This window comes from Urocitellus parryii, chromosome 7 (assembly GCF_045843805.1).
Source record: "Urocitellus parryii isolate mUroPar1 chromosome 7, mUroPar1.hap1, whole genome shotgun sequence".
Classification (NCBI taxonomy): domain Eukaryota; kingdom Metazoa; phylum Chordata; class Mammalia; order Rodentia; family Sciuridae; genus Urocitellus; species Urocitellus parryii.
In genome coordinates, this window is record NC_135537.1 from 35821826 (window position 1) to 35893914 (window position 72089).

The 72089-nt window shown below is 43.8% G+C and overlaps 1 pseudogene; it reads right to left on the reverse strand.

Annotated features, from left to right (window-relative positions):
* Positions 1-2654: 2654 nt before the first annotated feature.
* On the reverse strand, positions 2655-38616 carry LOC113179722 (aldo-keto reductase family 1 member B10 pseudogene; annotated as a pseudogene).
* Between the last annotated feature and the right edge of the window lie 33473 nt (positions 38617-72089).

The window sequence follows — 72089 nt, forward strand, 5'->3', positions numbered from 1 at the left end:
TAAAGCTAGAGAACTATTTTGGATACACTCCTGATCTGAATTTGTAACCCCTTTGGTCTTTTTAAGGAATTTAAGCTTTAAAATTTAGCCACATGGGCTGGGATATAGCTCAATTGGTAGAATGCTTGCCTCGCAGGCACAAGGCCCTTGGTTCAATCCCCAACACCATTAAAAAAAAAAAAAAATCAGCCATATTTCTTGTTAACTGAGATTTATTGGAGGCCATTGGCACAAAGGAGATTCCATTTAGCATAATATATGGGAAAATGATGCTCTCATTTACCATTTGCATTACAGTTATAAGGCTTAACAAACATACTTAATTATGACTCTTTGCCTAGGAGTCATTTTCTGGCTATAAGAAATGTGCTTACAGATTCCAGTCAAGTTGTGAGCCTTCAATCATGGTCTTTTTCATTTTTATACTGTGTCACCTCTGCTAGACTAGAATTTAATTTGTTACAATCCCCCTTACTGTGTGTTTGTATGACATTTGGAGGGTAGAAAAACAGTGACCAATGTTCTCTGAAAGTCACCCTGGTTTAAACATGAGAAAGACTGGTACAGAGTGCTGCAGGATTCTATCTCGTCCTCCCTCCCTCTGGCTCTGGGACAACCTCCTCCTGATTTTTCTACCAATCTCCAATCTCCTGGTGGTCCCCCTCCAGCAGCAGACTAACTGGCTCCCCAGATCCCCTCATAAGCTCTGACCTTCCATCCATGCCAGCATTTCAGCTGATCTTCAAATCCCTTCTTTTCAATTCCTCTTCCTCAGTTTCTCCTCAAATTGTGTGAGGTCTGTTTTTCTCCGTTTTTTTGTTTGTTTTTTTGTTTTTTGTTTTTACCAGGGTTTGAACCCAGGGGCACTCGACCACTGAACCACATACCCAACCCTTTTTGTGTTTTATTTAGAGATGGGATTTTGCTGAATTGCTTGGGCTTCACTAAGTTGCTGAGGCTGGCTTTGAACTCATGATCCTCTTGCCTCAGCCTCCCAAGCTGCTTCTACTTCTTGATTGGACCCTGGCTATGAGGGTCATTGAAGCTGCTCTCCACATATAGCATCTAGTTAACCTTACTACCCAAGTAGCCACACCTTTGTGAAGTCCCACATCAATTTCAGCTGGCCCTGTGGCCCTTTTGGATTTATAGACTTTCATGACAGTGAATTAGCACGTGCCTTTTCTGGCCTTAAGACTCAAAGTCTGATGATTTCCACTTTGGTGCTTTTAGGAACCCATAGTCCCTATGTAAAAGGACTAGCGACTTGGCTGAAGGGCCATGGGAAAGCCTGAAGGGGAGAAGTTTTGAGACTATGGGTAGAGAAGACCTCTGTCCCGGTGTTCTTGCTGAGCCCTGCGACCAAGCCACCTGCACCAAAGTGCAGGAGAAAAGGAGCTACACGTGGAACCATCTGGAATATTTCTACCCCAGCGTCTGACTGCAGATGCAAAAGATCCCAAGTAAGACCAGAAGAAAAGCTGACCAGCTAAGCTTCAGACCACCCACAGGAACAGGAGAAATAAGAAAATAGTTGTTTTTAAAGTCTTTCTACTTTGATATAATTACAGACTTACAGAAAATATATAGAACTACATAGTACTTAAAAATCCCATGTATCTTTTGCCAAAATTGACCCCAATTCAGGGTAAGTTATAGACACTATACTTCTTTATGCCTATGTACGACAGTATCTCCTAAAAACAAGACAATTCTCTTATATAATCATGTACAATTAAAAAAAAACAACAGAAAATTACTTTCAATGGTGCTATTATCTAATCTGTAGACCTTGTGCAAAATTTTCCAACCATCTCCAAAATGTCCTTTATAGCAAAAGAAAACCCTGGATCATGTATTGCATTCCCTTATTTATCTACAACCTCCACCAGTCCTCTGGCTTTCTTTGCCTTTCATGACATTAGGTTGTTTTGTTTTGTTTTGGTACTGGGACTTGAATCCAGGGGCACTCTACCACTGAGATGTGTATCACTCCCAGCCCTTTTTATTTTTTATTTTAAGACAGGGTCCCACTAAGTTGCTGAGGCTGGCCTTGAACTTGTGATCCTCCTGCCTCAGCCTCCCCTGTCTCTGGAATTATAGGTGTGTGCCACCAGGCCTGGTTGACATAGCAGTTTTGAAAAGTACTGGCCAGTTAGTTTGCAGAATGTTCCTCAACTTGGGTTTATCTGGTATTCCATCATGACTAGATTCATGTCGCACATTTTTGCAGAAGTATAACAGAAGGGATGTTTAATTTTTCTCAGTGCATTGTTTCAGGAGGTAAGCAATGTCGATTTGTCCCATTACTGGTGATGTTAAATTTGAATTTTGTTTATGGTGGTTTTTCTGATAGTTTTGCAACTTTGTGTAAAGCTACTATTTATCATTCTTTCTTGTTTACTATGATTATTTTTCATTCTTCTCAGTGTTAGCAGAGTTTTTGTTGTTTAACAAACATTTGGTCAAATCAAATAAGTGGAAAAAATTGTCATTTGCTTATCTGAGTCATACTTCCTTGTGATAGTCTGCTTCTGGTTGAACATATGGATCTAAATTAAACTTGCTGAGATTCTGGCCTGCAACAAGGCCAGGCACAGTATGATGTCACATAAGCTCGGCTAAAATAGGACTCAGGGAGAATGAGTTCCACTTCAGTGAAGAGAGAGAACCCACAAGGTAATTTCATCAGAAGATTCAGCTTCAGAAGAGATACTCCTCCAAATGAGTCTGGTCAGCCAGGACACAGGCCATTCAGTTTCTGTTGAACCGAGTATGGCCACCGTCTCCTTATCATTCAATTTGAAGTCAAGGACCTGAAGATTCTTGGCAAGCATGCCAGGGTCACAAACTTGGGGATCACCACCGCATTCCTCTGGATCAGAACTGAAGTCAAGTTTTTTTGTGCTTTGCAGCAATCTCCTTCATCTTGGGATCCTCCAGTAATGAGGGGTCCTCTAGTTTGACCTAAGATCTACAGGAGAGTCCAGGGGGCTGTCGTGTGAAAGTGATGCCCTTGGAGTGGCAGTACTGGATCAGTTTCTCCTGGGAGAGATATGGATGACACTTGATCTGATTATAACTGGTTTATATTTAAGTCCAGGTTATTCAAGAGCCTTTCAATCTGAAGGTGGTTGAAGCTTAAAACACCAAGGGCTTCCACCAACTCCTCCTCATCCACCAGTTCCTCCACGACCTCCCATGCATCCAAGAACGTTGACTTCCCAGTGAGGCTATTGCCTGTATTGTCTTTGGGGAATAATCTTTCCCAGGTTGAAACATCAGTGGCCAGTGAGTAAGAGAGATGTTCACATAGGCCAATTTCAGATCCTGAGCGTCTTCTCCCAGGTTTCTTTCAGAGAGCTTCTTTCAAAGACGCACCACCACTTGCTAACAGTGAAGAGGTCGTCCCACTTTGCCACCCTCTCTTGGTTCTCCTCTTGGATGGCTTCTTCCACCTCATTCTTGTCCTGATAGACAGAGGTGTAATCTATACGGTGATAGCCTGCTGCAATGGCCCCCTTCATGGCTTCTTTGCCTGGGGGGACTTTCACTGTCCATAATAGGCACTTGGCTTTGATGCTGTTGCCATTAATACAGAAACAGTTCGGAGAGAGCAGATAGATGTCAAGTTATAATTTTCGTTGTAATTAAATCTTACCATGATACTTTGAGACCACACAACTATCCTTTACTCTCCAAGACACTATAATGCACTAGCTTAGTATCCACTGACAATTCCATTTACAAATTAATTATTACCATGGTGATTGCCTAATGTTGATTTTCTAATTTCATCATTCTTTCTTCATTTATTAGTTAAGAGTCTACTGTCAGGAAAAAAAAAAACTTTTTCTTCTCCCCATTTATTTATTTATATTGGTCTTAACTCACTGGTTTCAATTTGATTCAGTGGGTTATAAATAGTTACTATCATATTTTTTCCTGATGCTTAACCTCTTACAGATTTGGCCTTTGAGAGCCTCTTCAAACTAACCCCTCTTTTTCATATGTTTCCATGATTTGGGGGCACTTCTGTATTGTTTTGGCACAAGATTTTTCAGGCTCATCTTGTATTGTCTCTGCCTCAGCCTTTGAATCAGTCATTTTCCTACAGAACCCTAGTTCTTTTTAGTGGGGAAGAGTATTTAGAAACCAAGATGGAGGTAGTAGGCATGCTCATTGTTATTTCAGTGTCGATGATTTTTGGCCCCCTTTGTGCTCATATCTAGAAAATATATGTATGCACACACACATACACACACACACACATAAACACCCACTATAGATACTACTATCTATTGTTGATTCCATCTCTTTATGTTAAAAATCATTAGTTCAGCTTCGTGGTGGCATATGCCTATAATCCCAGTGACTCAGGAAACTGAGGCAGGAGGATCACAAGTTTGAGATCAGCCTTAGCAACTTAGCCAGGCTTTAAGCAACATAGCAAGACCCTGTCTCCAAATAAAAAACAAAAAGGGCTGGGCTTATGGCTCAGTGATTAAGTGCTCTTGGTTTCAATCCCCAGTATCAAAAACAAACAAACAAAAAACCCAAAAACATTATTTCAAATCATGAGTTTACCTTTTCTAATTGCTGAAATCATGGATCCTATTACCCATGATATAGTGTCTTATTTTCTTAATCCTGGAATATGCAGAGAACAGTTTCAAAATTGATAACCCATACACCTGCAGAACAATAACACACACACACACACACAAAAAAAAAAACCCTACGACTTGAGTTTAGTGTTTACAGATGGTTTTTGTCTCTAGCCTCAGGGGAAATGATCCAAATACTTTTTTCAAAAGTTTCTCAAGATAGTTATATGGTGGTTATTTTAAGCTATGGAGTTCTGGGGTGGTTTATTTTGCAAGAGATTGTAGAATGACTTTGCAAATTAGCACTCTCCACATTCCAATATGAAAAAGAAATCGGGCTGCTGGGAGAGGATTTCCACCTGACCCTCACAGGAATAGGCATTCTAGGGGGTGGCATTTCTCAGGTGAATCTGGAAGAGCAGCACTGGCCTGGGGCTTATTTACAAGTTGAGGAGTTTGTCCTGGGTATCTGGTCTCTCTTGTTTTTCCATCATTCCTATTTCTCACTTTGCAGATACCTGCTTACTGTCTACTAGCACATACTCTATGGTTTCCTGGCTCTGCCTAGGTCTTCCTCCCAGTCCTCCATTAGACTTCTCAGTTCTCAGCTGTGAATGACCTGTGACTTCCTGGGAGGAGGACTGTCAACTATAGTTAAACAAATTCCTAATGCAGTGAGAGACTATTAGTTGATGAACTGGGTCCCCAGGGCACTTCTGCACCATGTTTGTTAAACTCAGGCTTGGGAAAGGGTAAGAGGGAGATAAAGGTCTTTGGAACTTGTCTTTCTGTCCTGACTCTTGACCCCTGCCTACTTAATCTGGAGTCTTGAACTGTCCTGCTGGAAGAGCTGGAGGTAATATGTATAATAAATGCTGACTTGAAATCTATTGCAGATAAATAGATCGATATAATTCAGATGAGGTCTTACTATGTTACCTAGGCAGGCCACAAACTCCTAGCCTCAAGTGATCTTCCTGCCTCAGCTTTCCCAAGTAGAAGGAACTACAAAGTATATGCCACTGTGCCTAGCAATTACAATATTTTATTATCCCCTGGATGACTTAATGCAAAAGTAAATATGTTGGATTTCTATACTTACGTTACTGAACTAGTAAGCTCATGGGCACTGATATGCCTGTAGCTCCGGATGTGATAGATGTCCTACTGTCCATCACTTGAGAAATACATGAGGTAATATGTTAGCTAAAAGAACTGGTCAGTGGAAACTACAGAAGAGCACCCCCCCCCATCCCACTACTACTATCAGCACCTCAGGGTAAGAGAAAGTCCTGCGAAGAGAAGTCCTGTCTGAGCTGCTACCTGGCTTTGGCACATGGAGCATTCATGCCTTGGCCAGCACAGCAACTGCTCCAGAGGGGGTGGAGTGGACTTCAGAAGCAACTAGAAGGATGCCTCACTGACCACAAAACTATTTCTAAGGGTGTTCAGAAATTATTTTGGGGAAAATAACCTTGTAATAAGAACAGAGTTGCCATTAGAATCATGATGAGGGCTTAGAGTCATTTAATTTGGATTTTTAGAGAGCTAAAACCTTATTGTGTACCCCAGCCTGGCAAGAGAGGGCATAACTCCTGATATAATGCCATGTCAGGTGAGAAATGACGCCTGCCCATCTGAATTGTTCTCTGCTGCTAATTTCACAAGTGTCTCAAGGGCAGAGCATGATAAGTGAGCAAATGAATTTCAATATCACAGAGAGATTTCCAGGGAGCTACATTACAAATTAATAACTAAGCTGGATTTGGAAGGATGATTAAAGTACCTGGCTATCTTATCTTTGCTGGCAGAACTTCTTCCCTTTGGGATTCTGGGATGAATTTCAGGGGATCCATGTCCCCTCAAATTACATGGAGTTTTGTTTAAAGTTGTGCTTGTGTGTCTTCATGAGGAGAGAATGTCAGTAGCTTTCTTTATATTTTCAAAGGAATAATTTTCTCAAGGTTACACAGCTGACTGGAACAGTCTGTCTTCTAGACTCAGCTTCCTCCTGATTTAACAATTCCAACCAGGAAGATGAGACTAATTTTATAATTCTACCAATTCTCCTTTACTAGCAGTGTAACTTGCTTTGAGGGGTTCAGGGAAAGGAACAGGGGATGAGAGACATAGGTTTCTTTCTCTAACTAGCCTCACTTTCTCACACACTCTATTCTATGTCCCCTTTCCCCATTCTACCTTTTTCTGTAGCCCCTGTCCCACTTAGCAGCATCACTGTCCACCCTGTCACACTGCAGGAAATAAACAATCTCAACTCCTCCCCTCAATCAGGCATTCCCTGCAGACATGGTACATGAAGCTGGAGGTGGCACTGGATGGGAATGTCGCAGAAGGGGAAACAGAAAATCTTCAGGAATCAAACCTGCACCCCTCCTTGTGGACTTCCCACAGCACCTCAGAGGCTCTACCTTGACCTTGGCCTCTTTTCTGGCCAGTAAATTGATGCATCCCCAAAACATGCGGGGTCCATGGTGGGCTTGGTGGTGTTTGTCATAGCTATTTTTCTTCCTCCCTCTTCAGTATCCTTTCTAGATACCTGGTTGGTCAGCTTTGCCTCCTAGTTCTGCCTTCCTCTCTTCACCTTTCTCCCATGGCCTCCTACACTACCCTCAAAGTTCCCTACCCCTGCACATTCCACTTAGTAAAAATCTCCTTCATGACCCATATCTTTTCACATTCAGAATTCATGAGTATGATTTATGCAATATGCTAGACTTAAGCCAATGACCACTGAGAGATTAAGCCAGATAGAAGGGCAAGACTATGTGCCAGGCTCCTTGAACTTAGATTCTGGCTAGTAATAAGAATGATAATGGTTCCTACCTCATGAAATTGTCACAAAAAATAACACACGTGAAGTATTTAGAACAGCACCAGATGCTCAAGAGGCTCAAGAGGTTATAGATTTCCTCCAACATGAAGGCATATAGGCATCCCAAGGAGAGCAATGATTTGGTGATCCTTCAAACCAAAATTACTAAATGTTTGTTCAAACTTTCTTTGGGGCAGTGGTTCTCAAACTTTGACATGCATCCGAATGCATGCCCCCAAATGTCTGATTCAGCAGGTCTAATGCTGACTGAGGTTTGCTTTTCTAACAAGTTAATGCTGCTGGTCTAGGGGCCACACTTTGAGAACCACTGATTTAGAGCCTTGGTTGTCTATTAGAACCACATGGGAAGCATTTAAGATACCCAATTTCTAAGCTGTTTCTGAGGAAATAAATGAAGACTCTCAGCCCCAATGACACAAAAGCCATTTATTCAGAGCTTGCTCTAGCAAAGGAGACACCATTACTTGTGTGTGGCAGAGACTCAAAGGCAGGCAGAGGACTGGGAAAAAGGGACAGCTTCAGATGTGTTCTGATTGGGGCTCATGGGCACGGAGAAGCTCCTCATTCCTAATTCAGCAGTTAAGTGAGGTGTGTATATTTGACTGTCACTGGAAGATTCTAAGAGGGAAATGGGCAGAAATTAGGGAATCTGGCAGTTACCATGAGTCCTGAGTGTTTGGGGCCAGTTGCTACAGAGGTTAGGGTTTGGCTTCCTGGATGGGTTGGTGCAGATTGCGGGTCAGAGTTCTATTTCTCTAAATTATCTGGTTGCCATACACTGTATATTCAGACTCTTTTATATTCTCAAAAGAGTAATTTGACCACTTAAATCAGAATCAGTGAGGGCAGGATCCAGGTTTCCATATATATTTTTGAAGTACTGGGGATTGAATCTCACCTTGCTTTACCACTGAGGTACATTCCCAGACATTTTGATTTTTTATTTTGAGACAGGGTCTCACCAGTTGCTTCAGGCCTCCCTAAGTTGTCCAGGCTGGCCTCAAACTCGTGGTCTCCTCCTCTCAGCCTCCAAGTCACTGAGATTATAGGCATGCATCACAGCATCCAGCTCCAGTAATTTTTTTTGTGTGGTGGGGTGGTACAGGGGATTGAACTCAGGGGCACTCAACCACCAAGCCACATACCCAGCCCTATTTTGTATTTTATTTTAGAGACAGGGTCTCCCTGAGTTGCTTAGCGCCTCACTTTTGCTGAGGCTGGCTTTGAATTCGCTATTCTCCTGTCTCAGCCTCCTTGAGCCATTGGGATTACAGGTATGTGCCACCATGCCCAGCTGTCATTTTTTTTAAGCTCTCCAAAAGGGAGCTAAGGTTAAGAACCATGATTTTGAGGATGAGCCTGAGCACTCTGCAGGAGAAGGTGCAACAGGAAGAGGGACAGCTTTCTGCTCTTCCTCTGCTCTCCCTTCCCAGAACTAATACCATTCTCCTAGCAATGCTGTTCATGTTCATCTCTGTACCTGGAGGCAACTCGAAAAGATGGGTCCTCCTCAGTGCAGGTACTTATCAAAAGTATGACAACTGATAGGATTCACCCCAAGAGGAGTTCTTTCCCCCATTTCATTGACCTCTCAGTGTCTTTTATCATCTCTTATAGATTGGCTTCTAATGAAATTAGAATAAAAATCCAAACCCACTGGGAGCACCAAAGCCCTGCCAATTCTCCAGTCCATATCCTGGTCCTATCCCCCCAGGTCTCCATTCCCCTTCTACCCAGCTGAGCTCAGCCTGTTCAGCCACAGGACCGCCTCTGCTCCTCTTCTTCCCATGACTTGTACATCCTCATGGCTCAGACCCAGGCCAAACTCCCACTGAAGAGCAGCCTCCTGAGCCCTCTCTGGAGAACCTTCTCCTTCTCTCCCATCACTTTTTGCCCTATTGCTCTATTTTTTATTCTCTGCATAGTGCTTACCACTCTCTGAAGTCAGTTCATTTATGTAGTCATTGCCTCTCTCTCAGCAGGGTGTTTGTCTGGAGGCAGGGTATTTGTCTGTCAACCAGACACATCTGTGTTCTTGATTCATTCATAAGGACTTTGCTCTCTGCCTTGTCCTTTACCAAGTCTGTGGCTTTGGGTCAGTCACTTCAGCCTCTCTGAGCCTCCATGTTCATATCCATAAATGTGAGAAGTGAGAGGTCCCAGAATTTCTTCTAGAGATGCTGCCATGGTATCCATCTTGATGGATTTAAGCTGGAGTGCAGCTCTCCATCACCACCTCTGCACTTCAGAAGGGCTTAACCTGTGGGATGGCTGCAATGTCCAATAGTAGGTTTAGTCAAGGGGGTACGGAGCACTGCCAAGGTCTTCCTGTTCTGCCACACGCGCAGCAACCAGTTCCAATGGCACCCAGAGCCAGCTAGTGGCCCACCTTCCAATAGTCTGTGCTCCTCATGACAAGCATGCCCTGATTCCTTGTGGCCCTTGGGTGAAATCCACATCCACTGAACCAGGAAAGGAGGCATGGCAGCTGGAGAAGTCCCTCCAATCTCCTGTGGGAGTATGGGTCACCAGCACCCTCCAGCAGCACCCTCCTTTTTCTTCATTGCAGGATCTCACCTAGAGCACACTTTCCCAGGCTGCTCGATAGGTTCTGTAGCTGGGCCTTCCTGCCTGGCACAGGACTCTTCCAACAGTCAACCTCTGCTTGGGGACTCCCCATTACCTGGCCAAGCCACCCCAGAACCTCACTGCAGTTGGGTTATTTCTACCCAGTGGACTCTTCCTACTCTCCTTGCACAGACACCCAACATGAATAGTGGTCAGAAACCTCTCCTGCTTCCTCACAATTCTGCCCCTTTATCCTAACAGGTGTTCCCCCCCAACCCCGGGGGTCTTGGGCTTATTAAATCCCATATATGTATCTTCTTCTCGGAATCCTGACACAGAAGAGCTGGAAACATGTCCAGAAGCTCCTGGTTTTGATCTAGCCCTAGAACAGCTTGCAAGATGTAAATTTTTAATGAAGGCGTCATTGATCAGGAAACACCGTCTCCTCTAGTACAGGCTGGAGCAAGCTCAGCTATGGGAACAAATACTGCTCTCCCAGATCAGGCTGAGTGAGGTGACCCAAGACTCCTGGAAGAGGGGAGTCATGGAACGCACAGGAACACATAGTTTGGGAAGTCCCCCCATCCCCCTCTCGCCCTGTTCTAGAATCCCCGGAGGACAGATGCATCATTGTCCTTAAGGTTAGCTCATCCTAAAGGGAAAGAGGAATTTGTCAGAGAGGAAATGAAGACACACTTGACAAGTAGAACTAATTGATGGTGGGATGCAAGAGGACGTCAGGGAGGGGGAGCGGCAATGCACTTAGGAGGAAAATGTGCCTTGTGGACTAAGTCCAGAAGCAATCCCCACTCGACATCTGAAAGTATTCAGTAGGCACCTAAGTGCAGGAAATGCTGCTTGGAGGGATTGTCCAGAGCAAGGGGAGACAAAACCACAAGCCTTCTCAATGGGACATCTGGGAGCTCATATCCTAGCCCAGTGAATTTCAAATGGGTTCCCTCAAGTGACTTCAGGGATTCCCTGGAAGAAGGGTCCTCAAAGACATGGCTCTCCTTGCCTTCTCATTCTTTAGTCAAAACATTTTCCATCACAAGAGTTCTGTCTCTCCAAACCAAGACTGGAATCCACTGATCTAGTCTTACTCTTTCCTTTTACTCATAGAAAAATGAAAGCCTAGAGAAATAGTGCGACTTGCTCAAAGTCACACAGCAAATGAACAGCAAAAGTGAAGGAGTCAGACGCAGTGTGCTTAGCTCAAGTCCCGTTCTTTTTCTGTTTCATGTGTCACCCTCTGGAGGAATGAATAATTTCTACGTCAGTTCAGTGCTCTGAAGATTGGACATTATCTATTAAGCTGAATCAACAAATGGAGCAGTTGTTCAGATGAGGTTGGACAGATGTGTCAATTTCCTGTTTAGAGAAGGTGGAAGGAAGCAAAGAGATTACTCTGCCTTCCTCCCGGGTTGTCATTTACATTGAGGTCACTTGCATTCACTCCTGGATGTTCAAATTCATCATCTGACAAATGTTCCCCCATAGAGGCATGTAGAGTAGAGGAAACAGCACAGTTTTGAAGCCAGGCAGGTGTGGCCTGGAGCCCTGACTCCTCAACCAGGTCCTCAGACAAGCTGATGTCATCCTCTGGAGCCTCAGTTTCTCTTCCTGTAAGTGTGGACAGGGCTGTGCCTGGCACACAGTGGGTGCTTTCTGTAGGTGGAGCATGTAATAGAAGGCTAAGAAGATTTGACCTTCAGATGGTGATGCATTCAAAGTCATGGGGAAACCAGTGCATGTGGCCATGAAAGGCAGCGATTTCTGAATTTTCGCCACTAAGAGTAAGGAATTCAGAAGAGGCAGAGACAGGTATGAATAAAATCAACCCCACAAATGATTTAGAAGCAAGAGAACTCACCTTGAGATCTGGGATGGTGGCAGGTGGGGAGGTGAAGCTGGGGGGACATGAGGACAGGCTGATAGCATGAGAGGCAGAGGTAGAAGAACCCAAGCCACTGAAGCACTAGGAGTGGACTCTGGGGACCTGGGGAGGGAGAGAACAAAGTGCTGAAGGGCAGGAAAGCTACAGAGGCCTGTCTTGCTGCTCCAACAGGAAGGGAATTGTGTGTGGCTAGCATGGGTCCAGTGAGGTTCAATGTGGTGGATTCTGGGAATGGTGAATTGTCTTGATATGAACGCTGAAAAGGAGCTAAGGAAGGGTAAATCCAGGTTCCCTCAGCTTTACTTACTCCAGTTTTTTACAGGTGAAGAAACTGAGAAATAAAACAAAAGACTTCAGCAGCTTCCCCAGTCACACAGTTAAGTGACAAGAGTTGGTCTTGGAACCCAAACCTTTAGATTTCCCTTGTCCTTCATCTCTTCCAGTTTCAACTGCCCTGTATTCTCCCTAGTGCCAAACACAGGACTGGGCAGACAGATAATAAATACTCCGGGAAATGCAATAAACTTTGACTGTAATTCAAATAAATCACAAGTGTTCCAAGTGTTCCTTTACACTAAGTGCACACTGAAATCTTCAGGGAGCTTTAAGAAGAGAAATATTGATCCCCAGATTCCAATGCACCACTTGAAAGAGAATCTCAGGGGCAGGCCCTGGGCATCAGTATTTTTGAAAATTCCCCAGGTGATTCTGGTGTGCATGGGGCCTGCTGCAAACACCTGGTCCAGTCCTGTGTCACAGCTCTGGAGTGACACACCATCTGGATGATCCACAGGCCCTTCTGGGCTTCCCTCAGCAGCCACGGGTCTCTCCCTCCCTCCCTCCTTCTCTGCCATATTGCCTCTTGATTTGGTCTTCAGATTCCTGGTGATGACTAATTAATCCTTCCAGAACCATCGAAGAAGACCTGCTTATGGGTGAACCATCTGGAGCTCCTCCTTGGTTGAATTGGACTTTGGGGAGGATGAGAGAAAAAACAGTGGGAGATGACTCACCCTCCAGATGAAACACACAAATTGCATTTAGCCAAGGCGGCTTGTGGTGTTTGGGGCTATAACTTTCCCCCTGCTTCTCAATGGTTCCAGATGGTAACTTTTCTCTTTCTGCATGCCCGTGTCCACACTCACCTCCACAGACAGAGAGGCATAGATTTGCCATGCTACTCCTATTTCAGTTCACAAAGTGAATTTGGTATTTTTATAAAATGCTTCAAGGACTAGACAGATCCCTCACACCATAGTATTCTTTTATAGTAGTATTCTCCTTTATAAAAGGGAGTGGGGAGGGCAGGAGTCAATCAATCACCCACTATTTATTAAACACCTAGTTTGATTAAAAGATGGCTTTAGAGCCCACTCAGATTTACTTTTTAGGATCCAAGTGCTCATTTCACAGCTGCCTTTATGGTAGCTACAGATGACTCTTGGGTGTCATCCTCTAAAGAAAAGTGTCTCCTTCCAGGACGTGGGACTCCTGGGTGTATGCCCCATAGCCCATGACTGACTGACAAGAGGGTGCCAAGCCCCAGCCTGAAATGAGGTGGCTTATGCTCCTGAAAATCAAGGTGAGCTTAACTTGAGCCACTTCCTTGATCAGCCCCTTCCCCTGCCCCATTCCCTGCTCTCTTAGAAAGGTCCCCTTACGGTGCTCCTTAAAAGTTTTCAGGCTTTGAGATTTTTTCTTAGAAGTCTTTCTAGCTGCCACTATGTTAAACCATGATTCTTCCTTGGCAAACACTCCTTGGTTTGTTACAAAGGCAAAACAGACACACAAAAAGTTAAAAGAAGTAACAATGGCCATTTGGAGGGACAGAAAAACAGATGCACAGTTTTTGATAGTTTTAGAGACAGAGGGTTTCACTGGATGATGGCAAAGACCTACCTGTGGATGAGGAAATGGCATGGGCGAAAATATGAGGAAAAACAAGGTACACAATATAAAATCACAGGGCAGGGGTTCTCAAAGTAGGTGACATTGAAACTCCCCAGAGGGATTCCGAAAACATGAACCATCAGGCTTTCCCATCCTTTAGGTCTGGGTCGGGCCAAGAATTTGCATTTCTAACAAGCTTCCAGTGAGAACTGGTGTTGCTGGTCTGTCAATCATTCTTTAAGAACAACTTAAGATATAATTTCAGTAGTAGGATAATTTCCTATGTTCCCTTGTATCAGTAGATGTCAAGGGAGAGGACAGACTCCTCTTGCCTGCTGACCTTAAGGAGATTTCATAAATCTCCAGCAGAAAGGAAATAACTGAATAACTAATAGGCAATCACTATTAACTAATAATATCTGTGACTTGCAGATGTTAGGACCAGGGCTTAAGTAGGGAAGGGTCATATGGATTTCAAATGTTTGACTTTAGGTATAAGAAGCTAAAGTCTCTAAAATTGAGATAAACCAGGGGTCTTCAAATAAAAGCTAGTGACCTGGTTTTGTACCAGAACATGCCACTGCCATCATTTACATATTGAATTGTGGCTTTCAAGTGACAAGAGCACAGTCAAGTAGTTGCCACAGGGAGAGAATGTTCTACAAAACCAGAAATGTTTGCCATCTGGCCCTTTATAGAAAAGGTTGCCAGAAATCCTAGAGAAAGTTCAATGGGAGGAGGAGGGGTGGGAAGTTGATGATAGACAGGTAATTTCCTCATCTCTGGGAAAGGAGATGAATGAACATCCTACCAGCTGGTGGGAAAGAAGATACTCATGGAGGTTATGGTGAAATGTCTCTTAGCAGATATGAGGATAAGAGCAGGGTTATGTTCAGTTATAGGAAAATAAGCTTCCATTTTTGCATTTCTAATTATCTGCAGAAGTCATATCTGCTAGGGGTAAGGATCAGAATGGGAAGAGTGGTACTAATGAAAGGGCACACGAGCGAACTGTGGAGAGTGTTTGCACTTGGAGCATGGGACAGGGCCTATTGGATGTGCTTCCTGTTTGCAGACCAGACTCTCTGGTACATATCAGGCTTGCTTTTATCGAAGTGATAGGATTTGATTGAGAACCTCCTCTAGGCCACTGTAATGGGCTACATACATAGCCCTCTCCGTATATTGAATTTCAAACGCAATAAACAGAGGTTTTGCATCCATTTCACAGATGCAAACCTGAGACTCAGGACCCTTAATGAACTAGCATGTGGCTACCAGGGTAGTTCAGGGAATAGACTGATCAAGTGGATGAGTGATTTCCAGGCTAAGCATTTGGGACTCTCTCCTCCAAGTAGGGGTAAACCATGTCAGGCTTTGAAAGAGAATGAAATCTGAGTAGAAAGGATTAAAATTATTTTGTGCACAAGGTGCCTCTGCCAATAAGACTGTGCCCCTGACAAAAAACAATGTCTTATTCCTCTATAACCTGGATGGCCTCATGGCCCATGTAGGCACTGGATCACATTTTTAAAAAGCATCAGTCTGATGCAATTTTTTTTACAATATTGCTGTTGAATTTTCTTGAAAAGATGGAATTCCTAAACTTATAAAAACCTATTTTCTGAAAGTTCTACTTGGGACTAGAGGGCAGCTGTTCCTCTCATGGCTGTTTTTCTCCCCTAACTTCAAAAAATTTGCATGAAACTCAATGCCCCCTAACTCTTCTCCCTCCTTCTGCCTACCTTCCTGGTTCTAACTAGTTCTATCCTTTCCAATGCAATGGCCTTTGTCAGCTTGATATTTGTTTTGTTTTGTGGCCCTTTCCAATTCACTTCTCTGGGAGTCACCCTGCTCAATCTAACAAAAGCCTTAAGGGCTGAGAATGCAAACTTAGAGACTCTCCTTGGAAGATGTGTGTACTGATGGAGAAAGTGAATCCTGCACTCAGAATACTGTGTGTGTGTGTGTGTGTGTGTGTGTGTGTGTGTGTGTGTGTGTTCGCGTGCCTGTACCTGTCCTCTGCACCCCCAGTACCTGCTAAGGTTCCAAGGAAACAGGTGCTTGGTAAATGTATGTTGTATAATGAAGAAATAAAAGGGATAATACTGGAGGTGGGACAGTCGGTTCGATGCCATCACAGCCATCCACATGTGAGTTTGAGTTGTGGATGGTGCCTAGAGAAGTAGGAATCAAAGGAAGCCATGAATGTTGGGTGGGTGTCAGGAAGAGGTTAGGAGACCTGAATGGGGTTTGAACACTGATAGAGGTAGGATATTGGCCAGGAGAGGGCACTAGAAGTCAACATAGTGGGATATGTCTTGGTCTTGCCATTTCTAGCAGCATGACCTTTGAATTAGTTATTGAACCTCTCCATGCCTCATCTGAAGGATGAAATTAATAATATACCTGTATATATGATTGTTATGAAGAGGAAATGGCCTAATATATGTAAAGTGCTTGGTATAGTATATTTTGGCTGCTGTTATTATTAATGAGTATCAGCCCCAGAACTCTCTGTGTACCCCAGTTGGGGAAAGCACTAAATCCAACAGGCTTGTCAGTTGGGGGCAGCACCACTGCTGGGGCAGGACAGGGCCCAGGACTATGGGGCAGAGTCTACCAGAGTGGCACTAGATATACTAGATACCAAGCACCCAGCCTAGCTGGCTATATAGGGTCCAATCAGGAAAGTAAATACCACAGATTTTTTTTTTTTTTTTTTTTTTTGGTACCAGGCATTGAACCCAGGGGTGCTCAACCACTGAACCACATCCCCAGTCCTTTTTATATTTTATTTTGAGACACTAAATTGCTTAGGCCCTCGCTAAGTTGCTGAGGCTGGCTTGAAATCTCCGTCCTCCTGACTCAGCCTCCCAAGTCACTGGGATTACAGGCATGCACCACCATGCCCAGCTCAGCACCATATATTTTGTTATAGGAAATGAGACCACAGACCCAAGCTTTAGAAGACTCTGGCAGACTACTGGTGCTCTGCTTATTTCACCTCTGTCTTAACTCTTTACCCCTCTGTGCTCTTGCACTGCAGTAGCTTGCAGCCATGTCTCTGCTAGAGGTCTACTCTGGTCTGCCTGAGAGTGCACACACCTCCCTGCCCCAAGCCCTTAGCTGACTAGTGTGGGAAATAATACTCCCCTTCCCTTACCCTCGAGGAACCAGCTCTGGAGTGTGGTCACATTGTCTCTATAGCTCCCTTTGAGAGTGAGCCCAAGTTACTCCTGTGGGTCATTGCCTGACAACTTACCCTGACTCCTGTAAAGAAAGTTCTACTGGTCAAAATGGCATCTGACCCTGTTGGAATGATCAGAAAGTCAAAATTGCATCTGAAAGTAGGATCCTCCTTCTGAATGATGGGAGCCCATATTCAGTCAGACTTCTTAGATTGTCAGCAACAGAAATAGATTCTGGAGAACTTAAGTGAACTTCAGTGAATTTATTGAAATAATATATGGAAGTTCACAGAACTGATAGGGAGGCATGGAAATTAGGTTAGGAAAGGCAGATGTTAGGAATTAAATTGAGTCCCCCAGAAGTTACATTGAACAGTTAACCTCTAATACCTCAGAATGTGACCTTACTTGGAAAAAAAATGTGTTGAGGATATAATTAGTAAAGAGGGGGTAATTAAGGTGGGCCCTAATTCAATATGACTCGTGTCCTAGTAAAAAGGAGAATTTCAGCTGGTATCTGGAGAATGAGGCAGGAGGATTGAAAGTTCTAGGCCAGACTGGGCAGTCTCAAAATAAAATTTAAAGGGCTGGGGATGTTGCTAAGCAGAGAGCATTTGTGTGGCTTGTGCAGGCCCCTGGGTTCAATCCCCAGCACTACCAAAAGAAAAAAAAAAAAGGAAGAAACTGAGACAGACATCAGTAAAGAGCATCATGAAGTATAAAGATGGCCATCTAAAGCAAGGAGAAGGGCCTCAGAAAAACCCACCCTGTTGACCTTGATCTCAGACTTCTAGTCTCCAGGACTGTGAGACAATAAAATTTCTTTTAAGCCACTCAATTTTTGGTGCTTTTAAAAGGAGTCCCCAGAAGCAAATACAGAGGGAAACCAAGGGACTCATTGGGTCAGGGGAATAACAGGTTATTTCAGGGGAACTCTGAGGGGTGAGTGAGAGTCAGAGAGTCAACTCTACACCTTTTTGTCATTCTGTCCTATGGTTCAAAAGCAAGAGAGAGTGAATGAGCTTCCCATTAAATGTCCCCAAGGTTGTGACCAGCGTACAGAGGCCTCATGAGTGACATAGGGTGTTGGTTGTTTTCCTTTTTAAATGTGGACACTATAATGCAACACCTGAGAGGGCTCAGCAGCAAGAGGCCCACCCATGGCCCTGCTGTGTGGCTTGGCCTACCCTGTCTCCTGAGCACTAACAGGGGTCTCAGGGCCCCACAGTGGAGGAGGTGCGGTGCTGGGGCCTGCCTAGGGCTCTGGCTGAGCAGCCTCAGCCCAAAGCAGCCTCTGCAGCCCTGCTTGGAGTGGGTCAAGCCACTTGCAGACCTCTGACCACCTGTAAGAGTGGAGCCGCCTGGAGCTCTGCAAGTCTGAGTGACTTGTCCTGAGAGTCAGAGACCAGGTTTCTAACCCCCTGTTCAAGGTTCTTCCACTGGACTGCCCAAGATGGGGAGGGAGGCTGGCACATGCCCAGGGTGAGTATGGTCCATACCCAGGCATGGGACCTTCCATTTGTAAGAAAGGGAATAGTCCATCTTATTCACTCACTCGTTGATTTTCCAGGCCCAGGGGTTTGGGGGGTAGGGGTGTATTTCTCCCTGACTTTGGTTTATTTCTTTTGATCTTATTTTTTACAAGCTGGGATTGAACCCAGAGTCTTGTGCATACTTGGCAAGCACTGTGTCACTGAGCCACATCCCAGTCCCTCCCTGATTTCTGGAGAGAAATGCATTCTGACTCTATTTTCCCCCCAAATCTTTACATCCTTAAAAGCTGTTGATGACCCTTGACCTTCATCCAACCTCAAAGCCTAATTTGCCTACTAAAGCAGCCCAGCAGAAAAAGAAGCACCAAAGGCTAAGAGTCTGATAACTTTGGACTGGAATCTCAGTCTTTCCATTTAATAGCTGAACAACGTGGAACAGTCTCTGTACCTCAGTTTCCCTTTCTACAAGTCAGAGTTAACAGGACCTGGCTTCCAGCCTTCAGCGGGTAGCACAGTATGAGGAGAATGTGGGCTTGTCTGTGGGTGACCTGATGGCATCTCTAGGTTTTCTGGCAGTGAGTTGGCAGGACACAGGCTCTCCCTCTTCCCAGAAGGAGGCTCTGCGCATGCCCTCTGGATACTATGAGGCTCCCAGGTGCTACATGCACCCTGGGAGTCTACGAGAAGCTTTCTTCTGCTAAAAAGGCCACTCTTATGACTGCAGACACTTCCTGCTCACCAGGTTCTGTCCCCAGGCAGAGTCCCTGGAGAAAGAGAAAGCAAAGGGGAGGTGCTTAGTCTGTTCTGGTCACTATAACAGAACACCTAAGACTAGGTGACTTCTGAACAACAGAAATTTATAGCTCACAGTTCTGAAGGCTTGGAAGTCCAAGATCAAAGGGCCAGAAGATCTGGTGTCTGTCGAGGGCTCACTTTCTCCTAGTTGGCACCTCTCGCTGTGTCCCCACATGGTGGAAGAGCCAACTGTTTTTCAGGAGTCTCTCTCATAAGGTTTCTAATCCCAATCATGAAGGCTCCACCCTCGTGACCTAAGGTGTCCTGAAAGTTCCACCTTCCGATACTGTCACATTGGGAATTAGGTTTCAGCATGTGTTTCTGAGGGGCACAAGCATTCAAACCATGGCAGGTGGGGAACCCTCCTGGAACATAACCCTTCCCCTCAGCAGCCTGGCCTGAGCAGGCCTCTCCACGCAGGACCAAGCTGAAGCTGCGTGGGTCCTTCCTGATCTTGAGCCAGTACTTGGGATGAACTTCACGAGGGATGGGTTAAGGAATAGGCTTTATCTGAGAAGGAAAACCCTTGGAGGCTAAAGGGTAGAGAAGAGGAATCTCACATTCTCTGACTCTCGCATCAGCATGCTGGATCCCGGGCTCTGCTGGGCGTGCAGACGGCCTCTGTTCCCCCACCTCACTCCTTCCTACCTCCCTTCCTGCAGGGCAATCAGGAAAGCAGCCTTGTCAGTGGGGGAGCAGAGAGTCAGAGGTCTAGATTTGGGGGTCCGAAAAGTGTGCTTTCTGGCCTAAGGAGCTGCAGAAGACCCCTGGCTATCACTGTTCTGTCCTCTAACCTGGAGAGCTGGAGACAGAGGAGGTGACTCTGCCATCCTGTCACTCTGCATTAAACAAACACAAGGCCAAATGTTCTTGTCTCAGGCCTTCTCCCCAGGCAGCCTTCGCAAGGTGAAAGGCTGACAAACGTCAAGTCCAAAGATGCTCAGTGCTCTGGAAGCCTTCTCCAGGCAGTCAGCTCTTACAGAAGTACGAATTTCATTTTGGGATCAAATAGACATTTCCCTCCCTGAGAAGTGAGTTAAATTAAGAATGCTTTATTTTGACTCGGCTGATCGAGTGACAAGTCCGGGTGAGATCAGATGACTAACAAATGGCTCACAGAGGACTTTTATTTAATCCTTACTGTTTCGACAAAGCAGTGGGCTTCACAGTCAGTGGGCTTTGTGACACCACTGGTAACTCTCCAGCAGGAGAGACAAACAACGGGGCTGATAGGCAGGCCCAGCCACGGTCACTGCGGTTAACACCCCTGAGTCTTGGGGTGAATCAAGGTAAACTATTATATCCGCTCTGGAACAAAGTGACTTAACAGTAAGATCCAGGCCTGAAAGGAACAATTTATTTAAAAATAAACTTTTGCCTGGAAAGAAAAGAAAAGCAAGCAGCTCACATTTCTAGTGACTTCTAGATAAAAACCTGCATTCCAAATGATGACTGTGAGGCACAGAAGGCTGCACAGGGAGGTGGCGGTGTGTCTTCCCCGGGCAGCCTGTAATACTGTGACGACAAAACCAGACCTGTTGTGCAATGAAATTATAAAAATGTTAGGGTAAGAAAACAATGCCTTCTCTCAGCTTTTCTCCAGGAAGCCTAATTAACCATGGGTCCCTACCTTTTGGATTGTAAATAACTGCCCAGGAGTCTGACTATTCCCTCTTGAAATTTTGCTGAGAGCCATTGCCAAGTAGGAATGATGCATCAAAATTTTCTTGTTAGCCTACCCCATGTTGCTTAGAGGAAGGACTCTCCATTGTGGAAATGGGCTTGTCTTAGACTCAGGTCATTTGCAGTGACATTGCATGTATGCTTGAGTAAGGTGACCTTGCTCAAGGACCAGGGCGGATCCGGGTTTAGGGCGGATCAGGTTTTAGGGAGTATCCCCGCTCCTTGGGTTTAGGGTGGTTCCAGGTTTAAGGTGTACCCTGCCGGGAATAGGGCGTATCCTGCTGATTAGAGCCTGGTGGAGTACGTGGATTTTGCCCAGAACGTGAATTTCCCCAGATTGTGTTTGTAGAGGGCCGGTGTGAGTTCGGGAATAAAGAGTTGCTGTTTGAATCTACAAGGTTTGTGGTGGCTCGTGATTTTGTGCCCAGCCAGACTTCGACAAAATTTAACAGATGTCTGTGAAAAAAACATTTCTTCTTGTCTGTTTCTATGAGCATGCTTTATGTTAGAGACCCTGCACAAGGCCTTCAGCTGCGTAGATTAGGAATTTTGTGGGGGGCGGGTACTAGGGATTGAATTTAGGGGCACTCAGCCACTGAGCCACACCTCCAGCCCTAGTTTGTATTTGATTTAGAAACAGGGTCTCACTGAGTTGCTCAGCACCTCGCTTTTGCTGAGGCTGGCTTTGAATTCATGATCCTCTTGCCTCAGCCTCCCAAGCTGCTGGGATTACAGGCATGGGCCACCACACCCAGCTGGAATTTGTTTTTTAAGAGGAAAAAGCCCCAAATATAGGCTGGGTCTAAGATGACGCCAAATAACCTATAAATATTGTGAGAAACTGTGGATCAGGGCTCAGAATTTGGAGTTTTGTTTTCCTCTGGGCCTGGTGGCATAAAATAATGTTTGGAGTGCTCCTCCTCTCCAAGTGCTGCTTGCTGCTTCTCAACCAATCTGTTTCCAACAACAGTTTTAGGCTCAAATCTCTCTAGCCAGAGATAATTTAAGAATTGTTCTTCTTAAAAGCCAACTACTGAACAAAATCAACAAAAGGGAAATATAATGGGGCAAATGATGATAATTCCAACAGAGAATTTTGAGTAATACAGTGGAAACCATTAATTAAGCCCCAACATCCTCCTGCCTAATTCTAATAATAAGCCCATAAGGTAGGTACTATTTTAATTGTCCCCATTTTATTGGTTTAAAAAATCTTATGATAATACCTTTCAATAGGTAGATGAATAAATAAACTGTGGTATATCCAGACAATGGAATATCTTTTAGCACTGAAAAGAATGAGCTGTCAAGTCATGGCAGAACCTTGAATGAATAGTGCTAACGGAAAGCAGCTGATCTGAAAAGGTTACGTACTATATGATTCCAACTATATGACATGTTGGAAAAGGTAAAATTATGGAGACAGTGGAAAGATCAATAGTTTCCAGGGGTCCAGGGGGACAAGTAGTTGGAACATAGACAGCTTCTAGGGCAGTGGAACTCTTCTGTATGATACCAAAATGGTAGAAACCCGTCATTTGCTTTTGTCAAACCCCATAGAATGTTCCAAAAAAAGTGAGCCAAAATGTAAACTCTGGATGTTGGTGATGACCCACCATCTGTGTCCTCTGCCACACCTCCCACCATCTTCCATGCCATGCTCAGCATCTAGTGATTAGTAAATATTTGTCAAATGAACACATGAATGCATGACAGAAACTCTACTGTATTCAATTAGCAAGGGGACATTTATTTTATCCTGAATGATGGATCATCCTTAGTTCAAATCACAGGCAATTCTATTTCCCTGTGTACGGATAGGCCTCAGGATGAGTGTGTGACCTAGCGCTAGCCAATTAGGGATAAGATTGGGGCTAATATTTAGCTAGAACACACCAGAATGATGTGTTAGTTGAAAACATATTGAAACACTTTTGTACCAGGTGATAATTACTCCCTCCCTCCTGTCCTAGACCTCCTGCTTCTTTCCACAATACAGTATCTACAAGGCTACATTGGATGTAGGAGGAAGCCTCCAAGACACCTCTCTAGGGCTACCACCAGCATTTGCTCCATTCTGATCAGCCAGTGTTCATCCCATGCTGATTGTTAAATAAGTTTATCATTGAGTAATGAGAAGTCTAGAAGGAGGGTCTTTTTTTTTTTTTTTTTAAGAAAAATTGCTCCTTGAATAAACAACAACAAAACCCAGAAACTCATGACTTTTTGATCATTTCCTTTCTTCCTCCTTTAATACTGTTATGTGACACTATGACAGCCATCTTGCAACCATGAGGCAACAAGACATAGATATAGAGCCTGAGTCTTTAGTGGTAATGCACCTCATACCTGGAGCTGTGTTTTCTTTACATGAGAAAATTAAACGTCTTTTATAGAAGCCTGGATCAATTTGTTTTTCTGTTATTTGCAGCTAAACACATCCTAAATGATTCAGACTCAAGTTTCAAGGGCTAAATAATAATAATGATGCTGATAGAGTGCTACGTGCTTATCATCTTTGCTTGTCTCGATAGGCTGAGGAAAAAATTGCTGTGTTTTGACTCTGGAATGTTCCTCCAAAGCTCCTGTGTTGAAAGCAGCAAGGTTCAAGGTGGGGCTTTGGGGCAATGATTGGATCATGAGGTCTCCCACCTCAGGAGTGGATTAATCCATTGATAGCTAAATAGACTATTGGGAAATAAGTCCTAGTTGGAAGAGGTAGATTACTTGGGACTGTCCTGGAAAGATTTATCTTCTCCCTGGCCTCCTCCCCTCTCTTTCTTTGCTTCCTAGCTGCCATGAGCCTAGTAGCTGTCCTTTGTCCTACTCTTCCACCATGATGCTCTGCCTCACCTCAGGCCCAGGGCAATGAAGCTGACCAACCATGGACTCAACCTCTGAAACCCTGAGCCAAAATAAAACTGTCTTCCTCTAAGTTGTTCTTGTTAAGTATTTTGGTCATAGCAACAAAAAACTGGCTAATACAGAGGTTCTTTGTTATCTCTATTTTTCAGATAAAGAAACCAAGGTGTGGGAAGTTTAAAGAACTTACCCAAGCTCATAAAACTAGCAAAAAGGAAAATTAGGACTTAAACCCAGCGCTGGACTAGAATATATATTGTCTCATTCATATGTAGCCTTGTCTTTGTGGAAGTTCTGACTACTCACTTCTGTTCATGGTGCTTGTGTTGGTGAGCTTTGGGTTACTATAGCAAAATACCCATCACGAGCTTCTTATGAAGTAAAAAGAGGTTTATTTTGGTTCACAGTCCTGGAGGTTCAAGTCCAAGTTTGGCAGCCTTTTTGGTTTGGGCCTCTGGCAAGAGTGGCACAACATAGCAGGAGCAAGGACTCACGTCTCAAGATAAACAGAGATGTGAGCCCCAATGACCAAGGACCTTCCACTAGAACCTCCTTCTTAACGGTGTAATAGTACTTCCCAATACTGCCAGCCTAGGGACCAAGTCTTTAACCCATGGACTATAGGGGACACAATCCATATTCAAACCAGGTAAGTCCTCACAAAAAAGGTGGGATCCTCCAAGGACATGTGCGTTCAGTCACTAAGGCTGGACTGCCTGTCTTCCCTGAACATCCAGAATAGATCCGTTACCCAATAGCTTACCCAAACCTTTACTTGAGCTATTTTAATTTTAAGCTTCTTATGGAAATTAGTTTCACAACTCACTGCTGTGCTTTAAATCTTTATTAGAAAAGTATGTAAAGACAGAGGAGCCAGTGGAGAGACTCTGGGGCTCAACAGGACTGGATTAAGGCTCCAGCTATACCACACTGACCTCGAGACCCAGACTCTCTGCCTCGGTTTCCCCATCCATAAAACGACAACTGACACTGGCCTTATGGAGTTGTCGTATCTAGAGTGTGTCTTCTGTAAATAGTGATGTCTGCTATTATTCGTATTAATTATTCTTCAAATGATGACAGTCACCTATCAGGAGTGTCCCTTAGTTCTACTTCCTGGGTCTGATGGGAAAGCCATATTGACTTCTGGATGCTTCTGTGAAGTTGAATAAATCATCCTTATTGAGACCACTGAACTCTATCTGCAAAGATTCATCTTCCCCTCCAATTTGAGATCTTTTAAAGAAACAAACCAGGTCTGATGGTGCACACCTATAATTCCAGCAACTTGGGAGCCTGAGGCGGGAGGATTGTAAGTTTGAGGCCAGCCTCAGCAATTTAGCAAGGCCCTAAGCAACTTAGGGAGATACTGCCTCAAAATAAAAATTAAAAAAGGGTCTGGGGATGTAGCTTAGTAGTAAAGCACTCCTGGGTTCAATCCCCAGGACAAAAGAAAAAAGAAGGAAAGAAAAAGACAAAAAAAAAAAAAATACCTGTCAGGTTTCATGTCTCCCTAAGGCCTTTTCTCTCAGTCCTTCTCCAGAGGAAGCCCCTACCCAGGAGCCAGTGCACAACCCTCCTTTGCATATTTATATCATATATTTGTAACATGGATATGATTCTGTAAACAATAAATGTTTTGTGCATTTAAGACTTACAACTGGCAGTTCCTTGCCATACAAAATTTGTTTTTAATGTGTTCTCATTCGCAAACTCAACATTTCCATGCCAATGTTTATTTCAACCATCACCAGTTGTCGGGCCACTGTGATATCCTTGTCACTCGGTACTGCTCAGGGTCTCTGCCCCGAGGTGCTCTGTGGCTCCCCTAAAGGGGAACAGTGGCTGTGGCTGGGCTTTGCTGCATGTATTGTCCTGAAGGCATCAGTATTTTCTTAACTCTTTTAAAACTATGACAGCAGATTAAAAATGAAGCCCATGTATAAGGTAGTGTACATATCAGGCATGATAGCGGCTTTGTCACCAACATTCACTCACTGAATTACTATTAAAAAGGCAGCTGTTATTTGCTAGTATTAAACTTCAATGTCCAAGAGTTCTCAATGCTCCTCCTGCTGTCACTCCACCTTTCAGAGTGACTCTAAAAGGACACCAGCCCAAGGATATTTTTAAAGGATGGTGAGAGAGTGGGCAGAATTTGTGTTGGGAGATATTATGGTTTGGATGTGAGGTGTCCCCCAGAAACTCCTGAGTGAGATAATGCAAGAAGATTCAGGAGACAAATGATTGGGTTATGACAGCCTTAACCCAGTCAGTGAGTTAATCCCCTGATGGGTGGCAACTGGAGTGTGCAGGGTGTTGCTGGAGGAGGTGGGCATGGGGGGGGTGTATATATAGGTACATATTTTGTATCTGGCAAGTAGAGTTGTTCTTTCCGCCTTCTGATCATCATGTGAGCTGCTTCCCTCCACCACACTCTTCCGCCATGATGTTCTGCCTGACCTCAAACCTAAGGAAGGCAGGCAGCCGTCTATGGACTGACATCTCTGAACTGTGAGCCCCCAAATAAACTTTTCCTCCTCTCCAATAGTTCTTGTCAGGTCTTTTAGTCACAGCAGTGAAAAGCTGACTAAAACAGGAGCTTAAATTCTGCCATGGGTACCACGTGAGATGGAGGCTCTGGACTTATTTTTGGGTGCTCTCCACTCAACTGCACCAGCCTCCCTAATATGTCCTGAGCCAACGTACAGATGCCCCCCAACTTATTCTGCCTCCCCCATCCTCACCTCTTTCCCTGCTCCAGGTTGCTGCTATAGCAAACAGTGTAACTATAAATATCCTTGTACATGAGTCTTGGGTGCCTTGGCTTCTGTGGGGCAGATTCCCAGGAGCAGAATTGTGGAGTCAAAAATCAAATTTTTCCATCGTAAGAGATGTTGTCCCATTGTGTTCCTGGTGGCTCTGACATTTGCAGTTCCACCAACAGCGCACGACATTCCCCTTGTCTCTGCATTGCTGCCAACATAGGTGTCATAGCTATTTTCATTTGTTTCCAGTCTGGTAGATACAAAGTCACTTTAATTTGCATTTCTTTGAGCTCTGGTGAGGTCGGGTATTTTTTTCACATGTTTGTGACTATGGAGCTCTGCTGGTCTTTATATCGCCAATTTCTTTTCATCCCTTTTCTCTTCTTTCCCTTCCTTCCTATTTTATATATAAAATTTTATTTTTATAATGATTTTATGAGGTAGTTATTATTATTAATAACACTATTTTATAGATGGAGAAACTGAGAACAGAAAGGTTGGGTAATGTCCTTGAGGTCACACAGCTGGAAATTGGCAATGTTAGGCTTTAAATCCAGAGAGTCTGACTCCAGAATACACAAACCCTACCACTATGCTATGCAAAGACAATATCGTCCCTTGGCCAGATGATACTTAGAAATAAAATCTAGTGAGCAGTAGAGCTTTATTTGGAGAACTGTTTGTTTATTTGATTGGCTGTGTTTTTATTTTGGATTCCCCCAATGGAAGTGGTTTTTTAGTGAAATTTTTGGACTAAATAGTCAAGATGAGAAGGAGCTACTGGAGGATCTGCATTCCGCACCCCACTGGCTCCCCTACTTTGACCTCAGGGGAACAGTCCCTGCCAGCGGGGCAGGGAGGGGGCCTCATTCTCACCCACAAGAAGAGTGTGGTGCTGCCCTCTGGCCACCTCCTGTCTCTGAGGGCTGTGGGCTCTGGGAGCTGTGTCCCCAGGCTGGGAAGAGCCCCAGAGAGGCTTCTGCATGCTGCAATTCTCTGCACCTCATCAGTCTTAGCAAATAAACCCCACTTTGCTCCCTAGAACTCTTCCCTTGGCTTATAAGAGGAAAGCGAAGGGCGCGTCCCTGTGTAGCCGCAGCCTGGCGGTCTTCATCTATGAGTATTAATCCTGCCTCAGTCACAAGGAGTCACAAAAACATCCAGCCACTTCTCAGCTCTTTTACTATGGAGCGAGTTGGCCATTAGCAGGGCCTGAGGACACCTGATTGCCCTGCAGCATCCTGTTCCTTCTGCCTCCTGCTCAGAAGCCCCTTGCCCATGTGGGTACCAGCTCCAGCTGTCCCCAAGAACTGAGGTCACTGTGGCATGGTCCAGCCTCCTCAGCACCTTCCAAGATCTCCAGAGGCGCACAGGTTTCTGGTTCCTGGGTCCCACCCCTGGGACTGCTGTGGGCAGAGCCAATTTAACAGGGAGCCCTTAGGCTTCCCGGATCCGATCCCCAAGACTGACTCCTTGGGTTTTGCACCTGGGTAAGGACTGCATGTAGGAGCCTTATTTAGCTGGCACCATCTGAGCAGGGTGGGACTTATAACCAGGCTCTGTCCCTAGGGCCCCCCAAGGCCACAGAGAAGGCGGACTAAGGGCTGGTAGTGAATCCCTCCGTTAAACTGGAGCCTGCTTCAGGATCCCCCTGAAGGCTTATCACACAGGCCACGTGCCCAGAACTGCTGATTCAGTGGGGCCTGCGAATTTGCTTTTCTTATAAGCTCCAGGGTTATGTCCCTGCCTCTGCTGAGGAGACCGTACTTTGACAGCCACTGCTTTCCATAACATGGCTTTCCCTGAGGCCTCTAGGGCAGGGTGCTATTTCAGTTCCGACAGCTAAATTTTTGCTGCCAGCCAGACCGGGAGCACCCCGGGGGCCTCCTCCTAGCTTTGAGCTGGTCAGTGTCAGCAAAAGCCATGGGAAGCCAGAAGACAGGCCCCCCTGAGGCCCCAGCCCTCTGCTGATCCTCGTTCTCCACACAAAGCCTTTGCTGCAGCACAGATCATGCTGACAATCACCACCCTGTGTTGGGGAATGAACCAAACCTTCAAAACCGTCAGACCCATGGATTCCTGGCTCTGAAAACAAACGCAAGCACACCCTGCCTCTCCCACCGTGGACACCCTCATGCAGGCCCACTGAGCACCAGGCCCCAAATGGGGCCTGGCCTATCATAGTCTAAGAAGGGCTTCCTGTGATACCAAGCCACCACGGGCCTGGCCACTGAGGGACGCATGACGAGACTCCAGGGATCCTCAAGTGTTCTAAGTGTTCTCTGCCTTAAAGAGCCTGGTGAGCCAGTCTAGTATGCAAAACCAGACAAACCCCCTGATTGCAGAGAAAATCCGGGCGGCTGCTCAGCCACATCAGCATTCAGGACACAAGTCCCCTCTCAGAGCCTTCATCCACTTTGTGGCTTCCAGGTAGTTGCTTTTCCTGCCATCCCCTCTCCTCCTGGCCATCTCTGTCCCATCACTATGCAAATCAGGGGAACCATTTGCATATACAAAGATCTTCTAATGGCCTTCTTGGTGTTTAAATGTGGACAGTCTAGTTTGTGTGTCTTAGCCTGAACTCTGAACCCAGGTGTGAACTGAAGTATGGTAGGTTGGCAGGGACTTAGGTGCTTTGTCTAATTTTGCCCCAGGGGCACGGGGTAAATAAGAAAGGTGGTATCAGCTCACTCAGGTTCCCCTGACTAAGGGAAAAAACCTAAAATTACTGTCTTTCAGCCTCAAGTGAAAAGAGAGACACCATTCCTCACTGGGGCTCTTTCTGTTGCATAATTTTGCTTGTGAGTGGCCTGTCAGTCGCGGCCACATTTGTTCACAGTCAGTGGCACAGATGGGTTTCAGTTTACTACCAGAAATCAGTCAGGTGGTTTTTGTTTTTAGGTATTGGGAATTGAACCCAGGGGCGCTGTGCCACTAAGCTATGTCCCCAGCCCCCTCCCTCCCTTCCTTCCATTTTGAGACAGGGTCTTGCTAAGTTGCCTAGGTTGGCCTCCCACTTGGAATCCTCCTGCCTCGGGCCTTCAAGTTGCTGAAATTTATGGGCATGCACTACCACACCCAGCTCAGTCAGTTACTTAACTTCTAAATGGGTTCAAGAAGTTCAGAAAACTACATGTATATGATATATTCTAATCAAACACAAAAAGCCACATGATCTTTATTACTATAAAATCAGTTTCTCTCTGACATTGCTAATCAATACCAATTTTTTTTTCAAAGACTAATTTGAAAGGGATGCCCACGTCTATCTTGCCACAGATCTCAATCTGACCCTTTGAAGGCTCTTTGAAACTGGTGCTCTGATGTTCAGTTCTTGGGGTGAGTACTCAGTTATTGCTACATTTTCAAAAGAGCTGTAAACCCCATCTGTGAGAAAAGGGTGGGAACCACTGGCTTGGAAAAAGCTCACAAGTCACTCCCAGCAGTCCACCTCCTCTCCTTCCCTCTGCCCAAGTGTCTCCATTTTTCTTGACTTCTCTGAGATGATGGACACTTGTCTATATTGAGAAGCACTTATTTCACCAATCACCACCGAGTTTAGGATTAAAGCAAGGCTTTGCGGGGGTGGGGGGTAAGAGGTTTGAGGAGCTTTGTGATCCAAGTAAAGTAGCAAATGTAAAAATGTTATATGAAATCAGATGGGAGTAAGGAGTTAGAGAAAAGGCAGGAAGCTGCCAGCACAGGTACCTGCAGTGCATTGTTTGCAGGACCATCTGTGGATACCCAAATCATGGATGCTCACGTCCCTTATAGAAAATGGAATCGCATTTGCATACAACCTATACACATCTTCCCACATACTTTAAATCATCTCTAGATTACTTTTAATACAGAATACAGTGCAGATGTTATGTAAGTACTTGTTATACTGTATTGTTTAGGGACTGATGACAAGGAAAAAAATCTGCATATGTTTTATACAGACACAACCATCACAGGCCTCACTACATTTTCAATTCATGATGGGTTGAATCTGCAAATGCAGAACCCGTGGATATGGAGAGCCAAGTGTATTTGGAAGTTAATATAATGATTGATACCCAAGCTACCCAGGGCTACCCAAGGCTACTTACTGTATGTCCTGAGTGACAACAGTAGCTAATATGTGTTGGTAACTCCCAATCTTGCCTATTTTCCTACCAACTTAATGAGATAAATATTATTATCCCCACCTTTCAGATGAAGAAATCAAGGCCTAAAGAGTTTAGGTAACTTGTCCAAGTTACATAGAGGGTTCCGGCTGGAGGCATTCTGCTTGGACCCTGACTCTTAGTCACCACTGAACTCCTACCAAGCCTAGGAGCTGCTCCAATAATGCTGAGTATTATTTAATGTTCACAACAAACCCATGAAATAGTAATAATATTGTTCCCATTTTACTGATGCCAAACTGAGGTAGGGAAAGATTAATCACTTGCCCATCATCACACAGCTAAGAGATACCGGGGTTTAACCCACACAGTCTTACTCCAGAGTTCGCAAACTTAACCCTTCCACTAAAATGGGCAGGATTTAAGGAGCCGAGTACCTCAGCCTCCAGATGGCCACCCCTTGCTATTCATTAGAAGCAATTTCTGTTATTGGAGAATATGAGCTTTTTTTTTTTTTTTTTTTTTTTTTTTTTTTTTTTTTTTTTAAGAACCAAACCTTGGAGACTATTTCACCAGTCTTTCAGATAAACAGCTTTCCATCCGCCCACAAGGGTTTCATCAGATGCTTTACATGCACCTGCTGAGCGCAACGTGCTGTGCGGGCTACAAGAGCTCTTGTGCCTCTAGGACAGCACCGTAGCCAACAAACTGATGGGAGGCCCTGGCCACGGGCTCCAGGAGTGCGGAGAGTTCCGCAGCTGGGTTGGTGGTCCCTGGGGACCTGGCGGGGCGGATAGGACCTTGGATGTTTTAAGCCGCGCCTGCAGCCAGGGCAGAAATGCGGGACAGAGGTATTCCTTGGCCACTGGCTCCTCTGCTGGTTCCAAATTGTAAGTCGAGGATGACTTGGTCTGCGCATCCCGCTGGTCTCCTGCTTCAGGCAGCTAGCTCTTTGTTTTCCAGGCTCACTAGCATCTCCAGGGACAAATTCCAGAGGGGTGGGGTTCTGCTCGGTCACACAAGGACAGACACTTCTCTCAACACTTCCAACCTTGTGTTGGGGCTTCGCGTCCTTGAAGTCCCCCTGCCGGTCTTCTGAGTGATGAACTGCAACCGAGAGGCCAGCATTACATAAGCGTATTATGAAACTGTAGCAGGAGGGTCGGTGATCCATCTGTATAAATAGACAAAACCCTCACTGCCGCGCCACTGTGAGGCTCAGAGCCATCTAGTGGCAGAAAATTATATCTGCAGTCCTAGCTGATACACTCCAAAAATAAGGACTGAAAAAGATTTAAATTATGAAACTTTGTACATACCCATATTGGAAGGCTTTGGGTTAAATTACTTTGATAGGAAATGAATGCGCACAGCCAGGCGCTGCGCGCAGGCCTCTAATCCCTGCAGGCTGAGGCAGGAGGATCACAAGTTCAAAGCCAGCCTCAGCAAAAAACGAGATGCTAAGCAACTCAGAGACCCTGTCTCTAAATAAATAAATTTACAAAGGTCTGAGGATGTGGCTCTGTGGTTAAGCACTCTGGGTTTAATCCCCAGTACTAAAAGAGAAAAGGAAGGAAGGAAGGAAATGAATGCACAAGTTTTTCATGTTTAGGAGTACAATGTTGTTTTTAATAAAAAGCACATCATAAGCCAGCCTTAACCCTATTTCTCCCCAAAGTTTTAAAGGCACACAACTGTGTACAATGTACAATAGAGATAAATCCTGATTGAATGAGTGTATCACCTCCTCTACACATTCACCTGCCCTGATGTGGAACCTTTGTGATGTAATTAACTTTGTCACCAATTTCATAATTATTACAAATTGGTCTTACATGTGAATATATATTTATACATGTTTATATATTTAGATAGATATAGATATAGATAGATGGATAGATAAATGGATAGATAATATTCACTGTACAGGACAATATTCTTTCATTAACCAGAGTTCTTCCTCCCACCACTGCTCCGTTTTCTTTTCTTTTTGCTCTTTCCTTATCAGTTGGGGGCTATTTGGGGCAAATACTTTAAGGGTGAAAAGTGACAGCACAGGAAAAAGGAGTGTCTCTACTGGCTTTTGAGTTTAAAACAAATTTAGGGGATATATGGGACTTAGGACACAAGTCTACTATGTTTTTTTTTTTTAAATAAGTCTATAACTTAGCTTCAGAGAATTTCCGATGACACAAATAGTACAGTGAGATGCCATCACACCTGAGCCCACCTATGTGACCCATGATCAGTTCAAGTTCAAGAATTTTCAGCCCCTCCCTGAGTCCCTCCGAGTGGTTACCCTTCCAATCTCCCTACTGTTCACCACTCCCCTGACTTCTGTTGCTGAAGATGAGCTTTTACTCTTTGGTAAGTTTATGAGTGGAATTATCCAATACACATCCTGTTGTGTTTGTCTTCTTTTGCTTCACATTATGTTCATGGATCCACCCTTGCTGTTGCACGTGAAAACAGTTCATTATCAAAAAGAGTAGTTCATTATTATTGGTGTACAGAATTCCATAATGTGAAACATTAGTTTATCTTAGTGGACTCTGAGTTGTTTCTAGAATTGAGCTGTTAAGAATAATATTGTTACAGACATTCTTCTTTTGTATGTACATATGCATTTCCTAGGAGATATAATTAGGGGTGGACTTGCTGGATCATGGAGGATGTTTGTTCAACTTTGATAGATTCTAAAAAACTTTCCAAAGAAGCTATCCCAGTTTCCACTTCTGCCAGCACCATGTGGGTGTTGCAGATGCCTTACGATCCCACCAAAAGAAGACAATGTGACCAGACGACATACTGCCGGTCTGTGCCTCAACACTGGGAGTTTCTTAGCCATGGAACTGAATTAAGTCAGACCACAGAACATTATTCAAAAAAAAATTTTTTTTTAGTGCTTGTATTTATGGACTGAGATATATGACACACACCTGGTATGTACCCATTTTTAAAAATAGGACCATTAATGCCAAGTGCAGTAGTACACACCTGTGATCCCAGGGACTCAGGAGGCTGAGGTAGGAGGATTGCAAATTTGAGACCAGCCTGAGCAACTTAGCAAGACCCTGTCTCGAAATAAAAAAAACAAAAAGAACTGCCAATGTAGCTCAGTAGTAATGCTCCTCTGGGTTTGATCCCTAGCAACAAAGGAAAAGGAGGGAGGACTTTTAAATTACATTCTAACATACTTTGAAGAAAAGCACTCCTTCATAGTAAACACACTTCATAGTAAACACACGCACACAGGACTTGTGTATTGGGATCCCAGCTGGAAACAGATGATAGAATCAAAATGGCTAGTTTACAAAGTTATGGGTGGAATTTATAGAAACTAACAAGGGATCCTCCAGTACCCTGGGGCTGGCCAGAGCAGGAAACTTTCACCACTAGACCAAGGGGAGGGGAGGGAACCCAGAGAGGAGTGCTGCTGGGTAGGAGCTGGGAGGACACTGCAGGCTGTAGTACAATCTTGGCAGGGACACAGTGGGGGAGCTTGGGGACTAACCCATCACATTCCCCCACTCTCCCATCTCTGCCAGAACCCAATCAGAGGGCAAAAGTGTGGCTGACAGGCTCAGGCAGTTCAGCTGCCCCAGGCCCAGAGTCAGAAGGAAAAGGGAGAATAGAGTTAGAGATGCCAAGGGAAGGTATCTGGCACTAATGTTTGTTCAAACTTTGTCACATAAGATAGGTTCACGTCTCACTCCATCAGCTAACTTCTTTTCTCTCCCCCCAATGCTCTCTCACAATATAACCATTTATATTATATTATTAAATAATATAACATTATTTGTTTTTCATTCATTATTTAGGGTTTAACTAGCTTCCTTTTTCTGATTATAGAAGGAATACATATTTCTTTTTTCTAAACACAGAAAATATATAAAGGTATAAAAAAGAAAGTAAAGATCATCTTAATTCCACCACCCAGTGATGGTCACTTTAATGCTGTGTTTTATTTTTTTTGCCAGTGTGACCAAAAAGACCTGATAAGAATGATTACAAGAAGAAAAGTTTATCTGTGGGCTCAGGATTTCAGAAGTCTCAGTTAAATAGACAGCTAGCCCCCTGCCTCTGGGCCCAAGATGAGGCAGAACATCATGGCAGAGGTGTGTCGCAAAGGAGAGCAGCTGGGAACCTGGCGCCAGTGAGCAGGGAAAGGGAGGTCTCCTCTCCCCAAGGACAAATATAAAATCTAAGGTCATGCCCCCAGTGACCCGCCTCCTCCAGCCACAGCCTACCTGTCTACAGGCACCTATCAGGGATTCATGCCCTCTTAGGTTCAGACTCTCACAAGCCAATCATTGCACCTCTAAACCTTCCTGCATTGTCTCACACATGAGCTTTTGGGGGACCCCTCCTATCTAGGCCATAACATGCTGTGATATATCTCTTTTCAAGTCTTTTCTATACAAGTCTCATATCTCATTGTGGTTTAAATTTGCATTTCCCTGATGATGAGTGATGCTGAGTAGTTTTTCAGAAGTCTCCTTTTTGAGAGGCTAGATGGGTTCTATTTTTTTTTTCAATTGGAAATAATGTATAATTGTTGTATAATGTGGTATAATAATGTTGTGTTAAACATCCTTGTATAGTTTTTTGTTTGTTCGACCACTTATTCCTCTGGGATAGTGGTTCTCAAAGTGTGATCCTTGGAACCCTGAAAAGGCCCTGGAAGTTTCTGTAGGGGCAAAGTGAAGCCAGTATCAGCTCCAGCTCCTAACATGGCTTTAGTGATTATAGTCTCACATCCCTCTCTTCTAGTGGAAGAGTTCCACTAGAAATGCAATTGGCAATCAGTGCTTTGGGAGGTAGTAAAAAATAATCTTGTTAGCTCAAAAAGCATGCATGTTTAAAGATGTCATAGATACTACTAATTGACACCCGCCAGGAAGGCATACAAATTTATATTTTTTGCCAAAAGCATCTGTATGTACACCCTTCATTTATGCTGATCTAATGGCATAAATGTCATTCTTTTCATTTATATTTTCTTGACTGATCATTGCCTTAGTTTCCTTTTGTTGTTGTACAAATTACTACTGAGTTGGTGGCTTAAAACAATACCACATATTATTTTACAGGTCTGGAGATCAGAATGGGTCCCACAGGCTGAAATCAATGAGCCAGCAGGGTTGCATTCCCTTCTAGAAGCTCTGGGAGAGGCTATTTCCTTGTCTTTTCCAGTTTATTGAAGGCACCTGCCTTCCGGGACTCAGGGCCCTTTCTCCATCTTCAGAGACATCCCTCCAACTTTCGCTTCCATCATCACATCTCTTCTCAAACCAGATTCCTTAGCTTCCTTCTGTCACTCACAAGGACCCTTGTGATCACACTGGACCCAATGGACAACCCAGGATCATCTCCCCATCTTAACATCCTTAACGTCACCACATCTGTAAAGTCCCTTTTGCCATGTAAGATAGCCCTGGGAATTAGGACCTGGACAGACTTGGGATCCATTGTTCTATTGCAGAATGATAGAGAATGTGTTAGGTTTCTTGACAATTTATAGCTCTTTCATAAATTGTCTCTCTTTTTTCTTTGTTCATTTTTTTAATTGAGATATTTGTACTTTTTTTTAGCTGGTTTCTTTATAAAATTTTTAATATTATGAACACTTTACCTCTTACATATGTTGAGAATCCCCCCCCCCCACACACACACACACATTTCAGGTCTTTCAGCTTCCCCTAGACTGTATATTAATCTGCTCTAGCTGCCCATAAGACACCTTAGATTCCATGCTAAAGCAACAGGTCTTTGTTTCCCCACAGTTCCAGGGGCTGGACATCCCAGATCAGGGTCCCAGCAGGCTAGGTCTCTGCGGAGGCTTCTCTGGCTGGCAGATGTCGGCCATCTCACTGCATCTCAGTGGTGGGGAGAGAGAGGGAGCCCTCTGGTGTCTCATCTTATGAGGACACTGATCCTATCATGAGGGCCTCAGGACCTCATCCAACCCTCGTGACCTCTCAAAGGCCCCATCTTTAAATTCCCTCACGTTGGGCCTTCAGGCTTCCACACATGAATTGGAGGAGCACATATACAGCAGGTTGTATGGAAACCTTTGTCTTTCCATATGGTCAAATCTGCCAATGTTTAATTCTTCTTAACTTGTACAGGTATGCTGTAACTATACTTCTTCAGTAGGCAGCAATCTGTGGTGTCTGAGCCAAGACAAGACAAAGTGGAAGCACTAGATGAGAGAGACAGCTCTGCGACGAGCCTGGGGACAGCAGAAGGAGGGCAGATAGGTACTGGGAGGCAGAGCTGCCAAGGCCCAGGTCAGGCAGAAGGCCTGGCAGGGAGGCCGGGACTTCCACACAAGAGGATGGGTCTTCCAGTCTCACCCCTGCTGCTCCTGCCGCCACCACAGAGCAGACTTCTGGGGCTGGGTTCCACCTCCAGAGCTGGGCACAGGCTGGACCTCCACCAGGAACAGCTGCTCCTCTCTCTACCAGCTGACAGCACCCTTCACCCTTCCAGATTCTGTTCTTCTGCGGAATTTATTCTGCCCCTGCTGGTCCAGGGCCCCAACCGCAGGCTGGTTCACCACCACCCATCTCTGTATGGGATCAGACTGTCCCCTTGGGAAATGGTCTGCTGTTCAGAGCTGGCTTCAGAGACCCAGCTGATCTAGGTTCTAAGCCTTGGGTGTGACCGTGGGCAAGGTCCTTGTCCCTTGGGAGCCTTGGTTTCTCTTTTAAATTGGATGTGATGATCAAGAATACAAGTAACAATAAATGTGGACAAGGATGTGGGGAAAAGGGTACATTGCTGGTAGGACTGCAAATTGGTGCAACCACTCTGGAAAGCAGTATGGAGATTCCTCAGAAAACATGGAATGGAACCACCATTTTACCCAGTTATTCTACTCTTTGGCATATACCCAAAGGACTTAAAAATCAACGCACTACATGCAGCCACATCAATGTTTATAGCAGCTCAATTCATAATAGCTAAGCTATGGAACCAAACTAGGTGCCCTTCAACAGACAAATAGATTAAAAAAAAAATGTGGTACATATACACAATGGAGTATTACTCAGCCATAAAAACGACTTTACGACATTTGCCAGAAAATGGATGTATCTGGAGACTCTCATGCTAAGCAAAATAAGCCAATTCCAAAAAACCAAAGGCCGAAAGTTTTCTTTGATATGTGGATGCTAACACACAGCAAGCTAAGGAGGGGAAGAGTAGAAGTTGAGTAGATTAGACAAAGAGAAGGGAAGGGAAGGGGATAGACAGTGGAATGATTCTGACATAACTTTCCTATGTGCATTTATGAACATACCACAGTGAATCTCTACGTCATGTATACCTGGGATCCTAATTAGAATAAGATGTACTCCATGTTTGTGTAACTTAGTCACATTATACTCTACTGTCATGTATAACTAAAAGAACAAAAATTATTTTTTTTAAATTGGATATGACAGTGGACACCTCTGAGCCACGCTGCGCTAGATGAGTCCCTGTATGTGGGAGGAGCTGCAGCGGCCAGTGCTGGTCCTGGAAGCTGCACCCAGCATGGCCAGTGGGGTGGACGCCTGGGTGGAGTAGCATGGAGGTGGAGAAGAGGGGCACATGGTCAGAGGACTGCATTGGAAGGCACAAGAGGACCTGACTGTGGTTTCTCCCAGCTGTGCCCAGCAGCTGGGTCCTGGGCATACATCCTCAAACCTCTCTGCCGCCTTTAGGGTCTTGAGAAGGATGGTGGGAGGCTGCTCTTGGGAAGAGGTCTCGTGAGGCTGTTTGAACCTTAGACAGCTGATGGGACTGTTCCTCATCCTGGGAGAAGAGCCCTCGCAGCGGGCCTCTTGTTGCTGCAATAGCATTGCTGTCCTCTGCTCTGGGATTCTGCACCTCCTTCTCCCAAGACATGGCTCGGTTGTCTCAGTAGCCCCGTGTGAAACTGCATCCACCTCTCAGGGGCTTCATAAAGAGGAGGAGGTGGGTGTGTGGCTAAAGGCAGGGTGGGGAGCAAGAGGCAGTGGGGAGGGAGAGGCAGCGAGGAGGTCTGCCAAGAGGAACACATGGGGGTAGGGCAGAGCAGGGGGACATGGAAAAATGTCATATTTAGGCTCCAGAGTATGGCCACCAGCCCTCTTCCTTCACTAAAAAGGACACAGGGAGGACACAGTCCTGGGACGAGGGCTGGCCTCAGTGTGGGACATACTGACTCTGGGAACTCAGTAACACCCAGGCTAAGAAGAGAGGAGGAGGACCTTAGGACCAATATGTGACTTGCCAGGAGAGATGGGTGGGGAGGCCTGAGGACTTTGAGGAAGCTCACTGGTTGCAGTCATCCTGTCAGAGGAACAGAACCGTGGGGTGTTTCAGTTTGGAGATTTCAAGCCAAGAGTGCTGGTGGGACTGTCCTGGAAATAAGGAGCTACTCTACCCCACTCCAGCCGTCCGTACCTCTGTCCCTGTTTCCTGTCTCTGCCTCCCTCTGCCCAGAATGATTTTTTTCATTCCCTGAGGTCATCCCTGGGCCTAGATCCTCCTCCTTCAGAAGCTGTGCTGATACCTGCAGGTGTGGGTGCGTGTGTCCCTCTTCTGTACCTTTGAACGTGTGATGGTTCTTAGTTAGATCTCTCTTCATCTTCCCAGTTGGGCCACGAAGCCTTCATGGGGGGATCTATGTCTGCTCCTTCTGAGGGAGCTCAGGGAGTTTGTCCGGGTGCCTGGCACATGGGCTTCCCATGGTAGAATCGGCACCCTAGAGGCACAGAGGTGGGGTAGTGCCTGTGGCAAACTGGATGGTCTGGGATGGGCTTAGGAAATGGTCCAGCCAAGTTGCTCCCAGCTGTAGGGCATCCAGGCTTGCTCTCTGTAGTCCTGGAATCTCAATCCTAACACCCAGGAAAAAATCACCCTCAACTCAAGGTAGAAAGCGGGAATTCTGCAACTAAGTACTGTGACTGATACAAATTCAGGTTCTGATCGCCTCTAGTGTTTTATATTATGAGATACAGAAAAGCATACCAGAAATAACTAGAAATCATGTGTGATCCTACGACCTGGAAGCGATCACTGTCACCTTTTTATTGTCCTCCTGCAAACTTGGTTTCCTAGTCATTTTTTCCTATATTAGAAATGATAGAGTTGACATCACTCTATGTCAGACTTGTTAACTGAATATGGATTAAAGTGGCGTCCCTGTCACCCTGTCCTGGAGGCCTTCAGCAACTCCTAGACCAAGAGACATTCCTCTCCATCCGCTCCAGAGCATTCTGCTCTGAGAACACAATCCAAGTTCCACCCACAGCCCACGAGGCCTTGAGGTTTGGCCTCGCTCACTTTCCCCCTCCTTGGAGTTCCAATTTCCCCCGGCTCCCTGCTCAGTCACACACCTTCCATCCCATCCCTCCCGCAGCAGACTTAGAAATTGCTGTTCCATATGCCTGGAATATGCGTCCCTGGCTGTGTATTTTGCTGGCTCCCTCTCATGAGTCATGTTTCCCTTCAAATGCCACCTCCTGGGACAGTCCTTCCATGTATGCCCTTTCTGAATAGCCCTCTTTGACCCACTCGTGATCCTCTACCACAGTCCTCTGTGACATGCCACATCTGGAATTGTCTTACATACCTGCTAGTTATTATCTGTCTTCCCCAGTAGAACATCAGCTCCCAGAGGGCAGAATGTGCCCCTCTTGATTATCACCATATTCCCCAATGATCCCCTCCAATTACGATGGCAACATAACAGCCAGTGTAGAGTAGGCCACACTTGTTCCACCCTTCCTATTTGAGGACATGTATTAGTTTCTGGTTATAAATAACATTACAATGAACATCTGGGTCATAATAGACTCTGTCCCTGCCCCTGAAGTATCAGTCTTATTGTGGACGCTTTTCCACTTCAGAAATGTTTAGCTTAGCAAGGTTTCTCTCACTCAAGACTAATAAGCACGCGCATGCACTTTGTTCTTCCATTTTTACGTATTTGTTTTATTTTACATTCAAGTTTTAATCATTCTGGAATCTAATTTACGGGAAGTTCTGACTTATTTTTCTCCACTTAAAGTACTTTGGTTACCATTTTCTTTTTCTTTAAATATAACTTCAAATAGTCCAAGCTTTAAGCCTCTAATGAAAGCCTGGAGCCCTGGATTTGCCATCATTTGAACATTGGCCTTTTGCAACTCATTTTATTCCTTCCCTTTCTATACTAGTTGTAGAAAACTTTTTTTTTTCTATCTGGAAAACCCATTCATTCAGTAAATACCAACTAAAGCCAAATTCCTCCACCCCCTCTTTCTTAAGGAAACAGTGAGTTTCTTTAATATTTCAGGTTTGAACGGCTTTCCTGTGTAGCAATTTGCAATCTACTCATTAGAATGTATATTTATGGCTTTCACACTTTGAATCCTAAAGTTATTTGATCCTCAAAAAATGTAAAAAAAAAAAAAAAAAAAAAAAAACAAAGAAAATCTACCTTTGAAAGCAATCTACTTAGATTTTTGAAAAAAACTACTCTAAAATCATGTGCTTCATCAGTCAGGGCCACTCAGTATCCTGCACAAGGCCAGTGAAAAATGTTTGCTCTGGGCTCCACCGGGCATGGTGGTCCACGCCTGTAAGCAACTTGGGAGGCTGAAGCAGGAGGATGGCAAGATCAAAACTGGCCTCAACAACTTAGCAAGACCCTAAGCAACTCAGTGAGACCCTGTCTCTAAATAACATATAAAAAGGGACTGTAGATGTGGTTCAGTGGTTAAGTATCCCTGGGTTCAATCCTAAGTACGAGAGAGAGAGAGAGAGAGAGAGAGAGAGAGAGAGAGAGAGAGATCCTAAGTACTAGAAACAGTCAGCCTGGCTATAAGTTTTTGTTTTGTTGAAATTATATGAATTCTGAGTGACACTGAATATTTCCTTCCCAACCACTGACTGCCAGAAACTCATTGAAGTGGATGATGAATGAAAACTTCATACTTTTTAAGAGAAGCATATGGCCACAGAAATTGCTGCTGATGCTCTGGGTGAAGAATGGAAGGGTTCTGTGGTCCAAATCAGGACAGGAACAACACACAAGGTTTTTGCAAGAAGCAGTGTGTCTTGACCCATTGCTGTGTTCGCCTGCTACTGCGTAAGGGACACTGCTGTTACAGACCGAGAACTGTAGAGAGAAAGAACAAATCTATTTGGGGTTGCATTGTGCTTACCAATCTGAGCATTCCTTAACTTGATTATTGTAAAAAAATAATGAGGTGGGGGGGGAGAGAGAGAGAGAGAGAGAGAGAGAGAGAGAGAGAGAGAGAGAGGATATTCCTGGACTTATGGGTACTATTGTGCTTCATTGCCTGGGACCCAAAAGAGCTAGTAAAATCTGCAAATTTTCAATCTCTCTTAAGACAATGACATCTGCCAATATGTTGTCAGAAATCCTTAAACAAGGAAGGCAAGAAACTCAGGATCAATTGAAGATTCAGCATCTCATTACCCCATGTGTCCTGCAACACAGATGCTGGTGTATTGCTCTGAAGAAAACTAGCGTACTAAGAAGAATAAGGAAGATGTGGCAGAATATGCTGAACTTTTGACCAAGAGAATGAAAGAAGCCTAAGAAAAACGCCAGGAACAGATAGCCAAGAGACACAGGCTGTCCTTGCTGAGCACTTCTACTTTTAAGTTTGAGTCCAGTCAAAACTAAGAATTTTTAGCCAGGTGCAGTGGCACACACCTGTAATCCCAGTGCCTCAGGAGGCTGAGGCAGGAGGATCTCAAATTCAAAGCCAGCCTCAGCAAAAGGGAGGCACTAAGCAACTCAGTGAGACCCTGATTCTAAATAAAATTCAAAATAAAGCTGGGGATGTGGCTCAGTGGCCAAGTGCCCCTGAATTCAATCCCCTATACTCCCCTCTCAAAATAAGAATGTTTAAGTGTAACAAATAATAAGATCAGACCTCCAAAAAGAAAGAAAAAAGACATTATATGAATTTTATAATAGTTGAAATCATACTTTTTTGAGGAATGCTTTTCAGCTATGATACTAGTAATTAAAAGAGAAAATCAATTCAACTTATGAAGACATCATTTATCTGGAATGATAATACTTAGGAAGTTTGAAGTTTAGTTTTGTTTTGTTTTGTTTTTTGTTTTTAAAAAAAGAATGGTTCATGGAGAAATTCAGAAAAGGTCAAGGGATTTTTTTCAAAAGTTGGTGGCTGGGGTCTGAACGGTCATGATTGTTCTCTTTGTCATTTCAGTGTGCTGGTGTCTGTCACCCTTATCGTAATTGTGTTGATTGAAAACAATTAACATGTAGGACAAAAGTCAGGAGAGCAGTGTTTGACAGAGTGCACACAGCCCTTGTGACATCACCTTTAGGGGGAGGAAAGGAAAGGGCAGAAAAAAGGCCCCAGTGGCCTCTGTGAATTGTAAATTGGCCCCTGGCCACTGTGGAGCCATTTTTTATCACTTGCTGAAGATGCAAAATGATGACCTCAAACGGATGACCATGGATGACCATGGACTCGGCTGCCACTCTGACCTAACTGGACGTTGGCACTGAATGTTGCCAGAATTAGAACTGAGACTACTGCTGTCCTATGTGTGTTTGGGGGTGGGGGAGTGGATCTCTACATCTAAGGGAGGGTTTGGAGATTGACAGGGATTAAAGAAACAAAAATAACAAGGTCAGTTTTCAGCACAAGAGAAAAGAAGCAGTTAAGTAGGGATGGAGAAGTATACTAATGACTCAGTTATTCATAACATTCATACAATCCGAAGCAAATTTTTGTGCAATTATCAATATGCTGCCTCTTCAGATTGCTCCAAATTCACAACATATTGTCTGATGAAAATGGATCTGGGTTTTTGGAATGTTTTTCCTTTGGCTCTAGCATGATGTTAAAGGCTTTGCCCAGTAGAGGGCACTGGAGGGACGCTGCAGCAGGAGGGGCTCTCCCGCGCCTCCAGGGCTTTGCTGCCCGTTGCTCCTGCGGTTTGGTTGCCAGCAATGTGGGAAGCATGGCTGGTGAGGGCGGTGGGTGACATTGAGTCCTATGGAGTTCCTGTGGCACCTCCTAGATCCCTGTGGTTGGTTTCTCAGCCTGTGTCACCGGCTCTCCAGAGAGGTGATCCTGCTTTCTAGTCCTGGCCAAGGTTTTCCACTTTCTTTTTTTTTTCTTTTAAATACATTTTAAAAATATATTTTAATATAATATAATCTTTTCTTTTAAATATATATTTTTTAGTTGTAGATGGACACAATATCTTTATTTTATTTATTTTTATGTGGTGCCGAGGATCAAACCCAGTGCCTCACGCATGCAAGCGCTCTACCACTGAGCTACACCCCGAGCCCAAGTTTTTCCACTTTCTAAGCCCTGGAGCAGTGTCCTGGCTTGTCCTGTGACTTGGCTGGCTCTACCCTGGAGTAACCCAGCAAATCTCTCTGCCACCCCAGTCTTAGGGAGGGATGCTCCTTCCTGAGTGTCTTTGCTCACCTCTAGAGGATTCTTTAGGGTTCTCTTTCTCCCAAGATCCTATTGTAGGGTGACTACAGTAATTCCATATTGTAATTTATTTGGGGTTGGGGGGATTTTACTGGGGATTAAACCCAGGAGCGCTTTTCCTCTGATCTACGTCCCCAGCCTTTGTGTGTGTGTGTGTGTGTGTGTGTGTGTGTGTGTGTGTGTGTGTTGTGTGAGGCAGGGTCTCTCTATGTTGCCCAGACCTGCCTCAAATTTGCTATCCTCCTGCCTTAGCCTCCTGAGTTGCTGGGATTGCAGGTGTATGTCACCACATTCTGCTCCATTTTATAATTTTTTTATACTTAAACTTTCCCTATACAGATTACCATGTGGGTTTTTTTTTCTCCTAGTTGGTTCTTGACCAATACAATACTGAAAACTTTTGGGAGGATGGGGACATAGGAGAAAAGAAATATCTTTTCTTCGCATCTTGGGTTCATGGCTGAGCCAGCCTATCACAAAAGACTGATTAATGGGGCTGGGGCTGGGGCTCAGTGGTAGAGCACTTGCCTGGCACATGTGAGGCACTGGGTTTGATCCTCAGCACCACATTAAAAAAAAGTAAATAAAATAAAGTTATTGTGCCCGACTACAACCTAAAAAAAAAAAAAAAGGCTGATTAACAGGAGAAAAATGTGAATTTATTTAATGTTTTAGGTGACACAGGAACCTCCAGAAATGAAAAACCTAAAGAAACGAGGAAATTGGTTATATGTTTATGCTCAAGCTTGGTGAAGGCTGGACCACGATGCAGAAGCAGGATGGATGAAAGTGGGCTTGATCTAATGGCAATAACTGGGGGTAGAAAATACCCAAGAAAGTCTACCATGGCAAGTGTTAGGTCCTTAGACCAAAGTAACTCCATTTTGAAAATCAGCACCCAAGCATGACCTTCTCATTAGGACCACCCCCAAAGAGTCTCTAACTACCAAAACCACACAAAGGCGTCAAGTAACAATCACAGGACCAGATGGGTTTTTTTTAAAACTACTTCATTGTACATGACTATATGGTTAAGAAGTTTTTACCTGCAGGCTGCTGCACCTTGCAGAAGGGCAGCCTAGCAGATAGTCTCTGTCAATAAACCTTTGTTTGACTCAGAGCTGTGACTCTTGTGGATATGTGTGCCAGCTACCCTCACAGCAATATTCTAACATAAATATGAAAATAAGCATGTGACTATAAAACTCCCACTTGTAGCCAGTGCATTGGCACACGCTTGTAATCCCAGCAGTTCTGGAGACTGAGGTAGAAGGATCATGAGTTCAAAGCCAGCCATGGTAATTTAGTGAGACCCTAAGCAACTTAGTGAGACCCTGTCTTAAAATTTAAAAAAATAATAATAAAAAGGGCTGGGGATGTGGCTCAATGGTTAAGTGCCCCTGGGTTCAATTCCTAGTACAGAAAAAAAAAAAAAAAAGAACTGCTGCTTGGGCTGGGGTTGTAGCTCAATGGTAGAGTGCTTGTCCAGTATGTGTGAGGCACTGGGTTCGATTCTCAGCACCACATACAAATAAATAAAGGTCCATTGACAATTTTTTAAAATTTTTAAAAAGAACTACTGCTTGTCACTTGGTTTTCTTATCTCTAATATGGGGATATAGACACCCTTGTTTGGTGAGAATCAGAGACATAATCTGTGGATATATTGCTAGCACAGTATCTGGTTTGTAGAAACATTAAATAACTGTCACTGATATTTTCATCACTTTTATCATGGTTTCAATTGTTCTCATTAGTGTTTGAAAGTAGAGTCCTAACCTCAGATCACAACCTCAGATGGTTTTAGAAGCCAGGCCAGGAACATACGTGAGGCGAGTGGGTCTTCTGGGGGGGACTGTGGCTTAGTGGAGTGCACATGCCTCCTCTCCACGGAGCAGCCCCAATTCAGTTCCCTTAAGTCCTGTCAGATGAAAATGCCGGTCATTACCCTCATTCTTTTTCCTTTTTTCAGGAAAAGACAGAATCCACATTATGAGTCCTTACACCTGTGCAGTCACCCGGTGACTTCCTGTGTCAGGTGGCCTCCAGGGTTTTTTCCACGTTCCTGCAGGCCCAGGTTACTGCATGCAGCCTCTTACCAGTGGCTGCCTGACCCTGTTGGCCCCAGGGTAACATAAAGAACACAGCAGAGGCCGTCTCCTCCATGGTGGGCCCTTTCCTGAATCCCACCCCTCCAAGACCTTCTAGGAACTCTGAGTCCCACCTGAGGAAAGTGGCCAAGATGGCGAGGTCATTCACATTGAAGTGTGAATGGCTTAACAGCTCACCCTCACAATGGATGACCACTTTTTCAAAATGAACACTCAGGAAATAAAATTAATTACCAATGCAGGAATTTTAGGGTCCTGAGGAAGGAAGATATTTACTTCAAAGTCTTTCTTGGCTTTTTAGATCTCACCGATGGAGCAAAACCAAGCTCTGTCTTTGGAGAAAACTAGATGAGGCTAGTGGAGCTGCAGCTTTGGGCCTCTGAGGCCTGGTTTGAAAGTCTCTGGGGAGCCAGGAGGGGGAGACCTTCTAGGCCCTCCCCGCTGACCAGCAGTTGTTTGACTTCCACTCAGCACCCATCCTCAAGTCAAAAGCAGCTCAGTGCCTTCCAGGTTTGAGTGGAAAACACCAAAAATGCGCACTGATTCTGAGAAGACAGCAATCCCTGTGGGTTGAGCTAGAATGATCAAACATTATTTGTACTTAAAAATGAGTTAGCAACTGTTGGCTAACTTCATTCCAGGTTTCACCAATAAGGTAAAGGACGTTTCCCAGGTCGAAGAAGCAGGCCTTGCAATTTAAGTTTGTGGTCACCAGGTGGTGGAAGCGTGCTGTGGCTATGCAGTCCACAGAGTGTGGAGACTGGCGGAGCTCACCTTGCATCAAATTACCATAAAAACAGAAAAGGCTCCGACCATAATATGCAGCCATATTCGGCTTGGAGTTCATGGAAGGGTGTTTGCCTTCTAACAATTCTTGGCTAAGAGAGTCTGTGTTGTAACCCCGAACACCTTTGTAGACAAATTTCATCTTTCCGCCTGCCTCTGAGAAAGTGAAGAGCTCCTGTCCTTAGAGAATGCAAAAGCCTTGGAACACTCCTCTTTCAATAAGCTCATCTTTGCCATTTGCCACCATATTTCTATGTCTCCCTTCCTGTTCTTACAGGAGGAGGGCAGCCTTACCCTGGTTTCATTCCCTGGAAGGAGCGCCTACACAGCTGGGACCAGCCTTTAGGCATGACTTCTCATAGAGATGGCAAAAGTCTAGGAAAAACCTGTCCAGGGGGGAAAGAGGGTGACAGAGCCTCCTCTGGGTGGTGTGGAGAAGGAAGAGACCCAGCAGCTCCTCTTTGCTTTCTCTGACAAGTGGACCCCTACCCTCTTTTCCCTTGTGCTCCACCCTTCACTGATTTCTGTTCCTCTTCCCTCCTCCAAGTACAGTCTTTATTGAAAGCAGTTTTGCTCCTGACCTTGTCTTAAATACTGAATTAGCAAATCCTGAGTTCATAGGGGAATCGAGCTCATGTGGGATATATAAGTGTATGAGCCCCTGGTCACATTTTTGCCAAGCGATCAATACATAACTTTGTTTTCTGTGTGTTTCTGTTTAAAGACACTTTATTTAATAAATATTGATTAACACTGAACTCACAGCCAACAGCCCTGTAAGTTTCCTAACACATCTATTAGACGCTGTAGGGTGTATCACAGTCTTCTTGTGTTTAGGAACCCTTTACAGCTCTTCAGCACCATGCTTGGGGACCACTTAAACAGAAATGTTTTTAAATCGCCAGCAAAAATGTAAAAAAAAAAAAAAAAAAAAGAAAGAAAGAAAGAAAAAAGAAAGAAAAGAAAGAAAGAAAAGCAACACTCAACAGACTAGTGAAAACAGACTTGATTACATCCTGAGAGATGAACCAGAAAGTCAGAGCTGTACCTTGTTGGACCTTTGGGGTAGAAAAGGGGTGACCCCCTTCTTTTCCATCATAAAGTGTCACAGCTGGCACCCCTATACCAAAGACCTGTAAGAAGAGGAAAGCATAATGACTGTATCTGATCATAGTTCACGTGACATGGGACAATTCAGACTAAAGGAGTCTGACGAAGATCCAGGGGGAAGCATGCATTTTGGGGGGGGCAGGCTCTGTGCAGCAGGGGCAGCCCCATGGAAATATAGGCAGAAAGGGTCTGAGCTGATGGAAACAGACAGGTGGGGAACCCCAACTCGGTCTCTCCAGATTCTTCTTGGCTTCTCAGTTGTAGCAATTCTTCCTTCCAGGTATGAGTCAGGACCCCTCTGGAATGAGGGTCTTACATTTTTTATGGCCAGTTGTTATCCAGAAAGATGAGGAAAATGCTGAAGTGATATTTTTAGGTATTATGGCTGACCTTGGGGCAAAGGGGCTATGGTTTTTGTGACCTGCTTTGGGGAAAAGGAATTCTAGTTTTTATGACTTGCCTCAGGGGAAAGTGAGGGTGAGAGACAGGAGGACAGAAGGTCAGAGAGAAACTTTTTGCCTAGGAGGCCTTCATTTTGAACTATTTTTCTGATCCCCAGCAGATCTAGCTGAAAATGTGCACATCAGGTAGCTAAGAATTTTCACCTACTGTAAAGGGCCACCAAAGTGTGCCACCAGAATTAGTTTGGGGGGTTACAAATAAATTTTAGCAACTAGGGAAATTTGCATGTAGAGAATTCACGAACAATGAAGATCCACTGGATAAGTGTGCCCAATGCTCAGAGATCTTGGCTCTCCGCATTTGCTTTCTTTCTTCTCCCAAACAGAGTTCTTCTACTCTCAAATCACAATTATCATCTTTGAATAGATTACTCCAAGACATTTATCTAAAGCCATGACCTCTCTCTAGACCAACAGTTCTAGAGTGTGCTCTAAGATCCCTCGTGGAGGTCGCTGTAAGGTCATCCCTTGTCCAAGCACCTCTCTGTGTGCATCTGTGTTTTCTTCATAAACTTCAACTAAAACAATATACTTCATAGCAAACTGAATGTAAAACCAGCTCAGAGAATCAAGCTTTTTTGTTAAACCAGATATTAAAGAGACTTGTAAAAATGATCACTAATTTTTTTTTTCAGAAAATTTCATGTTATTTATGTTCAAGTGTAATATTTATTTAGGATAGTTACTTTTATGCAAATGTAAAAATAGTTTGTGTTTTAGTTCTAATGTCTAATACAATGAACATTGACAGATTAAAAACCCATTCGATCAAAAGTTCTTCGGGTACTCAATATCTTTGAAAACTGTAAAATAATTTTGAATCCAAAAGTTGGGAAGCACCACTCTAGACCTATGATCCCATTTCCAGTAGTATACCTGATATTCCCACTTGGACATCCCAATAGCACTTAAGCTCACCAGTCCTCCCACCCTCAGGCCATTCCTCCTCCTACATCATCATTCTCCACCATCTGGGTCCAAAATCCCATCTCTCCAACTTTCCCCACTCTGTGAATCTCCTATAATTTTTACTTAGGAATATCTAGGGAATCTACCTCCTCCACTTCCATTCCACTTGCCTCTCAAGCATCAGCTCATCCAGCTGCCCTGTTGTATTCACCTGCTTTACTGTTGTTTTTGTTGCTGTAACAAAATAACTTGAGACTGAATAATTAATAGAAGTTTATTTAGCTCACAGTTCTGGAGGCAGAGCAGTTCAGGACCGGGTGGCTACATCTTGCAAGGGCCTCATGCTGTGTCGTTCCATGGAGGTAGCATCACATGGCAGAAGCATGTGGGAGAGTGGTGAGTGGGAGCGTGTGGAATAGAGGGAGAGGACAAAGGAGCTGACCCACTTTATGACAGCCCACTCTCCAGGGAACGGATCCAGTTTTACAAGAAAGATAGTAAATCCTCCTTAAAGGCACCACTTCCCAACACTGCTACGTTGACATGAAATTTCAACATGCATTTTGGTGGGGTCAGACCACATCCAAGCATAACACCTATGTTCTGCTGGCAAACCAGTCACCCCCAGGTACCCCTGGGCCAGCCTCCTGCTCCAATGCCACCAACAGAAGCCATCCACAGAGGAAGTCAGGGATCGTAGACCTTTTCCAGCAGCACCTGCCACTCTTCCAACCACACTTTCTTTCTTCCCTCCAGGAGAGAATGGTGCTAGTGAAGGATGGAGTGGGGGGTTGGAGGTGAGTTGCTTTGCTCCATATGCCAAATGGCTCTGCAGCTCTGCTTCAGTTCTACCAGGACAAACTTAGGGGTGTAGCAGGTATGAATATGTTCTACCCCAAAACTTAAGAGTTCACACTCTCCTTTTTTTTTTTTCTCCCTGGGGTGAATTCTAAATCTCATGGCTTGTGCAATGGCTTTGATCTGTCTTATGCTGGCTTCTATTGCCATTTAAGGGGTCCACTGTGATCTCCAGTTCTGACTTCTCAGGAGGGAAGTACTCCTGCAGCCTTTGTTTCCAGAAGGTCTCAATGCTGGCTGAATGCACACAGATTGCTCTTCCCCCAGAGACGAGTTAATGATGGTTTTACTACCCGTAACAATAGCTTATATTTATTGCACTTTTACCATGTGCCAGTCTCCAGGCTGGGCACTTGTTAAGTTTTTCTCAGTTAATAATCATAAAAAAATCCTATGAAATAGATACTAACATAGTATCTTTGTAGCTGAGGCTCACAACACACAAGCAATTTGCCTAAATTTACAGTTAAGTTGCAGAACTGGACTTCACACTCAGAGCCCAGGCTGACAGTAAGAGGTCACATACTAGGAAACCTTCCTCCTCAGGAAGCTCCTGGAATCCTCCCTTTTCCACTTTGCTTTGATGATACTGTGTCTTGGTGCTGGTGAGAGGTTAAAATTAAGCAGTGTGTATGCTCTGCCATACTCCAATCAACAATTAATTGATTCCATCAGCCAAGATGGAAAGAGGAAAAAGACCCAGAGGGTACCCTCCAGAAGGACATGTATAACTGTTGTGCTCTGCTCTGAGATGATTCCAGACCAACTGATGATTCAGGGTGGGTGCTTAAGGCCATCAAGCCTACAACCCCAGCTAAGAGCCAAGGAGAAGGACTGTCTGTATTCATCCTGACTCAGGGACTCCCTCTGAGCTTTCCCCAGAGTCACTGCCCTGAGGAGGGAAACCTCAGTCTTCCAAAGATAGGTGACTAATGAGGGTCAGCAGAACCATATTAGCCCTGAGAGGCAGATATAGGGACTGGAAAATGGAGAGAGGGAGGAAGGAGGGAAGAAGAAGGCGGAGAGATCAAAACTCTCAGAGATACCGCCTCACAAAGACTTGCTGTATGCTGAAAATGTCACCCAATTGGGAATCCTATCTCTAGCCAAGTGTGCCAACTTCACCCAAAGGTCACCTGCTGTCAGAGGGAGGCCAGGTGGAAGGGATTCTGATAGACGGATCTCATTCTGGTTTAGCTGGTTTCTGTTTAAGTAAATAAATAATGGTAGAGTTTCAGCTGTTCTCCAAAAGGCAGTCAAATGTGCCCTGTCATCCCAAAGTGATGGAAAAATTAATATCAACTGTAACTTGCAAAGAAAATGGAATCAAGAGAAGTACAGGTGGATGCTCAGGTATTTGAAAGGAGGCTGGCAAAGTGGACTTCAGAGCCCAACAATCTGGTGCCCAATATTTGAGGAGCCACATCTGTGGAGTATCTAGGGAGCACTGATAATGTGGCAGCAGAAAAGAGGAGTGGATGAAGCACAGTGAAGAAACAGGAAGACCTCAAATAATTGCAAACACTTCTATCACTAGGAGCTTTTTGGTTGCAAACCAGGAAAATGAGCTCTGGATAACTGAAGACCAGAAGTAGATTAAAGGCCACACAGTAGCCCCAGAATCACAAGAAGAGCCCTCAGCAAGGACAGGAACTAGGGCAGCTCCAGAGATCCAGGGACAGGAATTAATGGGCGGTCCTGCCCTTCAGGATGAACTTGCTTTGCCATTGGGAGTTATCTTAGTCCATTCAGGCTGCTGTAACAAAATACCTTAAAATGGGTGACTTATGAGTGACAGAATTTCATTGCTCACAATTATGGAGGCAGGAAGTTTAAGATCAAGGTGTCAGTAGGGTTAATGGGGGTCTGCTCTTCATAAATGATGCATTCTACATGTCCTCACATGGCAGAAGGTGCAAGCACACTCCTTTAGGCCCTTTTATGAGGGCACTAATCCCATTCAGGAGACCTAGTCACTTCTTAAAGGCCCTCTTGATTCTGTCACTTTGGAGATTAAGGGTCAACATAAACATTCAGACAGTTTCAGGGTCCTTCTGTCACATGGCTTGAGATCTAATTTTCATAGGTCAAGATTCCCCTTTGCTAAGCTCTGATCACATGCTCAGCTTTGGTTAAGGGTCAGTCACCTCAGTTGACAGATATCTGTCATTGATGAAAACTCTCAGAGGTTCTGCTTCACAAACTTGCTCTGTGCTAAAGATGCAATGGGTGAAAAGTAGTGTTCCAAAGGAAAATAGATGGGGACACAGTGCTGTGCCAGGATTGTCCAGAGGTTTATCCCCCCGGGCTTTCCCCATAGAGAATACAGAATGAATTTTAAGGCAGCATTAATCATTGGAACTGAGCTTGGAAAGGTCAGGCCATCCATTCCTTTTTCCTACTGCTGTAGGAAAAAGGAATGGATGGTCCTGTGCACCATGACACACACTTGTAATTCCAGCAACTCTGGAGGCTGAGGCAAGAGGATCTCAAGTTTGAGGCAAACTTCAGCAACTTAGCGAGGCCCTAAGCAACTTAATGAGACCCTGTCTCACTATCGAAAATAAAAAGGGCTGGGGATGTGGCTCAGTGGTAAAGTGCCCCTGTGTTCAATCCCCAGGACCAAAAAATCAAACTCAATAAAATAAAAATGAATGGGAGCAAAGTCAAAAGGGGTAAATTGAAGACTACAGGTTCATCAGAGGATGGGGTAGGATATGGGAATAATTTCTTCTTTTCTTGTTCACTGCTATTCAGAGTTCCCACGTGCAGTCTGGGGAAAATGCACCAATTATGATACAAGGGAAGACACTAGTGCTAACCATAAGCAAAATAGGAAGAAACAAATAGAACAAATCTACCAATTCAAACTTTGAATCAAAATGTGAGAGCTAGAAATATTTAGGCGTCTAAAGAAAAGGAAAATCAATTTCTTAGATCATACATAGTCCCTTTCGACTCTGAAAAAGTACATGATTCCAACTAAAAAAACCAACATGGAAACTTCTAGTGAAGAAAGAAAAGATCATAGTGGAGATCAAACATTCAGAGAAGCCATATACACGCAGACTGGTGATGAATTGACAAGTCAGGAAGAAAATGAGAAATGATTAATATGATGTCTACCAGAAATGGGGAAAGTGTGTTTCAGTGCTGAGAGAGAGAGACGGGGTGGAGCCGAGGGGATTGATTTCCACAGACAAGTCTAGAAATCCAAAAAGTTTGAGCCGAGAAAATATTTGAAATCAACACCAAGGGTCAATAATGTAACAGAAGCAGGTATATCCTTGAATTGAAGGTAGTTGAAGGACCTCCCCCTGAATTCATTCACTCAACAAGGAGAACCTGAGCTCCAGCTGTATTGTAGGCAAACACTCTACCACTGAGCTACATCCCCAGCCCACCAGCTGTATTCTAGTTGTCCCAGGTCTTGAGATGACTGCATTTGACACATGGAGTCTACATTTATTACCACCCTACTCATACTCATTTAAGAGCCTGCAACACAAATATGGGATTACGATGATCACCAAAGTTTTAAAAGTTCTGTGTAGTTGCTTGAGTTTATTACTTTAACCAAAAGACACAAAAAATGAACACACAACGTGGAGCTTCAGATCAATTTCATATAAGTTTCTTAAAATTTTCTAATTAAAAAAATAATCCTCAAAACTCACAGACTCATTTTTATTATTCTTTCAATGGCAAAGGTAAAAATCTGCATTTCAGAGGTCAAGCTTCTATCTTGATAACATGAAGATTTTTTTTTTTAAATTCATTTGACGTATTACTCTACTCAGGTGGGAAAATGTAACAAAACAAAAAGCAGTTTCAGAATACAGAAAGATCTGAGTTTGGTCCTGTGGGTTGTTTTTAGAGAGAAGAAATAGGGTAAGAAATTTTCTGGATTTCGTCCAGGTCAGATCTAATTCAAGCTTCAAAGAGAGAACAATATTGTTATTTGAGTTCAGTTTCAATTCAAATTAAAATATCAGTTTCCTACTTTGGGTTCAGTTCAACTCCCTGCTGAGAGCTGAGAATGTCATTTAGTGGCAGAAAAGATGCCAAGGTAGTTACTATTTTAACTCATTGTATATCCACTCAGCCCACCAAGAATTAAGACAGGTGACAACTCTCAGATTCTCAGAGCACTGAAGCACTATGGAAATCCTCCAGTCCAGAAAATTCCTTGAGTCCTGGGACACATGTGGCCAGAGAGCCTTCGAGAGCTCTGTCTAGAGGCAGGAGGTTGGATGGGGCCCTCGTCTGTGGGTTGGCCAGGGCCAGAAGGCTCAGCCACTTGGAGCTGGGAAGCCACACTAGGTAGGGAAAGGGAAGCCAGGGGAGTAAGACAGGCTCAGTCCCACATGTGTGGTTGAGGTGACATGAAGATGCCTACCTTTCTGCACTTCATCCATAACCAGAGACCCTGACAAAGAAACTTGACGTCCCAAGGAAAAACTGATAAATGGGCAAAATACAAAGAAGTGACACAAAAAGGACAGTCATGGGAAGCACCTGTTTTCCCCTTCCCCTGCCCCACTTGCTAATGCACATGTCCTGGCCTTGCTGAGTGGAGGCCTGAGGCTGCTGCCCATGCACCCACCCACCCACAACCGTTTTCATCACCAACACCCACAGCCCTGGCCGGCTGGCTTCCTTGGGGAGGCAACCCAAACAGTGTTCAAAGTGACAACTTCTTACACTCCCCCTCACCCACCCTCACTCTAAAAAGAACAATTGGAAACTTCCTGGGAAAGTATTGAAGAAAAACGATATAGGCATTACCCATCATGAAACCTACCTGCACACCTGGGCATTCCATCCCTGCCCTGTTCACAGTCACTTCAGAGGATTAAAAACAAAAACAAACAGGAGCAAAAACAAATAAAAAAGAAATGCGAGGCCACACAGGACATTCTGGACTTGTTGCAATCTTCCAATAGTATAGAATTACAATAGAATTATAAGTAATATATATCATAAGGTTTTTTAAAATTATACAATTTTACTATTTTTAAACCATTTTCATCATTTTTTAAAATTTTATTTTTTTAGCTTTAGGTGGACACAATATCTTTATTTTATTTTTATGTGGTGCTGAGGCTAGAACCCAGTGCCTCATGCATGCTAGGCGAGCTCACTACCCCTGAGCCCCAGCCCCAGCCCCCATTTTCATCATTTTTAAGTGTATGTTCAGTGTCATGAAGGACAATCACTGTTGTGTAGCCATCACCCCCATGAACACCCAGAACTCTCTTCACTTGGCAAAACTGAAACTGTGTACCCATTAAACACTCGTTCCACCAGCCACGCTGGCACATGCCTGCTATCCTAGTAACTTGGGAGGCTGAGGCAAGAGGATCCGGAATTCAAAAACCAGTCTCAGGGGCTGGAGTTGTAGTTTAGTGATAGAGGGCTCACCTCGGATGTGGAAGGCACTTTGTTTGATTCTCAGCACCACATAAAAATAAAATAAAGGTATTGTATCCATCCACAACTAAAAAAAATATATATTTTTTTAAAAAACCAGTCTCAGCAACTTAGTGAGACCCTGTCTATCAAAATAAATCATAAAAGTGGCTGGGGATGTGACTCAGTGGTAAGTGCTCCTGGGTTCAATCCCTGGTGCCAAAGCAAAAATCAAAAACAAATAACCAACACTAGTTTCCTATTTGCCCTGTCCCAAACCTAATAAACACCAGTAACCATTTCTACTTCTTTATCTATGAATCTGACTACTCTCAGTACTTCACAGGACTGGAATCATACAATATTTACCTTTTTGTGATTGGCTTATTTCACTTGGCCTAATAGCTTCAAGGTTCATCCATGTTTTATATAGCAAGTTTCAGAAATCCCTTCCTTTTTAGGACCAAATAATATTTCATAACCCTTCTAAGAATCCTCTGAAGCCACCAGCCACTTTACAGAGAGGAAACAGAGGAAGCTTTGCCGCAGTCTGGCTGGGCACAAAATCACGAGCCACTCAAGCAGGAACAAACTTTATTTTTTGAAACTGCCACCAATGCCCGGTCCGCGCCTGGGAAGATTGCCTGTCCACTCACGCCTTGTTCTCCCGGAACCCCAGAGAAAGTTCCTCCCCCGGAATTCCCTCCTACTGCACTTCCCCAACCAATGGGAACTCTCCAGGAGTCCTGTAGCAGGCCGAGGTGAACAGCAGGAGTCCAATATCTATATGAATGCAAATCTTAACATAATCATATCATCTCAATGGCTAGCTGGCGTCACCTTTCAACCAAAAATGCCATGCATCATATTACCTGGCTGTGGCTCTTAGCAAAGCTTGATATTTATTTAAATAATTCATTATTTTGCCCACTGATTGAAAGTGCTACCTTTGCTATAAAGTGAACTACCATATATAGATAACTATTTTTAAACTCTCTATTTTAATCCATTTGTATGTTCAACCATTTCTGCTTCAATAACAAAGCCTTGAATAATGGATTACATTTTCCTATTTGATATCATTACCTTTTTTCCCAAAAATAATGTGGTTTTTTTCCCCAAAATAAATTTTATCCACATGAGCCCTATATTTTAATTTGATTTAGTTTGTTGTCTAGGGAACTCACACACATGGTACTGAACTCATGCATATGGACACCGGAGGGTACAGCATGCATGCCTAAATCTCTCTCTTGTATATTGTATAATCAACTACTGTTACCGGCTTTCCTTCTGCCCTCCCAGGTATAGGCCATATATACACACTTTAAAATAAGTTTGTCAAGTGGCTACCAAAAATTTCAATTAAAATTTTGCTTACTCCAGAATTGAATGCATAAGACTAATTTTCAAGGAAAATGACATTGATATAATAACAAACTTTCCCATTCAGCAGCCATAATGTCTATTTTGTGTGTGTGCTTTTCAACAAACTTTAATTTTGCCCACATAGATCTCCCATATTTTTTTTAGTTATAGTTGGACACAATATTTTTATTTTATTTATTTATTTTTATGTGGTGCTGAGGATTGAAGCCAGGACTTCACACATACTAGGCAAGCAGTCTACAACCCTAGCCCCTCCCATATTTTTGAGATACATAAGCCTACATAATTTAGCATTTTTTGTGATTTTTCCAAGAGGTGATTTTGTATCTTCTTTATTAGTTCAATATCTCATGACTTCCCATTCTATTTTCTTGTATTTTCTATCTGGGTAATGGTAGTATTTATGGTGACAGCTGATACCTTCCTTTTTGTCTTCGTGCAGGAGAATCCAGAGTTCAAAGCCAGCCTCAGCAAAAGTGAAGCACTAAGCAACTCAGTGAGACCCTGTCTCTAAATAAAATACAAAATAGGGCTGGGGATATGGCTCAGTGGTCAAGTGCCCCTGAGTTCAATCCCTGGTACGCCCCCTAGCCCCCCCCCCAAAAAAAAAACAGAGTTCCAAGTGGCTGCTTCTACCTCTTTTATCTACTAAGTTTTTAATAACAATGTGTGCTGAATTTAATCAAATGCCTTTTCAGCATCTACTGAGGTACTCAAATGGTTTTCCTCCTTTGGTATCTTAACATATTGAATTGCACACATGGATTTTCTGATGTTGAACCATTTTGGCCTCCCAGAATTAACCCTGCTTGATCGCAATTCATCATTTAAAACATGTTTTCTTTAGTATCTTTGCATCTGTACACACAAAGGAGATGAAGACCTTAATTTTGAAGTCCTGAATGCCAGGCTAAGGAATCTGAATTTCTTTGCTGAGAAAGAATAGGGAACAATAAAGGTTCAATTAATATTTGTACCACCCTAGAAAATTTTATCTCAGCCAGTCTCATAATAAGAATTCATCTTCACCTAATTGGGTCTCTGTTCTGTATTTGCCAAATGTTTCTGACTTTGTCCTGTTCTAGGCAGTGTGGTTTAATGACTACTGTGGAGATACGGCTGCAAAATCTTTCTTTTTCTCTTAATTGGAACTAGTGTTTCTTTTGATATTTTCATGTCATTGTGTTTTTGTGCCATAGTGGCTTGCCAAGAAGGGGTGTGGGGCTTTGGAATAACAGCTCCATTGGGAAAGACGATGCATCCCCAGGGCCCTTCAATGGACTCTCACAGGAGTAAGACAACACAATTTAGGAGCTCAAACAGGTTGACCATATTTGCTAAAATTCACGATCTTTTTAGGTATCCTGTTTCCATTGTCAAGCCATGTGTCAGCATGCATGTCCTTCCTTGTTGTTCTGAAAACAGGGCCACTACAATCACAGGGAGAGCAGCTAAAATCCATTTAATGTGCCAGAAAGCCTAAGACAGGCTGAAGAATTTAAATCCTCAATAAGTGTTGGTTCGAAACAGGTTTGTTTGCCCTCACAGACTCCTGAAAATAATCCTGCAGCAGCCTAGGAGGCCACACAGAGCCTGTAAGAAGCAAAGTAGTAGGTGACAGCAGCAGCAGGTGTATGGGGAACCTGACTGACCACCAGTTCCCTTTTTGGGGTCCTGCACTTCAGGTTCTTAGTTGCACTTGGGAATGGTGATGATACCTGTGGCCGATGCCTAGCTGTCCTTCTATCCAGTATTACCTTCTTCAACAGGGTTTGGCTGAATACAGGGCCACTCAGGCAAAGATTCCATTTCTCAGTAATCCTTGTAGCAAAGGGGCCACATGACTAAACTCCTCCCAAGAGCCTGTGAGCAGAAGTAATGGGTACTACTTGCAGATCTTCCCATTAAAACTACGAGGTTCACACTCCCCTGATACATTTCCTACTTCCACAGAAGTAGAAGCTAAGGATAGGGAAAAAAGAGCACTTGGCTGCCCCTCCTTCTCCTGTTGTAAAAGTACTAAGTTATATATCTCTTGAGGCCTTGCCTCACTGTAGGGGACAGTCATACTTTAGCAGGTGGGGGCCCAGAGCTTAAGTATTGAAACCCTCTCCTACATTGGGGACATATCCACTGTGTTGGTGAGGAAAGGCTCAACTTCCCACTTAGGAAGCCCTCCAGGCTTATTTCTCATAAATGAGAGAGAGACCAAAGCTAAGCTCACAGATGCCCCATGCTACCTCTGGGGCAGGAGGCCTGGAGAGCAGGGCCACTTCATATAAATTGGGAAATGAATAATAATTGCACAGCAGTTAAGTGAATATTGGTTCAAAATACAAAAAAAAAGTTGATAAATTAAATCATGTTGTATAATAGATATAATCAGATGTAATGAAATAAAACTAAAGGGGAAAATATAAATCATAAACAGGGAAAATCTAATATCAAGCTAACTAGATTATTACAAAACATTTAAAAAATTCCAATGTGGCGCCTGCTTCTCTGCAAGGCATATTCAACAACACATTTTTAACTTTAATTATAGCAAGAACACCTAACTGTTGGTTGAAGCTTACAGGGTAGACTTTCTGGGTTGGCACACTCACAAAAACCTCTTGAGGAAAAATTACATTCAGAGGCACAAGTGGAAAAATAGAAGGAAATGAAATACATTTACAAATTGATGGAACAAATGGAATTTTAACAAATTAATGAAAAGGAGTAGACGGACTGGGAATTGACATTCTTAGAAAGTTCAATTAGCAGCTCTGGAGCAGGCTCTGGAAAATTAAAAAGGCCAAATGAGACCTGAGAGTTAGCAGAGCTACGTATGCTATGCGTAAAACCCACATTTGCAGATTGATCTAGAAAGCAGGCAAGATAGGGTCCATGTTTCCCAAGAAACTGAGGGGAGAGCAAAACTTTACACAAAAGGCAAGAGAGTCACTCGAGGTCTAAAGCTGTTGGAGTGAGATGGGGTCACTCCACAGGCTAAAACCTGAAAGTGGGTGATGCTTACCAAAAATCAATTAGGCCACCTCTTCCTACCACCAGCAGCACTCTTCAGACTTTTAACTTAATATACCAGAAGTCCAAGGTCATTGTTTTAGTGAAGCTTGTAAATCATTGTTTACCTCCCCCATTATGCATGCAATTACATGAGCCACCACCCTGAGAAGGAGGTGGACAGGTCCAGGATCATACCAGAAGGAGTGGAGGTCTTGGGTAGCAGCAAGACCAGTGGATCCCCTCAGTTTGTGTCAGAAGTAGGGAACTTACAATGTGGTCAGGACAAAAGTGACTTCATCAAGCTGGAATGTACCTGGTTTATCTTAAGCTAATACCAAGGACATCTGGCACATTCCTGTTGCTGATGGTGCCTGGGTCTGGTCCTAATGCTTCACACACCACTCTAATGGTTTTGTTTATTTTGTTTATTTATAGTATGTTGAGACACTATGCTGGGAAAACCGACCAGAGTTATTTGGGATACTCATAGTGGTTACAACTCAAGATGGCTTCAGACATGTCAAGCTGAGTCCTGATAGCCCCCGTCCTCATCACTCACTTCTTGTCACCTGTCCTTTGTGGCCTCTATGGGCTCAGCTCTTTCGGTCAACCTGGGATCTCTCTGCTGCCTGTTCACTATGCTCAGCCCAGCAAAGCTGGGGCACTGTCTCTGGACAGTCTACCTGGACTCATCAGACAGCCACTTCTACTCTGGCTTCTGAGGAAGGGCAGAAGAGTGGGTCCCAAGTGGTACCTGCTGTCCAGCTTCACAGACCCATCAGCATGTCATCATGGAATTTTAGTACCTGAAACTATCTTATTTATTTGTTACATGTATATTCTCTTCTGATGCCCTAGGGACGGTCCTCTGTCTACTTCTTACTTTTGGAAGTGCAGCAGCTAAACAAGTGTCTGGCTCACTGGCCCCTTGCCCCATTTCAGGATCACACCAGGACCTAAATTCTGCTCCTTCCCTTGCAACCAAAATCTTCCTTGCCTGATCTGAGAGATATCATCAGGGACAATCCTGCGGATCTACTGCCTTCACAAGAGTGCTTCCTTTTCCCCAGAGGCTCCAACGATTGAAACTTAAAGGCCATAAAAGACTCCTTTCCTCTGAGTCCCAAAGGCAGTTAGCTGAAGACTGGCAAGCTGAGCTGCCGGGAGGCAACGAGCTGCCAGCAGCAAAATGCAGGAAAATTTCAATGCAAGCAGTTACATAACAATTTAAAATTTTCTAGTACTCACATTTTTTAAAATGTAACAAGAAACAGGTGATGTTGGTTTTAATCATATTCTGTTTAACTCAATATATCCAAAATATTATTTCAACACCCAAAGAGTTATATTGGTAAGCTAATTTGTCTTTGCTTAGTATTTGTTTTTGAATTTCAGTATGTTTCATGCTTATAGGACTGGCCACATTTCAAGCACTCAGTGGCCACCTGTGGCTGGCAGTTCCTATAGGACAGTGAGACAAGAGCCAGGAAATGGAGGGGAAAAGTCTCCGTGGATATTTTAAAATGTCACCTGCCCACTTTATTTTTCCATGTCTCCAAGATGGAACACATGGCACTGAAGATGGCCTTGTTACTGAGCTTAGGAGAGGACAGGATGCAGGTGTGGAGTAGGTGTAGAGTGTGGCCGAAGTGGTCACTACCCTGCTTGCTTTGACCACCTCTGAGTTGCCTCCCTCACATTTCATGGTGCCTGATAGGCTGCCTTGGCTGTGTCTAAAGCTAGAAGGGCCAGTTCTCTTTCAGATCCATTTTTGGGGGTGAGGGGTGAACCAAGAAGCAGTCAAGGGGTCAATGGGAAGCTGCTCCTCACAGTGGTCCCAGCCTTAGCTAGGATCAGGCTCAGAGCATTGCCCCTGCAAAGCGTCTGTCTCTCATGCCTGTCATCTCCCATGTTCCTCCAGGCTACCCACCTACAGACACCCCCCCCCACACCAGCCGTGTCCCTAGGTGTTGTAATATCACTGCCTAACACCTCATGCCATTTAGTCTGTGTTCCGGAAAGGTGGTTTACAGCGCCTCTGTGCCAGTCTAAAGGGTAATTGCCCTATTATGAAGCTGGGCCTTGTTTCAGAACCTGCCATCAAAGGTCTCCAAGGCTCTCTGCCAACCCTCATGAGCTTCTTCCCCCTTTTTACTGGAGAGGAAGCACCCACAAAGCCAGCAACTGCCAATAAACAGTGAGTCAGGGCAGGAACAGCACCTCTTCCATCCCATGGCATGGCAGCAGAAGGATGTCCCCATGAAGTCTTCCTTGTTGAGCAATAGCACATTCCACCTAAGGGGATGGCTTGGATGCCTGCAGCCCTGCTAGTAGCCACTCTGTAACAAAAGACCCCTAAGAAATCACATCTGTCCCTGCTTTACTCTGTAGAGGATTCTGAGCATGCTCTTTTTCTTGATGAATCATGCTCAGGGTTATGGCTAATAAATCTTTTTTTATGCTTTATTTTATTTTTAATTGACACATAATAATTGTGCATTAATAATTCTTAAATGATGCTCTAAGCATATTTATTTTTGTTTCTTTCCCAGCTGTTATCTGAGCCCTGCTTGTTTCACTCTCCCTTTTCAAATGCTTCACTTGCTGCTGGCTAGAGTCTGAAAAGCCAGGTAGCCATGTCTTGTAGCAATGTGTGTAAACCGAGTCAACAAGTCCCAAGTTTCATCAAAGGGCCTCTCTCTTCATTGACAGTGCTTAAGTACTTGGGCTTTGTCACAACCATTTTAGTTTCTGAATGTTCACTTACCTACAGATAATCGAGGACTCCCTTTATTGGCTTGGAAGCACTCCTTTTCTAGGTTATACCAGGTTTCTCTGGCTTTTCTTTTATATAATCTTTTAGGATATTGGAGAAAATGATTCCAGCTTATGATGCGAGCTCAGTGGACTTCCAGGTGAGTACACAAAGCTGGTATTATTTGCCACATCAAATGTTCTCATTTTTCACTAACCTTTGGGCACATTTACAAATATTCTTAAAGAAAGCATTCATAGCTTACTATCTACAAAAGGAAAAATGGAAACCAAACCTGTTTTCACTCACACCTACCTTTTATGAATATTCAGTTTCTTACTATGAACATGGAAAGGAATGAATCCCCATTGGCAATAGAAGTGTTTGGTTTGGACTTTAATATAAGGATTGAGTTTTGATGGAATCTTATCCTTGGGAACATTTCTCCTTTGCCCTTATCTCTGTAAAATCCTAAGTTGTGTGAGGTCTTCACAAATACAAGTCTCAAGTGTGATTGCTTTCGATTTTCCCTTCAGAGTAGGGCAGAGAAAAGAACTCTACCAGAGTGAAGAATCCAGGGTGAGAATGGCACCCCAGAAAGTCAAGGGACAAAAAGCTAGCCAAGCTGGTCTTCATAAAAATGGGATAACAATCACATCAGGTGGAACAGATGATCTGGCACCCCAAGTAGTTGTATAGCCACAAACTGGGGTAGAAGATGGGAGGAGAAAGGATGGAACACTGTGGGGCTTCCTGAGCAGTGATTTTGCTTTGAATAGTACAGTGTTCACTTCCTGCCCGGACACAGCTTCCTCCAACCTGGGGAAGCAATGGGAAGCTCATAGTAATGTAAGCCACAGAGAAGCTGCACCTCTCCAGGAAGTATGTGAGTCAGGGGTTAAGCCACAGGGGAAGAAGCAGGTGTAAACTGTGCAGCCTTGCTCCACCCCCACTTCACTCACTCCTGACTGGGTTCCCCTGGCTTCGCTATGCCTGGGGGTGCAGTGTTGTTTGTAAAATTCCCTCAAAAATTTTTCTGAAAAAAAAAATTTTTGCTGAAAGTTTCTTCAAATGAGCAAAATAGCCCAGCGTGGTGGTACACACCTGTAATCCCAGCGGCTTGGCTCTGGAGACTGAGGCAGGAGGATCTCAAGTTCAAAGCTTGCTCCAGCAATTTAGCAAGACACTGAGCTACTCAGTGAGACCCTGTCTCTAAATAAAATACAAAAAAGGACTGGGGATGTGGCTCAATAAGTCCCCTGAGTTCAATCCCCAGTACCTCCCCGCAAAAAAAAGAACAAAATAGTATCATTTCCCTTCAGCTATTAGTCTAGAGTTGCTATCGATAGGATATAGAATAAGGAGCAACATCACATAACCTGTTTACCACAGTAAGTGGGGTACATAAAGATTCAGGGAAATCCCATGAGATTCCTCAGGAGAAAATGCATTTAAGGAAACCGAGGCTCAACCTTCCCAAGGACGGAATAGCCCTATGAGGACAAGCAGATGCATTCTCTCACTGTGTCTCAGGAGTCTCTCATCTGTCTTTATGCCAAAGTCTCTCACAAGCTCAATCTGGCATTTTCCAGCTGCTCTAGGAGAGCAAACAGGTGCCTGCTACCCATGTGCCCCGCACTTTCTGCAAAGGTGGCCCCTTGTCCTAGAGTACCACTTCTCAAATGTGACTTGCCCATGACAGCTGCCAACTAGGAACGTTACTGGGGATTTTGTACCAAGGCATATGTGCCTGGGTGTGTGTGTGTGTGTGTGTGTGTGTGTGTGTGTGTGTGTGTGTGCGCACTTGCGCAGGCTCATTTTTGCCATATTTAAATTTGCCTTAAAATTCACAAAAATTAAATATAAAATGCAGTCTGGAGAAACAACCACTATGTCAGTCCTAGAATCTGCTAGGACTGCTAACATCATACCAAGTTGTCCCTGAGTCTTTAGCTCTCACAGGCTCAAATTGAAGGCACTGACCCAAGTGCAGACAAGACACTGAATGATCACTTAAATAAGGAAACAAACCAGGCCAAGTCTTCTTCGTTGAGAACCCAAATTAAAATGGTCTAGTTACTATTGCTACATCACAAAATTCAGGATCATCTTTTCTGGCTCTCATCTGGAAAGGTGGACGATACTCTGTTTCTTCCTTTAGAGAACAATAATCATGGTAAGAATATCATTTTCTATCTCCTAGGGCTGTTGAAATCAGGCAGGAAATTTCTTTGTAATTTTGTGGCTCTCCCTAAGTAACTAGTCCTCCACCACTCTGCACCCTGTCACAAAGGGAGAGGGTGAGCCTTTTGTAAACCAAGGATGCCCCAGGCCTGGGGTTTGGCCTGGGTTTGGGTCCTGACCCAAATGGTTGGAACAGTAGGCAATGAAATAGCTGTGGTTTCTGGGGCATTCTGGCTTTGGTGACCCTGTGGAAGAGTGGGGTTGCAGTCTAGGGCCCCTGCTTTTGGGGGAACCTCAGAGCATTTGCCTCTCCTTTCCCTACCCAGACAATAAGGGGCATCTCTCTGTCTTCTTTCTTCAGACTCCAGCACCTCCACTTGCGCTTAAGCAACACAGGTTCCTCACTCAGAACCCTACTAATCTTGATGAAAACCTCTGTCTCCATCTCCTCCCTGAGAAAACCATGGTGGATCAGGAGTGGGTCTTTCAAGGACAGGGATGGATTAGTAAGAGCTGGTTGGCCCCAGCCTACACTGTACACACACACACACACACACACACACACACTCACACACACGCAACTTAAATAGTCATTCTTCCCAGATTTCATCTTCACAAACTACTGCTCAGATGGTGTGGCTGGTTTTCAGCAGGTTTCTGGGAACACCATTTTCTAGTCTTGACTGAGAAGCTTAATGTAAGACTTATGGATCAGGATAAAAAGAGCTGACATGACGTGGCTCTCCCCATAGCCTTCCACCCAGTGCATGTTCCTTTGAGAAGGAATTTTCTGATTCCCTCCTGTTAAGAGGAGGGAATTTGGGCTGGGGATGTAGCTCAATCAGTAGCACGCTCGCCTGGCATGCGTGCGGCCCAGGTTCGATCCTCAGCACCACATACAAACAAAGATGTTGTGTCCGCTGAAAACTAAAAAATAAATATTAAAAAAAATTATTTAAAAAAAAGAGGAGGGAATTAGCCCAGGACATCACTTGAAAGTTGAAAGGTAGCTCTGAGGATAGATAGACTTGATCCCTGGATGGTAATCAGGATCCCTTTGGGATCTTCATCCAAACACAGTTCCCAAATGTCCCAATGGAAGTCAGTACTTACATTCATATTTATAATTAAGTGCATGTATGTATATTCAACTTATACAACCCACAAGAAAACAAGGAATTCCTCATCATCTCCCTCTGCCAATTATCAGGAACTGAATTTCCTATGCCTTTCCAGAGCAAGGCATAAGCAAAAAAAAAAAAAAGCCCATCACTTATTAAATTCTCCTTTTATTCTACCTTTCGATCATACAGTGTTTCTTCTATTACTAAGAATTTGAAAATGGTTGACTGAACTATATATTAATATCTTAAGTAAAAAAAAAAATCAGCTGGGCGCAGTGATGCATGCCTGTAATCCCAGCACCTCAGGAGGCTGAGGCAGGTGGATCGCAAGTTCAAAGGCAGCCTCAGCAACTTAGCAAGGCCCTAAGCAACTTAGCAAGACCCTATCTCTAAATAAGATATAAAAAGGGCTAGAGATGTGGCTCAGTGATTAAGTACCCCTGGGTTCAATCCCCAAGATAAAAAAAAATCAAATTCATCTTTATCAAAAATTATTGATCAAAAGTTATTTTGCCTCTATCTAGAATAAGATATATCCCATGCTTGCATAATTACATCCAAATGGATTCTGCTGTCATATATAACTAAAAATATACAAAATTGAAATAAATTTTTAAAAATTATCTTGTAGGTGCACGCCTATAATCCCAGCTACTCAGGAGACCAAGACAGGAAGATAACAAGTTCAAAGTCAGCCTAGAAAACTTAGAGAGACCTAGTCTCAAAATAAAGCAAAAAGGTCTGGAGGTGTAGCATGGTGGTAGAGTGCTTGCCTAGAATGTTCAAGGCCCTGGGTCCAAACAACCCAGTGCTGCAAAACAAAACAAGCTATTTGCATTTACAGCTGGCAAAACATTGCACTAATGCCATCAACCGCCACTGCAGACATCTGGATATTAATACTCATTATCTTATCTTGGGTATGGTTACTGGCTCAGGAGAGAGGCTTAGGACAGAAGAATATCTCATTAACAAAAAACTCCTTTGGAGTACTCACTAAGAATACTAATATTTTTTGAAATTTAATATTGTTCTTCCAAGACCTTATCTCAAGCTTCATCAGTTTCGTGGAATTTGCAACTTGAAGGCCCCAGAAATACCATCTGGTCCCTAATTTCACATATGAGTAAACAAGGACTATATCAGCACTGAATTAGGAAAAAAAATGCTCATGAGAAAAAAGCTTGGGGGCTGGGGATGTGGCTCAAGTGGTAGCACGCTCGCCTGGCATGCACGGGGCGCTGGGTTCGATCCTCAGCACCACATAAAAATAAAATAAAGATGTTGTGTCCACCGAAAACTAAAAAATAAATATTAAAAAATTCTCTCTCTCTCTCTCTCTCTCTCTCTCTCTCTATCTATCTATCTATCTATCTCTCTCAAAAAATAAAAAATAAAAAGAGAAGAAAAAAAAAGCTTGGGCTTATCCTAGTTCTTTAAAGACACTCTGAGCACTGTTATTCATTCAACTTAAGTCATTTGAACATCTTCCACGTGGCAGCCTGGTTTGAGGCTTCAAGATATTAGGAAAAGACCTGGCCCTCCAAGGAACTGACTTTTTGGGGGCACCCTAATGTTTTCAGTACACTTTACCTTTACAGATGTACCATAAGGGAGGTATCACTATTCCCGTGTTACAGATAAAGAAACTAAAGTTCAGAGAACTATGTCCAAGATCACATGAATAATAACTAGAGACCAGGAATTAAACACAAGTCTATCAAATTGTATTAGTTTTTTTCTTGCTATGCCACTATTTTTCACAAAGTTAATGGCTTAAACTAGCATCCATTGATGGGCATAGTCATCTCAACTAATCAGGAGGCTGAGGCAAGAGGACCACTTGAACCCAGGATTTTGAGGCCAACCTAGGCAACATATTCTGAAACTATGCACTTCTTCCCCCCAAAGTTGCAGACATTGACCTTTGACCTAGGCAGACAAAAGTTATGTCTCATTAGTGCAATTAGGGAAGTATGTAAAAAGTTCAAAGAAAGTTAGAAAGAAAAAACTAGTCCACTATGCATTAGTAGTGGGGAAGTGGGAGGGATTTAAGGGGGGATTGAGAAGCGATGTTTCAACTGGATGGTCAGGAAGAGGTCCTTTCCCTCTCATTTTTGTATCTCCACTGTCTCAAGGCACACAGTAGACTCTTGGTAAATGTTTGCTCACATGGATGACCACCTGGGTGTCTCCTAGGCAGAGGAGGGGAAAAGAGCATACTAGATACTGAGAGCTTCATGTGCAGAGATCCAGAGGTGTGAACTCACATCCTAGAAACAGCTGATGCTGTTTAGGCATACAAAGCAAGAAGCAGCAAAAGAAAAGGCGGATAATAGGCCTAGAACATGGAGGCCCTTGAACACAGTGCCTAGAAGATAGGACTTTGTTTTGTAAATGAATGGGTGCACTGGGAGAGTTCTAAGGAAGAGGGAAAAAAAATCAGACTTATGTTTGAGAATGTTAGCGCCAGTGGACAGAGCAATCCGAAGGCTGGCTTGGGGTCAGGTTGTTCCTACAGAACACGTACCAAGAAGAAGTGAGGGGATGCTCGGCTGTCAGAAGAGTTGGTGCCCATGAAAGTCCCTGTTGACCCATTAACCATGGAAGGCTCAGGAAGACAGGAAGAATAAGATTCACCATACCACATGTAATTCAGGCAAACACAAAACTCTAAGTGGATTAACTAGTAGAATAGATTGTTGCAGATCTCTTTATTGCATTAGGAAATTCTTGCTTTCACTGAAGTCTATTCTTTTGGAGTGAAAAAAAAAAAGAACTTTGAGTTAAAATATATTATTCCCCTTTGATCTTTCTAATTAAGAGAGTGGACCCACATATTCATCCGTTCTTAATGAAAGTTAGTGGTATTCCCATTTCTTTCTGTGGTCTGTTTTCTCATAACATGAAAAACAAAAGAATATTTTTTATAAGATCATTGGGGTTGAAACAGGATTTCACAAGAATAAAGATCACTGTGGAAAAACAAAGTTTTAAAAGAGGACAGATCTTTTTGTTTTCCTTCTTTCTTTCTTTCCTCATCCTCAGACTCCACCAAATAAACTGAACAAATACCAGCAATTGCTCAGCGCCACCAAAAAGCCTGGATATGTGTCAAGATTGTCTATGAAAGACAATATACTTAATTGAAAAAATATAAAGACAAAGTCAACCAAATCAATTCATTAACCTGTCAGAACTCGTTATTCAGAGCATGTAGCCAATAATAATCACTCAGTGGAGACCCAGATCAACTGAAATGCAAGGATTCAAGGGCCAAACAGTAAATCTCTTCCTGCTTTTCTCCTCCGCTCCCTGGAAGCTGAAGTCTTACATTCTTGGTGACTTGGAGGAGGCCGGAGACTTGGCAAAGAAGTTCGAGCATACACACACACACACACACACACACATATACACACACACCCAGATACCTCACTTCTTTCCTCTATGGTTCCCTGAAACAGGCTCTTCTGCTTTGCTTGGAATAGCAAACTTTCCAGTTCTAGAATAAAGCTGAGGATGTTTATATAAAATCAGGCCATCTTTCTAGTATTCAATTAGCAGGTGGCTGTTGAAGCTGAGTTTGCACCTTGAAACCAATGGATGAGAGAAGGATTTGTGAGAACTTTGAACAATGGACAATGGGGTCCATGGAGTAGTGAAGAGGCCCCATCTAAGGGAAGAGGAAGAGGCCAAAATAACAGCAGCAAGGGCAGCTGGCAATGGGAAGTAGCAACTCCTGGAGCCTAGATGGGCAGAAACAGAGGCTTCTGTCCATTAAGCAAGGCAGAAATAGAACTAAAAATGAACAGAAAAAGACAAAATACTTTCTTACTGAGAATGGAAAAGTCACATAGCCCAACCCCACTCCCAAACATTTTTGGTGTTTTTTTAACCAACCTTCCTTCCTTCCTTCCTTCCTTCCTTCCTTCCTTCCTTCCTTCCTTCTTTTCTTTCCCAACCTCTTTAAGAAAGTGTTGGATATGGAAACACACTCTCTCTCTGCCAATTTGTAAGAAAAACCTGTTATTCTTTCCCAGTGAAAATGCATTTTAAATGGTTCCTTAGGTAGAAATGAAGTAGGAGGGGTTTGAATATTTTTTATCTCCTGCTCTGTGAAGGATTGGAGTTAAAGCAAAAGTGAAAACAGGTTATATGGGCCTGGGGCTATAGATCAGTTGGTAGAGTGCTTGCCTCAAATGCACAAGACCCTGTGTTCAGTCCCCAGCACCCCCCCACACACACACACAAACAAAAATGGGCCATGTCTTAGACCAGGTCCAAATCCTGGTTCCACCAGTTAATAGTATGACTTGGGAAAGAATACAATATAGGCATAGATTTGTCTTTTTTTTAACCTTTATTTTATTTGTTTATTTTTTAAATATGTGGTGCCAAGGATGGAACCCAGGGCCTCACACTTGTGAGGCAAGTGCTCTACCACTGAGCCACAACCCCAGTCCAAATAGATTTGTCTTTTAACAGTGTAAACAATTTCAGATTCTGAAACATTCCTGAATTTGGATGGAATCTGTATAAAGGATTGGGGACCTGTACTTTGGGGGTTGTTGAAAACTAGTAAGAGAATTATGTGAAGTGCTTGTAATAATGCCTTGTATTTCGTAAATGCTCAGGAAATATGAACTATAAATTATTATCTAAAAATACCAAAACAGCTGGGTGTGGTAGTGCGCACCTGTAATTCAAGTTACTCGGGAGGCTGAGGTTGGAAGATCACAAGTTTGAGGCCAGCCTCAGCAATTTAGCGAGACCCTGTCTCAAAATTTTAAAAAGGGCAGGGGGGATTGGGGATGTAGCTCTATGGCAGTGCCCCTGAATTCAATCCCCGGTACAAATTAAAATAAGATATAAAAACATTAGAATACTTTTAATTGTTGGATATGCCGATTAGCCTATCTGACCTAATAGGATCTTTATACATTATATACATATATTGAAATATCACACTGTACCCCATAAATTATACAATTATGTGTCCATTAATTTTTTAAAATTTTTTTTAAAATTAAAAATGTTCAAATAAGTTCGGTTCTTATTCTTGTTGGTCTGGAATCGGCCCAGGAGAAACACTTGGCCCTGAAGCTCTGCCTCTCCTAGCATGGGTTCTGCCACCCCAAGAGCTCACAATTTGAAGAAAAAGAACTTCTCCAGTAGGAAGTTTATGAATCGTGTTTCTGCTGGTGCCAAGGAGACCCACAGCCTAAGGCCGAGGAAAAAGTTCCGAGTACCAGCACCTAAAATGAACAGGGCAGAGAAAGGAAGGTGTGATATTGGATATATTCTCTCTAAAGGTGGCATGGCATGATGGCAGAAGGCTCCCCTTTGGAGTTAGGGAGAACTCCAGTATTAGCCCTCGCTCTGCCCTCCCTTGTGCCGGGAATCACTGAGTCTCAGTTTGTGTGTGACATGGGCTAATACTGCTACCTGAAAGTTTCATCATGATGGTAAAGTGCTTGGGTAGGGCTTGGTACATGGAAGGTACTCGGAGGCAAATTCAGACAGACACTTGTACACACCATGTACACTGAATGCCAAAGAAAACGGAGGATACTACCAACTGCAGATCTGCCTGGCCCTAAATCCACAAGGGCTCTCCTGAGCAAAAGTCAAAGCCTTACATTTCTGGCAAAATTGAGGATAAGAGGCCAAGTAGAAGGTTCCATATGAAGACTTCCAAGCACAGCAGGAGGACCTGAGCCTGGATTGTTTCTATACCCACAGGGTGGTCACTCTGTGGCATCTTTGGTGACTTCTGATTCAAT